Source organism: Adiantum capillus-veneris, chromosome 13 (genome assembly GCF_014529385.1).
Source record: "Adiantum capillus-veneris isolate H3 chromosome 13, ASM1452938v2, whole genome shotgun sequence".
NCBI lineage: Eukaryota > Viridiplantae > Streptophyta > Polypodiopsida > Polypodiales > Pteridaceae > Adiantum > Adiantum capillus-veneris.
Genome location: NC_140943.1, coordinates 2,460,028 through 2,532,116, shown reverse-complemented (window position 1 = coordinate 2,532,116; position 72,089 = coordinate 2,460,028). Strand labels below are relative to the sequence as shown.

General features: G+C 42.9%; 1 protein-coding gene across 1 annotated transcript; it reads left to right on the top strand.

The window, feature by feature from the left end:
* Positions 1–29,336: 29,336 nt before the first annotated feature.
* On the top strand, positions 29,337–29,846 carry LOC147443515 (uncharacterized). The gene has a single exon (XM_086527667.1). The coding sequence runs from the start codon at positions 29,337–29,339 to the stop codon at positions 29,844–29,846; it is 510 nt and encodes a 169-aa protein (XP_086383793.1).
* The last annotated feature ends 42,243 nt before the right edge of the window (positions 29,847–72,089 follow it).

Genomic DNA, 72,089 nt, shown 5'->3' with positions numbered 1-72,089 from the left:
ACCATACAGACAATGTTCACAGAATTCAAAATCATTAAATGAAAAGCTAGGCAAATAACCAGAATGAGACAAGATTTCCATTCGCTTCTTGGACATATGTCATAACCGGCTATGCCACAAAGAAACGTTCGGCTGCTCGGTTACATTGATTACATTTTTAGAGACATTTGATACATAAATCATGTAAAGTCCTCTAGACTTTACTCCATGTGCTACTGTCATAGAACCCTTGGATATTTTCCACATGTTCTGTCCAAAAGTGGTGACGTAGCCAGCATCATCAAGTAAACCTGTGCTGATCAAGCTCTTTGTAATTGTGGGAACATGTCTCACATTCTTCAGCGTGAAAGAAGAGCCATTCTGAAACTTCAATTGAACATCTCCAACACCTAAGATCTCACATGTCTGCCCATTTCCTAGCCGAACATGATCTTTAGTGGTCACATAAGAGGTAAACCACTCCTTGTTTGGAGACACATGAAGTGATGCCCCTGAGTCTATAATCCAGTCACTCAGTGCATTTCCATCAGATGCTGTAAGAAGAGCTGAGTCCATTGTATTCTTCAAGAAGTAGATGTCTCCTGACACTAGACTGTCATCCTCTGCAACAGTGTTTGTCACATTTATTTCTTGAATCTTCACTGAGGACTTGTTCTTCTCACCATGGTCTTCAGCTTTCTCTTTTCCTTTTTCTGCTTTCCATTCTCTGCAGTCTCTTTTCATGTGACCCTTCTTGCCACAATGGTAGCATTCTATGTCACTCTTGCCTTTAGCACTGCGGGACTTGCTACGAGACTGATTCCTCTTTCCACCTTTGTACTTTTCTTTGGTCCTTCCCCTGACAACTAAGGCTATTCGTTTGCCTTTGTCCATTGTCTTTCTATTGGTTTCTTCAGTAAGCAGACTTCCTTCTACACCTGCTATGTTCAAACCATCTGGAGGTGCAGAATTACTCAAAGCTTTGCGAAAAGTGTCCCAACTTTCCGGCAATGTGATCAACAGGAACATAGCTCTAGCAGGTTCATCAAACTTGACACCTTGAGCTGACAACTGACTATAGATTGTGTTGAATTCATTCAGATGATTGGACATAGGTGTCCCTTCTTTCATCTTGAAGTCAACAAGCTTCTTAAGCCAGTATACCTGTGAAGCTGCACTCTGCTTCTCATAAAGATCACTCAGCTTTAACCATGCTTGATAAGCCGACATCTCGTCTGCTACATTGAAGTAAACGCTTTCTGCCAAAGTCAGCATAATGGTAGAAAGTGCCAATTCATCCATTTCGCTCCATTCATCTTCGTCCATATCTTTTGGTTTTATCCCCTTGAGCTTTATAGGTTTTATCTGCTTCTTTTGTACCAACACGTGCCAAATCTGCTTCTTCCACAATGGGAAATTGGTTCCATCCAGCTTCTTGATATTGTAAAGAGCAGTGTCCTGTGATCCAGCCATAGCTACGCTTCACAGTAGTTTACTTTCTTGGGAAAAATTCGGCAGAGTTTCCCCTGTAAACTGACCTCTGAACCAATATCAACCTGTCAAATGAACCAAGAAAGCTTCAGATTCTGCATAAATTTGGGTAGAGTCTCCTTTGTAAAATGGCTCTGGTGTACTCAAAAAACAGACCAAAAAACACTGTCTCTCTGACACTGTAAGCTGTGGGTAAACCTGTCCTGCACCTGTACTGTCTCTGACTGCCCTGTCACTGTCCTGTAAGCATAGACTGCGACAATGCCTCAACCGTAGTAAAGCAAAGATGCAATCCCAACTGTCTAACTCATAGTCAATACATCCTAGCTGCCTATCTAAGGGTGCTCGAGGGATCGCTCCAAGACCTGTATCACCGAAAGGATCTCAACATTCGAGAATCCCCCAGCTCAATAAAACCTCACTCGACCCTCAACAAAGGTTGCAGTAAATGTGACAGTACATAGACTTCCCACAAAGTCATACATCCACAAATTTCCCACTGTATGCTGGAACCGCTACGGCGGTTGTTTGCTGCGTGACTCACAGCCAGCAAACCCTCAACAGGCATACATCATCTCTGACAATACATCCCATGTGGAAGTACCTGCAATGTCAGGATGAAATCTGGAATATCAAGCAACAAACACAAGCTACCTGATGAACTAGTGGATGTCGCCTACAGTCTGTGTGTAGATGCGCCCGTGTCGTATGTGACACGCCTCCAAGAACTGTGAGCCGTCCTTCGATGTGTAGATAGCCACAAATCAACACTCTGAGAGTGTCGATATCCTCAGCACCTGCAGTCGTAGGCCGAAAACCCCAAATTTGCAGAGTCGGATCTGCACCCGCTCAGACCACGTAGTCGAAAATGGCTTGTGCAGACCTTTGTCGAAGCCGAACGGTGGCCGAGATGACCTCAGATGGCCGAGATTTGGGGCCGTGTCTTTGCCTGTCGAATTTCACTCCAATCTGATCTGGTGACTCTAGCCTCCTGCAGTGCTGCCCCGAGCCTCGATCTGAGCTCTGATACCAGTTGAAAGAGTACGAGCGGAAGTGCGACGCGAGAGAGAGTGCGAGAAGAAGAGCATGACGATATGGTGAACTCGCTCTACTGTAATGTGTAGAGCATAGTGAGTTCTTATTAGGTTTTAACAAAAGAATATGTGTACATACCTGGCGGCCCGCCCACTTACTTGGGCGACCACATTGGGCCTTATACCCCAATAGGAAAAGTGGCAATGCCTTTCCAAGGGACACTCCCACAGCGCCAGCAGGCCCGCATTCGGGTCCTCCTCATGAGGCCCCCCCTTGGTCCTTCCCCAATGGTACCCTTAGCGTTCTCCACCGACATAGGTCGAGAGTGGATGCTGTCAACATGGGAGTCAATCCTCGAGGTAAGCCGGTGGTAATTCTGCCTGCCTCAGGTGCAGAGGAGAAGTGGAAGATATCCCACACCTTTTCCTCAATTGCCAAACCAACACCCCCATCCTTTTCCCCTTAGTCAAAACCCTTGGTCACCAATTAGGGTGGAAACAACTACTCTTAGGGGACTCACCTGGCCTCATCTCCGACTTTTGGAATAGGTTTAGGGCAGAATTATTATGGAGTATTTGGAAGCTCAAAAATTCTTTCCTTTTTGTTCCCAATTTTCAAGCTCCTAGTTTGAAGATCTTATTTGATGGATGCTCTGTCAAGGATGCTAACCTCAAGCTGGAACAAATGAGGATCTACAGGCACAGAGTCTCAATCCTCAAAGACTCTCTGGTTGCAAGAAGGACTGAAGACCTGCAGGGATTGCTCGACGACAATGGCTCTCTAGATGTTATCTATAATTGGGTACATGAGATAAAGAATGAAGTGCTTGAGCTAGCCATTCAATATGAGGAAGCGCTGAGCTTTTCCAATAAGCTTCAAGAAGAGATAGGATGGCTGTGAAGAAAAAGGATTAACTTCTAACTATTTATTGCCAGTTGTATCCCTCGGAAATTAGTAGACCACTTTTTGTAAAGTTTGAAACTTGGCCTTTGGGCCTGTCCCTAGTGTTTTCTAACTCTCATCCCCCTCCATGGGTGTTAAGTTGTAATTTTGCTTCTCCCTTATAAATTAAAAACATGTATTTGGTATTAAAAAAAACCAGGTGCAACAAACAGGGTTTGCCTTCCCTTATTTGCTTAGTAGTAATGACCTCAGAAAAGTGTAATAGCAAGCATTGTTTATATTTTTTGAGGTCAGTACCAAGGGAACAGGTGCATCGAACAAAGTTTGCCTTCCCTTATTTGCTTGGTAGTGACCTCAGAAAAGTGTAATAGCAAACATCATTAATAAAGAAGATGGTTAGTACCAAGCGAGTAGGTGAAACAAACAGGGTTTACCTCCCTTATTCGCTTGGTACTGACCACACAAAATACAAGTGCAAAAAAGTGTAGTAGCATACCTCTTCACTGTGTGTAGAGTTCTGCATCACTAAAGCACTATAGAATAGGAGTAAGAGGAGGATGCGCAAAAAGGAGGAGCACTAGAGAGTAAGAGGAGATGCGCAAAAATGGTTGGAAGCACAAAAGAGAAGGTTTGCTTACCTTGTAGCGTCGATGACGGGGGTAGAGTTAAAATGATGGGCAATAGAGGATGCGAAAAGAAGTAGAAGAGCGCTCATCTGGGGCGAGGGTATAGTTAAAATGTTTGGCAGGGGTACTACCTCTTAACTTAGAATGCTTACCTTGGCGAGGGTGACAACTTCACTTATGCGCATGATTACACCCGAGATTGTGGTTGGTAGATCGTACTGCATGGGAATCTGAGCCCATTTATTATTGGTTGTCCTTGTGAGCACAACCCACGTGCCTTTCTTAAATGACCATTTAGAGTCAGATACCCATCACCCTTGTAGTCACCATCTCCATCTCAAAGTAGAACAAATAGACCACCGTTGCCTTTGCCTTTTTTGCGCTCTTCCCCTTGGCCACCTCTCGTGATCCTGCGTTTAGAGTCAAATGCCGATTGCCCTTGTAGCCGCCATCTCCATCTCCAAGTAGAACAAACAGATCACCATTGCCTTTGCCTTTTCTATGCTCTTCCCCTTGGCCACCTCTCATGATCCTGCGTTGAGCGACCTCCATTGGCTTGAGTCCTTTGCTGCCGCATCGCCATCGCCCTTGCCTTCACCTTTTGTTCCTCTTCCTCCTGGCCACCTTCTGGTTCTTGCTCTCAACGATCTGCAACATCACCATCCAACTTGGCGCCATTGGATATTGCAGAGATAGGTTCTCTCTCTCTCTCTCTCTCTCTCTCTCTCTCTCTCTCTCTCTCCCCTTCGTGTGTGCTGTTAACTGTGTGCGCACCGAAGCCACTGCGTTACGGGGTTAAAGCACAATGGGAACAACACTCCAAGGTCCAAAGAGTGTGTTTGCGGGTCGCCGCAACTGACGTTCATATCATAGCTCTCAAGCATCAACATATTTATCAATACAAGGAAAGTGACTAGGATGAGGCATGGAAACTCACTAGAGTGTCAATACTAATGAAGTGAACTCAATGAGATGCATCTACTAACTCTACAAGCAAATCAAACGCACTATTGCCAAGTAATCTGACTATGTCCTTCTACACAGCTCTACAGTCATCACGCCCGTTTACCATGCAAATCTATTCGGAATCGCACGAAACTTGAAGGGAAGCTACAGGGGACTATCAAGATCGTATCCTATCACTGTCACAACATTCTGGAGAGGTACAAAGATCGCGATTGTTCGTCCCAAAGTCAGCAAAAACAGCGAACAGGTGATCCTAATGGATCGTTTTAAGGTCCCTAAAGCCTCTCCTAGGGTCAAAACAACATAAAATACGCATATAGACACTCAAAATAGCGATTTAAGGTCTCAAACTTGCAGTTAAAAACCCACACCGAATCTTGAATGATTACACTTGAATGGAAGAGCAAGATAAGAGGAACACAATGAAATAAACGAATCTGAATTTGGATTACCGTAGCCACAATGGCGAAGATTACAAGTTGGAGCAAGAAGGAGCTCTCAAACGTACGCTGTCTTCTTAGTTTCCCATAAAAAAGATAATGTTCAAACTTACAAAAAATGACCTTTATAGTTTAGGTCTTTACAAATGTCTTGTCCGTCCAAAAGCTCCTAAACTTCTAACTGGATCCCTAATATACAATTTCTCTCAGAAGAATAATCATAAATCCTTTGACAAGTTCTCGGCTTAGATATGCTCTCTTACAAAAGAATTTTACAAAGGTTTCTCATAAAAATATGACCCTTCTCTGGAAACGGCCGCATGTCGCTTCATCAGCCAAACACTCCCCCCTTCCTTATCCTTGCACGCCCTCGTGTATGTTCAGTGCTTTGGCCGTTGATGTGGCTCCAATGAAGCAAGTGTTGCTGAAAAGCTTCTTGTTCGAAGGACAGCTTCGAGGGCTTCTTGATGCTGTCTGAAAGGATTTTCACTTAATGTGTGTTGGTATGCCACGTATCGTGCCTTGAGGTCCTTCGCCATAGGATGGAAAATCCTCGAGTTGATTTCGAAGAACCCTGTGTGACAAAGGCCTTTTCGAATGTCTGCAAGTAGTGTGAAGGCAGGTACATTAGCCTAGAGTACATTGCCATCAAAATGTGTCATGGAAGCAAATCCTGGAGATTCCAACAGATCCCTCTGTGCCCTTCCAAGAACAGATTCCACGGATGATCATCGCCTTCAGTGTCTTTAAACACTTGGATGCAGGTGATGATCATCCGGACTATCTTTACTAGCATTTGGAAAGCCACGTCGGGGACATCCCGCAGCAAGGCGACTGTCAAATTCAACGTGTTGACCACGTAGGCTACTGTAGGAGGCTGCTGCGCTATCAAGACTGGGTAGTTCAGCTTTTGTTGCCTTGAGACTTTCCATGTGGCAAAATCCCTCCACGTGCGTCTTCTAGGGACTAGGTAGAAAGTAGGATCTATTTGTATACGCTGAGGAGCGTTGTGCTAGTTAGTTAGATCCTGTGGCCGTTTGTCCAACCACTTCTGCCTCCACTTTGGGTGGTCATCCACAAGTATCTGGGCTTCTTCCGCTGTCAGTGCAATGCCTTCGTAACCCCCATCTTTGTTTCGTGGCAAGGCTGGCCAAATCTTTTTCTTCCACAGAATTACTTCATGGCATATGAAAGGAAATGGTAGGTACTCATGGCCAAACCCTTCCACCTGCTCTTCTGGCTGTAAGTAGGCCAGGACCGCTGACTCCATTATCTTCTTTTCATAGAGCATGTAGTCCTTTGCTGGTCCCTCTGGCATGTCCTTAATGCTCTTAGTGAGCTCATCTCTAATATCCAGATCTGGCTCTGCAAATTCGTGCTCTTGTTCCCCTTGGTGTGATGTTTCAGGCAAATCAGGCACTTGTTGTCTGGGCAGCAGTTGCGGTTGACTCTAGGCTTTATCTGCTCTAATTTGTTGTTGAAAAATCAGATCTTCCTTTTCCTTCAGCAGTGTGTCACCGATCTGATTTTCAGTCTCTAATGTGGCGCTTGCTCGTGCGAGTTGCTGCTCCAGTTCTTTTATCTTTTTCTCATTTACTGCCGTCTGGGCCATCATTCCTGGTAAGAGCAACTATCTTTGAAGCTTTTCTTGCTCTAGCTCCGATTTCAGTGCCGCTGAGAGGCGGAAGTGAAAAAATAGACCCGGTGGCCTCTACACCAAGACTATGCACAATGGCCTCATCGTGGGGAATACGCAATAGGGGCACCACCTAGCAAGATATGCGGCTAGGACGCATACATATACACAATGAAACATGCCATGGAAAACAATTTCAAGATCCACACCCAAATGTGGAATGGGGTGGTCAGAGAATAAGGTGAGAGGAGTGGTAAGTGAGTGAGAATGGGCTCGCTAATCGTGCATGAACTAAGGAAGATAACGAGGTCAGGGATACATGCAAGTATGCTCACTTCTCATACAAAAGGTGGCGAATCCGCATACCTCAAGATGGAAGTAGCAAGATGATAGGAATATGAGAGGGAGAGAGAGTGTGTGTGTATGGTAGCGAATCCGCACACCTTAACATAAGCAGAAAGAAAAAGGCAAGGAACAAGCATATACCATACTCACAATGAGATGTATCCAAAGCGACACAAGGTATGGCACCAAGATGGAGTGTGTTGATTGCTTGCAAAAGATGAATACAATAGGTAGTGTATGGCAAGAAGATGAGAAGGGAACAAGATTGTAGGAGGCATAATGGAGAGATGGGAGTTGATGGCGAGGAATATCATGAGTGTGTCCACCCTTCTTCTTCTTGAAATTGTGCCTTCAATCCTTAATTACAAGTGGTGTGGAGGTATGGTGCTCATTTTTTGTGCATGGTGATGGTGATGGTGTTGTGATTATGTGATTAGGGTTCATGCTACAAGCACGTAGCACAAGGGTGTGTATGGATAGGTGTGTGTGTGTGTGTATATTATCTCTTCCCCTAGTGAGCTCTCATGGCCTCCTTATATAGGGAAGGAGGGGAGGATTTAGCAATATTTCTAATTGAGGTGAGTGTCCCACTCTGGTGACTAGGAAATGGGTGCATGTGACTGTGGCTCCCATCTTGTCTCCTCATTATTTAAAATATCAGAGTCAATAGAGAGAGAAGAAGAGAGAATGTGGGTAGAATGCAGAGGATAGGAGATATTTACAATAGTCTAGCTTTGGCTAGACATAAGCTTATTAGGGAGAGAAGAGAGAGGTAAGAAATTTACAAGAGAGGTTGTCGAAGGTGGATAGTTGTTGATGAGGATGGATCCTCCAAAAATGGTGAAAGAATCACTCTAGACTTGCCAAGACTTCATTAAAAGAGCCCTGTCTCTTGTAATCATGCTTGAAGACTTGTAGAACCATAGCCATTCTAGAGGGAAGAAAACTGGGGATGGCCTGTGTCACCATTACACGAGAAAACTGGGGTCCACCACAAAACTCATAGCTCCACGTTCATAACTCCAAAAATTCTGGAAAAATTTGAGCTAAAAGTTGAGCTCACGATCTACAACTTTCATGTTGAACACTTCTTCAGATTCAGGATTCTTCTCTATGCAAAAATTCAGCCAAATAATGTATTATTTGTGGCTGCAAAGGTCTTTTGGTGGTCCCCTTTGAGTGGACTTCTCTCTTTCCTTCAAGTGTAAGCTCCTTCATGTGTATGAAAACATGACCTAGAGTGTTGAAAAGATTGGCAATCATCTAGATGGAGGTATTATTGAAATTTGAAAGTGGGGTTAAGGTTTGAAAATGAAAACTAGTGAATAAAATATTTGGTAGGGTGGAATAATATATATACATGAAAAATATATTAGAAAATACTAAATATATATCATGTAATTTAGAATATATATATTTAATGCTTAAGGTCAAAAGAGAGATCAACAAAGAAAGCTTACTTATTTATGCTACATCGTGATTGATTAGCATAAGTCTTATTTATTTAATAAAAGCTAAAACGTTTGTGAAAAAGGGAAGAAAAATCAAAAGTAACTTATATAATAGGAAATATTTTTTTGGTAAAAAGGCAAAAAAATATATATATGGGGGGTTCCCATGCATGGAAAAGCTTGCCTCACCGCTATGGTGTTCACTGCTGCGGCATTGTCCGATGTGGAGACCAATGCTCCAACACGTTCCTGGTTTGCCATCAAGGTTGTCAGAGTGCTTTTGACAGTGTTGTACGAACTGTTAACTCTCTGAAACCTTGCGCTCTCGTAAGCAAGCTGCTCCGTTGCTTTCTGTACTCTTGCCGTCAATTCTTGGTATTCTTTTTCTTTGGCGGTCAAATCTGTCCTGACATCCACCAAATCTCTGATCAAAGACTGAGCCTGCTGTCGCTCAATGTCTCTTTCCTCCGCTGTGAGTTCCAATCGCGCCCTCAGGCTCTCTAACTCCTCTTGCCCAGATGCTTGCTTTTGTTGGGCCTCCTATACCTGCTTTTCCTTTTCTCTTAGCACCACGTGCTGGCACTAGAACTGTCTTTCTAATTCCTTTAAAGTTTGCCTGTAATCAAAACCAGAAACAGCCTGGCAGGCTTCGTGGTATCCGATTGGTTCCGTAGGAGGTATAAACTCCTTTTGCGAGGTTGAAGGAGGAGGAGGTGGCGGTTTTTTTTTTTGATGGAGAAGGAGGAGGAGGAGGAGATTTCGGCTGGAGAAGGTGATGATTTAGGCGAGGGAGGAGGTGAGCTTGCTTCTTCTCGTACATGCCTCCTTTTGGAAGCATCTTCCCCTCGTTGTGAAGCAGATGTATCCGATTTTCATTTCTGTAAAATCTTGATGATTCTTTGGCGGGTCAGATCCGCCGCCTGTTGCACTTCCACATTCCTCTCTCTTTGAGTCTTCTTTAGCTGCCCTGCTTGGTTTGTATCATCTGCTGCATCTTTTTCCTTCGTTCCTTCAGTGGACTGCGAAGAAATGTCCACTTCTGCAGCCTTTTGTTCTGCTTTTAACCTTTGCTTTTCAGCCCGTATGCGAGCTGCATTTTCTATTCTTTCTTGCCTTTCCTTCTCGAATCTTCGTTTTTGTGTTTGTTGTGTTGCAGCAGCTCTTGCCTGTCTGTCAGCCCGTAACTTGGTCCTTCTTTCCTCGACTCTTTGTTGGGCTTCTGCATATGCTTTCTGAAGGTCCGACTGCGGTACTGCACTTATTTCCCTCCTTTTTCTCTCGAGCGGCTTTGTGGAGTCTTCCTCCTCGCTTTCTTCAAACTCCGATGGCCCTTTGTCTTTCAACCCTTGAGAGTTTCCTTCCTCGTCAGTCTCCGTCTTTTTTTCATCACTCGAGCTTTTGTTGGATGCCTTGGCTGAGCGCGATGATGTTGCGCCAGCGGTCGTCCTTACTAAATGAGCAACGAGCTTTGCTTTCTGAATCAGAGCCGTTTTAGAATTGGCAGCTGGCAGATCTTCAATCATTCGCAAAGCTTGGTATGCTATTCTTGTTAGCATTGGCCCTGCGTTCATGTAGCTTTTGTTTTTTGCCGAGCTTTTCAAATTTGCTTCGACCAAGTTTTCCAAAATGTAAGAACCATAGTCGCAGCGAATGGTTCGATTTTCGGCTGTTGCTAGAGCCATGATCACGGCAATGTGCAGGATTGGCTCGATGTAGCGAGGAGGCTTTTGTACTCTGAAATGCTGAGAGATCAATCTCATCGGTAATTCCAGCTCTCTGTATATCATGTCACTGTATTTGTATTTGTTTCCTTTTGCTTTGACGAATGCCTTCTTGTTATCCAGTGACTTTGTCTTTGCCAGCAAGTCGTGTTGCCTTGGAAGGAAATGCAAAGCTTCGTTTTGATGATTTCTTTCGTGATCTTTACTTTCACCTTCGATCCATCCTTGTTCGTGAGCATTGCCTACCCATCATATTGTATCGAGTTCATGAGCTCGTGGGCCCTCATATAATCTGTTCCCCATGGCTGTAATCTGAAAAACTGCTCCAAATGCACAGCCTGTACTGCCTCTATTACCTCAGGCCTTCGGTGGAGATTCCATATTTCCCGTGGCATGATAGTCGTCTTTACCATGTCACCATCAGCATCCCTAAACTTCGAGATGAAAATGTGAGCAGGGATCTGAGCTAGTATTTCATCCGAGATGTGAGCTTTTTCATTTGTAGCAAGCTCATCCACTTCATATGGTGCTGCTGTCCACTCCCTTTCTTTCTTTTGGCGAGGCATTCTATGTCAGTAGAATCACAAGTTGTCAGGATTTTCCTTTCGCAATTCGTCACATTTAGACTTTTAGTAAAAAACAGTTCAAAAGTTAAAACTGATCATAACTTGAACAAATTTCATCCATTCTTGTCCATATTTCACCAGCGGGACTAGGAAGACTAGAGCTATGACTGATTTAAATCCGAGCCAATTCTGGGCCTGAGGTACACCGATCGCGATCGTAGTACAGAGGCCAAAATTAGATTTCATCACATGAGTGGTTTGCTGATAGTTGGAGGGTCATTTTGGTCCACTCTGTGTTTCATTTGAACCACTTTTAAGTTTATAGGTCCCAATTTTGGGTTACAAGGGTTTTGGACTAGACTTTGACTTTTCATGAGTTTTTGATGTCCAAATGGCTTGAAACTTGGTGGGTAACTTGAACAAGATGTATACAAGGGATCTGTTAGGTTTTGGTCAAAATCTGATGCTGAGGTACACCGATCGCGATCGTAGTACCTGGGCTTTTTTGGGTGAAAATTGGATGGTCATGGACCCCTATGCCTGCCTAGCCCACTGATGATTTATTTCCAAGTTTGGACTTAAAATGAACAAATTAGAGCAATTTTTCACTGTTTGACCTTATTTTACTAAGTCTAACCATATTGGGTTTTCCTGATGAAATTTGGTTGGAGCTTGGAGTTAGTTGAAGTTAGTTTTAGAGCTTTCACTGCTTCCATGATGTGCTGCTACCATCAACCTACTCCACTGTCTGATTTTGACTTGATCAGGCACTTTATACCCTGTCTTGGGAGATTTTCCAGACTTGTGCATTTTTTCAGCCATTCTTTGGATACAAATGTGATATTTGAGCATCCCTAAGTCACCTTTTGGTCTTTGGCATTGGTTCGGCCAAAATTCTCCCTTTGTGTGATCATTCGAGACTGAAATGATCATATCTGTACTTGTAGGAGATTTTGAGATTTATTCGCGGTTTTCTACAACTGTACTGACTCTTAGTCGGACAGGTATGCCCTTAGAACTATCCATCATTATTTTTAACCGGATTTTGGTAGTTGTAGGTCAAATTTTCCCGTTTCGGTTGTGTTTGACAAATTAGGCCCATTCTATGAGCAAAATTTATGCATTTTCCTTGAAAATTCAAGAGAGTATCTTTAATTGAGTTCCAAGCCTGGGCCAAATCAAAAGTTGCAAAACCTGCATCTGGGGGCACCAATCGCGATTGTACCACAGAGGCCAAAATGAATTTTGACACCTGCAGATTGTAGGCAAGGCTGAGGGGAGGTTTTTTGCAGATTCTGTCCCAAGTTTTGTCAGTGAGGTACACCGATCGCGATCGGTGTACCACCACCAAACTGAGATTTGATCACATGGCTTTGTTCCTGACCTTGTGGTGGGGAGCACATTGATGTGTTCTGTGCTTGAAAAAAGTTTTGTTTGGTTGCCTCTAAGGGCCCTTGACCTATTTGACCCGATCCGACTTTGATTTGATCCCTTTGCCCGTTTGTGCAATGATTCGCGCTTGCATGCGTAATAGACTTGATCTTTACTTGATAAGGAACATACCTGTGAAATCTGGTATGAAATGCTGGCTCCAACCGTCCGTACGGGGTAGAAATGTGGCAGCTCGCTCTAGGTCAAGAAGCTCTCTTCTTCTCTCTCAAAATGTGAAAATGAACAATGAGCTAGAATTTGGCCTACCCGACCTATATCTTCCTGAGGTTTTCGTGACATAGGGCTGATTTTTCTTACCTTTGATCCCGATATAATCTGCATACCACCTGTGGATCAAATTGCTTGTCATTCCGGCGTCGTATGACCGTTTGATGCGATTTCGGCAAAATGTAGTCATGATCATTAAGGCTGAAATTTGACATCTTCAGATTAGCTTCATATCTTCCATGCTTGATAACCTTATCATGATACTTTGGCGTTTGATTCCAGAACTTGATTCCGACACTTGTGAGCGATATTTTTTAATTTTTGATGTTTTATTAACGAAAATCAAACAAAATAAATTAAAAATACTTATTAACTGGCAAAAATTAGCCAAAATTATTATACTCACCCCTAAGCATATATTTTCACTAGAAGCATCCCAATGCTCCGGATTTTGTCATTACAGCTCATTATTATGCTGGTCGGATGATAAAAATGCTAAAAATGTCAGATTTTGATCAAATATGTTCGAAATTGAACTCTAAATAATGAAAAAACACACACATTATGTACATATATACACGTTGGACCCCTTAATGGTCGTGACTACTGCTAGATTCATCAGTTACTCCCCCCTTCCTAGACTGAGTTGTCCCGGACGAAGGTTGGGTGCATGTGCATGGGTTTTGAAATCTGTGTCTATGCATGGCCGTGTAATGTGGCCCTATTCTCATGTTTGAGACGATACGTTGGTGCTGTGCAAGATGCGGGGACTGAATGTAGTTTTCAGTGGCTTTTGATGGCGAGGGTAGCTGTGTATGGAACAGAAGAGCTTGCAATCGAATTGCTCTATCCCTGATTGTTGGTGTTGTGATGGCAACTATTTTTGGAACCCATTTGTATGCGGTTTGTTGCATCTTTACAGATTCGACTTTAGTTTCCTAAATTTCCATAGGTTTCCAGTGCCATTTTGGTAGTTCAGGCTTCCTATATTGAGTTTTTGGTTTCTCTTTGAGCTTTGTCGCCGAATCTTTGGTTTTCTCCAGTTTTGGTTGCCATTTCCACTCTGGACTAACTCCTGAAGGTCTTTGATATGGTGCTACTTTCGTTGGGAGTTTGTCCTTGGGTAACCATATCTGGCTCCGTTTGTTCTGCATGATTTTTTCTTTATCCATACTTTTTGAACAGCCTTTTTTGGTGTTTTTGGCTGATGAGCTGGTTGCTTTTTGTCGATGGGGATACTCGGCCACGAGTGATCTGTTTTGGTGAATGGAGTCATGTACGTGTTAGAGTTGTGTGTGTACATCAACGCATGTTCTGACCATTCAGTAACTGCATTGTACGTTCTCATCCATGGAACTCCCAAACATAGTGATTCTGTGATTTCTCCGTCTTTCATTATGAAAAATTGATGAGGACAACTATTTTCATAAATATTGATTGGTAAGTTTACTATCCCCAATGTTGGCATTGTTGCCCCGTTTGCGGCTTGTAAATCACGTTTGGATTGCACTAGGGGTTTATCTGTAAGCATCTTGTAAGTGGAGAAGTTGACCACATTGACTCTTGCTCCTGTGTCAATCAATGCTCGTTGATATCTGTCATGCGGAAGTGTGACATTGATGCGAACATCGATTCTTGTTTCCCATTGCTCATAAGTGTAAATTATAGAAAGAGGAATTTGAGCCGTATCTGCTGGTTGAGGAAGTCTTTGTTGTTGTAAGTTCTGTTTTTGTTTTAAAATTTTGATTCTGGCCTCCTCCCGCGCTTGAGCTTTTGTCGCATTTGCTTTGTTCTTGCGCTCCTTCGCAGCATGTATTTTGACAAGCATCTCTGAGGTTAGTGGTAGGTTGTACTTCTTTAGTCTGCAACCACTAATCCAGTTAGGCATCTCCTCTCCCTCTAATGTCGCAAGTTTAATGGCACCGCTAGATGATATGTCATGAATCACATAGGGTCCATTGCCTCGCTTTTTGAGTTTCCGAGAATGTTGTTTCAGGGTTGCTGATAACATGTTGATCAAAGAATGATTTCATGTTTTGTTTTTGCGCGTAGATTGATGCAACGGCTCTCAATCTAGTTTCATCCAGTTTTTCCAGGATATCTACCTGATTGGATAATTCATGGCCCATCCATTCTAATTATTTAGCGACCCGAAGCGTGTCGATAAGAAATTCAAGTGGTAAAATCTCTTGAATTCATAAAACATGTTGAACGGAGTCGTTCCGATTGTGTTTTGTAAGCTACTCTATATGCCCATAAAGTTGAATGCAGATTTTTATCCCAGTGAGCTCTCGATTCGCTAACAATTTTGGTGAGAATTGTCACCAAAATCTTGTTCGTACTTTCTGCTTGTCCGTTAGCTTGTGGGTGATAGGGAGCTGACTTCCTGTGAATTACCATGAATTCATCCAATAGGAATTCGATCACTTCATTGATGAAGTGAGTCCCTCTATCGCTCACTAACTCTATTGGTAAGCCATATCTGGTGAACATGTTCTCATACAAAAACTGTGCTGTCGTTTTTGCATCATTTTTGGTTGTTGCTTTCGCTTCCACCCATTTTGTTAGATAATCTGTTGCCACAATAATGTATTGAGCGTGCGTTTTATATCTAGGAGGTGCAATCGGTCCTACAAAATCTATTCCCCATTTCACAAACGCTCTTACTCTCATCATTGGCCTCAAGGGCATATCATCTCGTGCTCTAGGAATCTTTGTCTTCTGGAAATCGTCACATCGTTTCACAAACTCTTCAACGTCCATGAATAGTGTAGGCCACCATATGCCTGCAATAAGAATTTCTTTGGCCATTTTGTCAGCTGAAGAAATGCCCTCCAGCTTGTCCGCCATGTGCTTGCTCTAAGATAGGAATGTATTCCTCTTGAGTCGCGCACATTCTCAATTGATTGTCTTTTCCCCTCTTGTAAAGATTGTCCTCAATCAGTACATAGTTTTCTGCCTCTTTCGTGATCGTTTTGATACGTGATCTACTCATCCCTTTAGGCAGTATCCTGGTGGTGAGGTATTCAACAATGTAGCTACTCCATCGGGGTGCTACAGATAATTTGAATAGAGTCGCGTGTTCTATTGGCTTTTGAAATGTGCATCTAACGCATGATTTGATATGCATATGAACACTATGTTGCATTTTCGACCAATACACACCCATTCTCATCAATCTTTGATACGTCTGTGCATGCCCATTGTGAATCCCCGTTGTTTGTACATGGGCTTGGTTTAGATACAATTCTCATTCACTCGATTCAACACAAAGCCTAAGGATTTGATCCGATCCCTGTTTGTATAGCCTTCCCGCCAACATTACCAATGATCTAGATGCTGCAATGGTAGATGGTTGTCTTGTCACATTCAATGACCCAATAGTCAGCAAAGGAATTACATCCTCGCTCCATCTTGGAATGATTTCTATGTTGAAAAGACGGTAGAAATATATCAAGCGTGCGTAGCACTTAAGTTAAAGCGTAAGGTAAAGGGGTTTAGGTTGGGGTTAGGTTAAGGGTTGAGAGGGGTTAGGTTAAGAGGGGAACCAAACACGTTTCCCTCCGTGAGGAGCTCATCAGTGGTAGGAGGTGGTAGTGGGTTTTAAAAGGAGTTCAATAGAGGGAGGGGGAGTTTATATAGAAGGTGGGTTGGGGAATGACAAGAGAGACGGGGTGGGGGGGGGGGGGGGGGGGGGGGGGGAAGGGGGGAATTTGTTTGGGAAATTGTGTCAAAAAGGGGTTTGTAATTTTGAAGATTTGTAGAGAGATTAAGGGGAAGGGGGTGAGGGCAGAGGCTAGTATTAAGGGAGACGTCTCCCCTAAAAAAAAAGGGGGGGGACCGGGGAGGGGTGGTGGTGGTGGTAAAATTATTATTTTTTATTGCTTATCTTAAAGGCTGCCTGTTGTAACTAAAGTACGTGAGAGAGGGGGGGACTGCTTAGTTAAAGGCAGCTTGGCTTAAAGGGTTCAAGTGCATTGCAACTTGAGCGAAGGAGAGAGAGGGGGGGAAACTGCGAGGGTGGGGGTTAGCCACCCCGCCGAAAATAAGGTTGCTGTAAATATGGCAAGAGAATAATTGTCCCTCACACCCGCGAGGGTTTTCATCACCTGTCTATTCTCTCTATTCTCTGTGTGTGTGTGTGTGTGTGTGTGTGTGTAGAATTCGTGATATTTCAAATCACCGATTGTCTGCGTCCTAGCCGCTAAAAGCTAGCCGGTGCCCCCTGTTCGCTTTATCGTGATCGGCTTGAGGTGTGCATCCGCTCCAAACGTTTTAGAGGCCATCGGGGTCCGTGTCTCGCTTTGCTCCCGTCAACACATTGGTGACACCGGTGCTTCTTTATGGAGTGAAGGTGTGGGGTGGTAGCATCAGGAAGTCTACTTGGAAAGAGTTTGAGAATGTCCAAAAGCGTTTTCTCACCAACTTTCTCCAAGTCAAGATACAAACACCCTACATGCTCTTACTTCTTGAGTCCAGATCGCTTCCCATTGAGGCCTTGGGCATGCAAAGGGTTGTGAAGTACATGCTTAAGACACAATGTAGCCCTTTGTATCGACTTCCTAGAATCTCATATGAAGCAAGTCAAAAGGTCCAAAAGGCATGCAAGAGCAAAATACTAAGTTCGGGGTGGATGCTTGACATCAAGAAATGGTTTGGAAGATGGGATGCATGTCACTTGGTCAAGGATGTGTCGATCGACTCTCAAGTTAATGAGGCCTTCTTACAACGCCAATGTATCACAGCTTGGGAGAAATCTGGAGGTTCTGGCTTCCGCCATTACACCACACAGATTGCCCCAAACTACAAATCTCTCTTCTTCTCTGAACGTGGTAACCAAACCCATCCCTAAATCCTTGAGCCCATCCCATTGAGTGCAATCCACACCATTGCCTCCATGCGTCTTAGCTCCCATTCTCTATGATGCAAGACAGGACGTTGGGGCAATGGTGAGAAGTCTCATCAACTTTGCAACTTATGCCCTCCTCAAGTGCGAGAGAGTGAGTACCACACACTACTTGAGTGCTCAGCTTTTGACCACATTAGGTCCTCTTTTTCCCATATATTCAACCATGATCTCTCCCTACATACCTTCCTCTCCCAACCACGATGTGGACTCTCTATTGCAACGCTCATTTTAGCCATTTTTGAGCATCGAGAGTCACTTATTGTTGGGATGCGAGTTTTGTTGCATCTCTTATGTGAACAGTCTCTTCCACCTAAAAAAAGCCTTATGTGTCAATCTATGTGAAAAGTCTCTTGCAACCTTTGTAAAGAGAAAGCTACTTGTATTGTGCATTGGCAGCCACCTTTTGTGCTCATGTGTCAAAAGGCTGCCTATTTCCAAAAGCCTATATAGAGGCAAGTTCTGCTGCATAATATTAAGCTTTATCATTTGCAAGTATAGTCTATATTGTATTGTCCAATAGTTTCTCTCTCAAGCTCTACACTAACCTCTCCAAGCATGCTTATGCCATGAATGCTACACTAACCTATCCACCTTAACCCTACAACTGGGGTGGCGAGTGAGGTGGGGTAAGGCGGTGATGCGGTCTGTAGGTAATGACAAGCTGAGATTGGCAAACTCTTGCAGGGGTAGCGCTCGGAGCCTCGGAGGTGATTCAGAAAATAGTGGTCCCTAAAGAGCATCTGGATGACAAACTGAGGGCCTGCCGCAGTGTATTCACCGAATAGTGATGCTCGTTGGTAGTGGAGGGCCTGTCTAGGGTAGTTAATGAAGTTGCTGACGAGGATAAGGCTTCCGCGCGGATGTGCTGGCGAATGTAGAGGCTTGGTTGGGGAAAGTGGCTCACAAAAGTGACAAGCACTTTGTGGGGAAGGTGTGGAGCCCTGCCAGCTACAGCTATGTCGTTTAATGACAACAAAACTTTAACCTTTTGGTAGTCTGAGCACCTAGGCTTGCGTTAATTTAGGGATGATGCCCATTGCTCTCTGCCAAGCGTGAAGCAGGCTGCAGCGTTAGAAAGGACCAACAAACTGAATAAAGAAAATCAACATCAACATGAAAATGATGAAGAAAGCGTCGACACACGACGAAGCTCACAACATCAAGACGAAGGGATAAGAGTTGGGGGACATTCTCCAATGCATTCAATATAACTTCAAAGTCCTTTTGCATACCATAAAATAATGAGGGCTTTTTTCCATGAGGGTTTTCCCTCTATTGTCTATATATGTGCATTATATCTTCCATTACATTGTGTAAAATATCGATAGCAACAATATCACAATGTGACGGAATAACAACGACATATTGGCTACTACAACAACTAACGAAAAGACCAAAGTACAACAACTTTTGCAAATTTGTGCGGGGGATAAAATCCTCCAACAAACAACAAACAACATGTGTTGTGAGCATTATCTCTCTTGTGTACCTTACCCTCTATATGTGCTAGGGGAGGCTTGTGTGTGCCTATACCCTGATGTTGTGTGTGCCTACACCCTTTGTGTCTAGGGGAGGCAACTTTTTGTTCGAGGGGAGGCTTGTGAATTGTGTGCCTCACCCTAGTGTGTTCTGAGGGGAGGATTGTGTGAGTGATATGCAACCAAAACCCACATAGGGGAGGATTTTTGGGATGTGAGTTTTGTTGCATCTCTTATGTGAACAGTCTCTTCCACCTAAAAAAGCCTTATGTGTCAGTCCATGTGAAAAGTCTCTTGCAACCTTTGTAAAGAGAAAGCCACTTGTATTGTGCATTGGCAGCCACCTTTTATGCTCATGTGTCAAAAGACTGCCTATTTCCAAAAGCCTATATAGAGGTGCCAGGTTCTACTGCATAATATTAAGCTTTATCATTTGCAAGTATAGTCTATATTGTATTGTCCAATAGTTTCTCTCTCAAGCTCTACACTAATCTCTCCAAGCATGCTTATGCCATGAATGGTACACTAACCAATCCACCTTAACCCTACACTTATGACCTCCACTCACACCACGTGACATGTTCATTTGGTCCCATAGGTCATATTTGACCTCCGAGGACGATAATAGAACTCTCTCTCTCTCTCTCTCTCTCTCTCTCTCTCTCTCTTCCCTGTGTGAATCACACGGATCCAAATCCCCCCTTCCCTATTGCCCTCTCTCTCTCTCTCTCTCATGATACAATGGGATATAGCACCAATTACCTCTCTTATCCACGAGCATTGCACAAATCATGCAATCCTTACTTTCAAGACTAAGACGGACCAAATCAAGCTCCTTGAGCAATTGAGGCTTCTCAAGGACACAATTTTTTTTTTGGAGAAGACCTTACACCCATCCAACTCAAACAGAAGAAGATAGAGTTACAAAAGATGCAAGATGCATGCACAACAGGAAAATGGGTATTTTACCAAGGAGGCAAAGCCATTATTCAAGAGTTCCGGACTGTCAAACCGGCTTCCCCCTTACCACCCCTCTTAACATTTTCATATTCTCCTCTTTTTTTCCACACCTTACTGGACCCTTGGTCCTTAACTGAGATGTATTTGAAAATCCCTAACCCTTTGTAATGTTTTATCTTTGGTCCCATAGGTCATATCTGACCTCCATGGACAATAATTCAATCTCACTCTCTCTCTCTCTCTCTCTCTCTCTCCCCCCCCCCCCCCCCCCCCCCCCCGGGGTGAGTGAATCCCCACACCCCCCTCTTTCTCTCTTTCGCTTTACCACCATGTGAATCACATAGGCACCAATGTACATTGAAATGTTTGAGCAAAAGTTGTGGATAACAAAGATTCAATATGACGCACCATTGGAAACTAAATAGGAAGCTTTCAAGAAAGTTATTTGTTCTTGTGCCGGAGAATGCTTTTCCATAAAGCATATCCATGGTATCAACAAAGATAGATCACACAAAAGGTGGTTTGATAAAGAATGTCAAGATGCCGCAAAGTCCTTGATAAGCTTGATACAACTATGGACAAAGACAACTATCAATGTCAAGTGCATACATACAAGGCATTGATTCAAAAGAAGAGAAGAAGATGGGAAGTAAAGCAACAAATTTTTCAAGTCCAAGAAGAGGCACATGCATGTGGAAGATTTTGGAGAAACTTAAGGGGCAAGTGGGTTGAGATTCTTGGTAACTTGAGTCTTATGGATATGTACACACATTGTTAGCAATTAATGAGCAAAAAAATGATGAAAAAATGTCATTTTATGGTTCAGTCCCATGTATGCCCTCTTTTTTGACTATTGAGGATGTATGTGGCGGGCTTGAAAAGTTGGCCACCCGCAAAATGGGGGATCTTCAAGGTATCAAGCCGGAGATGATCAAATGGACGGGAGATTTTACCCTGAGTAGATGTGTGATGTTCAACCTTGCATTTCAACATGGTATGCCTTATGATTGGAGTACTAATTGGGTTAAGCCTTTGCATAAAGAAGCGGATGTAAAGAATGTAAACAACTACAGGACTATAATGATTGGGTCTCTTATGGAAAATTTGTTTGGGTGCATAATGGAGATGAAATTGATTGATTGGGCTGAAGAGGATGACAAGCATGCAAAAGGACAAGCGAGTTTTTGTCGATCCCATAGGACCATTGATCATCTTGTTACTCTTCGTTTTCTCATGGAGGAAAGTCGGTTGAAAGGCAAGTGATTGTATTGTTGTTTTGTGGACTTTAAAAAAGCAATTTATATGATTCCACGTAACAATTTATGGAGAAGGATGGAAGAACTCCAAGTGCCAATGGGATGATTTTGAATGAATCCAAAACAAAGGTTATGCTCGTGAAAACCAACCATAAGGAGAAGCCATGCATTGTGGAGGACAACAATGAGACACTCAGTGAGGTTGTTGAGAGCTTTAAGTACCTTGGCATTGAGGTTCCGTCCAATCACAAGTGGCATGAATGTGCTATGCGCTGTTTGGAAGTAGAAAAGAGACCATATTATGCATTTGAGAACATGTGTAATGCGGGGAAACATCATGTGCTGGGTTCTCAAGAAGTATATTATTGATGCATTGGTGACACCGGTTCTTCTTTATGGAGTTGAACTGTGGGGTGAGAGCATCTCAAAGTCTACTTGGAAAGAGTTTGAGAATGTCCAAAGGTGTTTTCTTACAAACTTTCTCCAAGTTAAGACACAAACACCATATACACTCCTACTTCTTGATTCGGGATCTCTTCCAATTGAGGTTATGGGCATGGAAAGGGTTGTGGAGTACATGATAAAGATGCGTCAAAACCCCTCACATCAAATTCCTACAATTGCACAAGAAGCGAGCAAAAAAGTTCAAAAGACACATAAAAGCAAGATCTTGAGCATAGGATGGATGCAAGACATAAAGGAGTGGTTTAGGAGATGGGGTGCATTACACTTGGTACATGATGCTTCAATTGACTCCCAAGTGAATGAACAATGCCAATGTATCATAGCCTAAGAGAAATCCGGTGGGTCACGCTTCATACATTACACCACCCATATTGCCCCCAACTACAAAACCATGTTCTTCGCTGAAAGAGAAAACCTACTCACACTTACATGCTTCCGCATATCCCCTTGTGGGTGATACACACTATTGCAGCCATTCGGCTTAGCCCCCATTTCCTTTGATGCGAGACAAGGTGTTTGGGAAATGGAGCAGAGTCAAATCCATTGTGCACATTATGTTCATTTCGAGTGTCTAAGTACCACACACTACTAGAGTGCCCATATTTTGATCACATCCGAACTCGCTTCTCTCACATTTTCAGCCATGACTCAGACCTTCACACATTCCTCTCCCAGTCACAATGTTGTCTCTCCATTGCGACTCTCATCACCACAATTTTGGAGCATCGAGAGTCACTCACCAACCATACACATACTACATCACATGTAGCTTTGATCCCACAGGTCATATTTGACCTCCTAGGACGATAATAAAATCTCTCTCTCTCTCTCTCTCTCTCTCTCTCTCTCTCTCTCTTTCTCTCTCTCTCTCTATCTCTTTCTCTCTCTCTCTATCTCTCTCTCTCTCTCCCCTCGCGTGGATGGCCCCCATCCCTTTCTCTCTCTTTCTCTCCCCATCTCTCTCTCTCTCTCTCTCTCTCTCTCTCTCTCTCTCTCTCTTGTGGGAAACAAACCAAGGCATTTTTGCAACAGCCCTTAACTAACAATAGCAGAGAGAATTTTAAAGCCCATATCGGCATCTTGCATACAGCCACATGTCTTCCAGATGCACGTGTGTGTGATTGCATTTGGAGAGAGACCCCCCCTTTGCATCCGCTGAAAACAGTCGAGAGCTTTCTGTCCTTGCTCTTGTTGTGCGTATCCCACAATCAATGTACTCAAAGAGACGCCATTCCGGACATGAAGCTCCTTAGGCATGTTTTGTGCTATCTGAAGTGCACCACATTTAGCATACATATCGACCAAGGCGTTGCCAAGCACGACAATGCCTTGCAACAGCCATTGACTAAGAATATGAGCATGAATTTTCAAGCCCATATCAACATTCCACAGCTTCCGGCCCGGCCCAAGTCGGGCATATCCTACAGTCATAATGTTCCAAGAGACAACATCCCGCACCACATTTGGCATACATATCGACCAAGGCATTGCCAAGCACGGAAATTTTTTGCAACAGCCACTATTAAAGAGAATTTTCAAGCCCATATCGACATCTTGCGTACAGCCACATGCCTTCAAGATGCATGCGTGTGTGACTGCATCTGGAGAGAGGCTCCCGCTTTGCATCGGCTGAAAACAGCCCGAGAGCTTTCTGGACCTGCTCCTGTTGTGTGTATTCTGCAAATCAATGCACTCCAAGAGACGTCATTCAGGAGAGAGACCCTGCCTGCGATTGCATCTGTTGTCCCGCATGCCTTCGAGATGCCTGCATAGGCGTAGGTGATTGCATCTGGAGAGACCCTGCCTGACATTGAGACAGGAAGCTCCTCAGGCACGTCTTGTGAGGCCCTCTCTTTGCATCCAATAGCCTCTGACTAACAATATAATTGTGAATTTTTGTGCCAATACAAGCTTGTGTAGAGCTACATGGCTTCATGCATGCATACATGTTTGCATCTGGAGAGAGGCCCTTACTTCGCACTTGCTAAAAACAAAATAGAGCTTTCTGGCCCTGCCCTTGTGGAGCAAATCATGCAATCAACGCATTTCAAGAGTCCACACTCACGACATGAAGCTCCTCTAGCACTTGCGTAGAGCCACATACCTTGAAGACAAAAGTATAGGTGACCAAATTTGGGGAGATATACTTGCTTTGCATCTGCTGAAAACTACTTGCCCTGCTCTTGTTGCTCACATCTCGCAATCAGTGCATTCCAAGGTGCAACATTCTGGACAGAAAACTTCTCTAGCACTTTTTTGTGCTCTCTCAAGCACACCACATTTGGCATACATATCGACCAAGACATTCCCAAGCATGGCATCTTCTTTCAACAACCATGTTCTTGTTGTGTACATCTCGTAATCAATGAATTTCAAGAGGCAACATTCCGGACATGCCATCATGCATGCATACATGATTGCATCTGGAGAGAGGCCCTCGCTTCACATCTACTAAAAACAGAATAGAGCTTGTTGGCCCCGCCCTTATGGAGCAAATCATTTGATCAACGCATTCCAAGAGTCCACACTCAGGACATGAAGCTCCTCGAACACTTGCGTAGAGCCACATGCACTGACTAAATTTGGAGAGATATACTTTCTTTGCATCCGCTAAAAACAACCTAGAGCTTTCTTGCCTTGCTCTTCTTGCAGACATCCCGCAATCAGTGCATTCCAAGGTGCAACATTCTAGACAGAAAACTTCTCTAGCACTTTTTGTGCTCTCTCAAGCACACCACATTTGGCATACATATCGACCAAGACAGTCCCAAGCATGGCATCTTCTTTCAACAGCCATGTTCTTGTTGGGCACATCTTGTAATCAATGCATTTCAAGAGTCAAAATTCTGGACATGCCTTCATGCATGCATACATGATTGCATCTAGAGAGAGGCCCTCGCTTTGCATCTACTAAAAAGAGAATAGAGCTTGCTGGGCCTGCCCTTGTGGAGCAAATGATTCGATCAACGCATTCGAAGAGTCCACACTCAGGACATGAAGCTCCTCGAACACTTGCGTAAAGCCACATGCCTTGACTAAATTTGGAGAGATATACTTGCTTTGCATCCGCTAAAAACAACCTAGAGATTTCTTGCCCTGCTCTTGTTGCGCACATCCCGCAATCAGTGCATTCCAAGGGGCGACATTCGGGACAGAAAACTGCTCTAGCACTTCTTGTGCTCTCTCAACCACAACACATTTGGCATACATATTGACCAAGACAGTCCCATGCATGGCATCTCGTTTCAACAGCCATGTTCTTGTTGTGCACATTCCGCGATCAATGCATTTCAGGAGGCGACATTCCGGATAGGAAGCTGCTCAAGAACTTTTGGTGCCCATAACAGCTTCTTCAATAGAGCTACATGCCTTCATGCATGCGTACGTGATTGCATCTGGAGAGAGGCCCTCACTTTGCATCTGATGAAAATAGAATAGAGCTTCCTGGCCCTGCCCTTGTGGATTGAAATCAGCCAATCAGCGCATTGTAAGAGTCCACACTCAGGACACGAAGCTCCTCGAGCACTTGCGTAGAGCCACATGCCTTGATTGAATTTGGAGAGATATACTTTCTTTGCATCTGCTAAAAACAACATAGAGCTTTCTGCCCCTGCTCTTGTTGTGCACATCCCGCAATCAGTGCATTCTAAAAGGCGACATTCCGGACAGAAATCTCCTGAAGCACTTTTTGTGCTCTCTCAAGCACACCACATTTGGCATACATATTCACCAAGACAGTCGCAAGCATGACTTTCCTTGAGTAGAGCCAGATGCCTTCAAGATGCATGCCTAGGTGATTGCATCTGGAGAGAGGCCAGATGCAAAGCATTCCAAGAGTCCACACTCCAAAAAGGAAGCTCCTTTAGCTCTTGCGTAGAGCCACATGCCTTCAAGATGTAAGCATAGCCTTCAAGACGCAAGTATAGGATGCTGAATTTGGAGAGATACACTTGCTTTGCATCCGTTCAAAGCAGCCTAGAGCATGATACGCTTCCTCAAGAGCATCGGACGGGCTATGGGATCATTAATTCTCTCACCCATGTTAATGGCGTTGCAAAAGGTCAATGGCCTTCAAGGTGCAAGCATATGCATTCCGCAACCTCTGACTAACAATATAATTGTGGATTTTTGTGATTATACAAGCTTCTTGCGTAGAGATACATGGCTTCATGCATGCGTACATGATAGCATCTAGAGAGAGGCCCTTGCTTCGCATCTGCTAAAAACAAAATAGAGCTTTCTAGCCTTGTCCTTGTGGAGCAAATCATGCAATCAATGCATTCCAAGAGTCCACACTCATGACATAAAGCTCCTCGAGCACTTGCGTAGAGCCACATGCCTTGAATGAATTTGGAGAGATATACTTGCTCTGCATCCGCTAAAACCAACCTAGAGCTTTCTTTGCTCTTGTTGCGCACATCCCTCAATCAGTGCATTCCAAGGGGCGACATTCCGGACATAAAACTGCTACAACACTTTTTGTGCTCTCTCAAGCACACCACATTTGGCATACATATTGACCAAGACAATCCCAAGCATGGCATCTTCTTTCAATAGCCATGTTCTTGTTGTGCACATCCCGTAATCAATGCATTTCAAGAGGCGACAATTTGGAAAGGAAGCTCCTCAAGCACTTTCTGTGCCGATATCAGCTTCTTGGGTAGAGCTACATGCCTTCATGCATGCGTACGTGATTGCATCTGGAGAGAGGCCCTCGCTTCGCATCTACTGAAAAGAAAATAGAGCTTGCTGGCCCTGCCCTTGTGGATCAAATCATGCAATCAGCGCATTCCAAGAGTCCACACTCAGGACATGAAGCTCCTCGAGCACTTGTGTAGAGTCACATGCCTTGATTGAATTTGGAGAGATATACTTGCTCTGCATCTGCTAAAAACAACCTAGAGCTTTCTGCCGCTGCTCTTATTGCGCACATCCTGCAATCAGTGCATTCCAAGGGGCGACATTCCGGACAGAAAGCTCCTGAAGCACTTTTTGTGCTTTCTCAAACACACCACATTTGACATACATATCGACCAAGACAGTCCCAAGCATGACATCTTCTTTCAACAACCCTGTTCTTGCTTTGCACATCCTGCAATCAATGCATTTCAGGAGGTGACATTCCGGACAAGAAGCTCCTCAAGCACTTTTTGTGCTTTCTCAAGTGCACCACATTTGGCATATCAATCAAGGCAATGCCAAGCACGACATCTTTTTTCCTTAGCCTCTAATAGCGAATTTTCATGCGTAGAGCCACGTGCCTTCAAGAGGGAGCTTTTGACGGCGTAGCTTTTATTAGAGCTTTTCAACGCTGGAGCCACATGGGCTAATGACAGGCCAGGGATTGCGAATTGCCCACTACGCTAACGAAGTAATTATTTGTCGTGAAGGGATTTTTGTGATTCGAGAGCCAGGACGTGTAATTGCGGGATAGCGCTATAAATGAACCATCTTGAGGATCGCAAGGAAGCATAAAAATTATTTGTCGTGAAGGGATTTTTGTGATTCGAGAGCCAGGACGTGTAATTGCTGGATAGCGCTATAAATGAACCATCTTGAGGATCGCAAGGAAGCATAAAAATTAGTGTGTGCATGAACATAGTAGGCTAAGCTTGCTGAGAATGATGGCCGGGAAACGAAGCTTTCTTGCAAAGCATTTAGTGCTGAAGGTTTTGGCGTTAATACTAGCAGCATGTGTAAGTAGAGCAGAGGAGAAAACCTTGGCTGAGCAGCTGTTGGAGAAGGCGAAAGCGGGAGGCCGTGGGATGGTGGCCAGCGTACGACACGTGGATCACCCATCATCTCCATTCAAGACGATGACAGAAGACGAGAAGGTTGCAGCCATCTTTTTTTAAGACATGATGAGCTTCCGATAGGGAGGCAGCGGTTGGGCAAGGCAGCGTCGGAACGCTGGTCCACCCGGCCCCAGCTTATACCTCTCTGGCTCTAGGGCATCATGATATTCTACTGACTACAACTTGTTTTGTGGATGCTAAGGTTGCAGTCGTGGAACGGCGGGAGAAGGCGCTGCTTCAGATTCAAATGAGCGAGCTTAATGAGGGCGACTTTCACACAAAAACCTACCCTGGGTCTGAAGTGCCTAATCACGAGCAGGGCCCTCACTCTCTGCATTACTATATGGAGATAGCCGTGGGAACGCCCGCTCGACATTACCCCGTTCTGATCGACACAGCGACTAGCCTCACTTGGCTGCGATGCCACGGTATTGCATTGGGCCGGAGTCCTCCCCTTTACAACCACGCTGAATCAAGCTCTGCCAGTCTTTTCCCTTGCCCCTCCCATGAGTGTACTGATCCGGCCGGTAAATTTTACCTAGTCTCACAGGCACGTACTAATATAGGTCATTTCATTTCCCATCTCTCTCACAATTAAAGCCAGTTATCTCACGCTTTTCATTTTTATTTTTTTTTTGTTCCAGGGACGTTGTAATGAGCAGCTACGTCATGCTTGTAAGTTCAGCGTGCGCCGACATGAAGGTGCATCGGGGTTTCTAGTGAACGACACAGTGACATTCGGGACAGCAGCACTGACACCGACGGTGATCGGGTGCATGCAACACGGCTTCTGGGATATACCTGGTCCAGGGCGAGGCGTGATTGGCTTCGGGACGCAACCCTTCTCGCTCATCTCTCAATCCTCAGTCAAGAAAATGTATTTTTGCCTTCCACCGAGGGCACAGCCACAATCTCGTCGCCAGGTTCATGAGCCACTTCCACCCATAGGTGAGCAATTTCAGACATTTTGTCCAGTGCGAAAAAACATCACGAGCTTCCGCTGATTGGGACACATACTTAGCCAGGTGTGATTGGGGGCAGCAGATTATTGGTCGACAATCCCCTGTCCCCAATAACACCCTGCTAGGTATGCGATGCCTCCATCACAGAAGCTCATGATGCTCTCATAAGCTATTGTGGGCATCTTACTAATGCTTCTTCTGCGCTCTCTCTCTCTCTCTCTCTCTCTCTATCTATATATATATATATATATATATATATATATATATATATATATATATATCTCTCTCTCTCTCTCTCTATATATATATATATATATATATAACAAGAAGTTTTGGACAAATTCTCACATATATTCCCACATTGTGACTTACCTCAGCTTTTGTGAGCGAGGCATCGCATACCTAGCTAGGTACGATTGTGGGTCGGTCCCCCCCCCCCCCCCCCCCCCCACCCCTGCCCCCAATCGTACCTAGCTAGGTAGGCGATGCCTCCCTCACAAAAGCTCATGATGATGTTATGCATTGTATGAAAAACACTGACAAAAGACTCCGTTTTCCTACATTAGAAAATTTCTAAGTCTTCTTGTGATATATATATATATAGGCGAAGGGGTGATCGGGCTGGGCGAGCCAGAGATTCGACTGCCGGGTACTTTACATGTTCCGCTCATGAATGTCGGGTCTGGCCGTTATATGGTGGATCTGAGTGTGATTAGCATCACTGCAAGACGTAGTACTATAAATGTACCGTTGCCACCTGATGCACGCAATATTGGTGTGACTATTGATACAGGATCCTACCTCTCCTCTTTACCCATTGATACTTTTCAGATTCTTAACCATGAGTATGCAGAGCTTGCACGGATTGAACAAAATTTCAAGCCTTCACACATGAACGGTCACGATCCGACTGAATGGCCACACACATGTTTCAGATTCGACTCTCCTTCTGGAGGGAGATACTCTTTCGAGCAAGCCCCCACCATTTACCTGAAGTTTGCTAATGGTGTCAACATCCCTCTTCCGCCAAAAAACATCTTTGTTAGGCATCCAAAGCCAAGCTTTAGTAAGATTTACTGCTTGGCCTTCAAAGGCTCTGAGGATCCTAACACCATCACTCTTGGCAGCACCATGCTCTCCTCCTTCCTCATTGATATTGACACTGAAAACAAGGTTGTGGGATTCAGGCCCGAATCTTGTTAGCCACTTGTACTATAACGAGAAGTAATTTATAACACATCATGGGCTACTACCATTAATAGAACACATACCCTTGCTAGGTGGGTTTGGGGTAGAGGACTTTCGAGTACATATTGGTGTGCCGCAAAACTCCTCTGTCCCCAATTGTACCTATCTACGTATTGGTGGTGCATCCGAAGAAGTAGCTCATGATGCTCAACACTAGACGTAGAACGAGGGAAAAATTCTACTTTTAGAGTATTAAAAACTTTTTGTGTATCATTTCTTAAAGTTTGAAGGCTCAATATCTCTCTCTCTCTCTCTCTCTCTCTCTCTCTCTCTCTCTCTCTTTCTCTTTTTGTGTATCCAATAGTCTTCTAGGGAGCTTAATTTCTATTGGTTTTTTTATCAAGAAATTTTAAATTGATTATACTAATTTTACTCTAGCGTATTTCTCATTGGTCCACCTCTACGGCCATCCAATAGGATTTGAGGGGAGATTGGGGGCAACTGGGCTAGGAACCTGCCATGTGCCCATTCTTCTCTTTGGGGAGAGCTTGGGAGTGTGTGTGTGTGTGTTTCTCTCTCATCCCCTATCATTAGGGATTGCCCCCTCCTTCCTGGGGATGAGGGAAGACTTTTTAGTCTTCCCATAACCATCCAATTTTTCCCCACCTTTGGCCATTAAACTTTTTAATTAGTTTTTGGAACTTTAGCCTATGGATGTCTTAATGCAGCTAAAACTTAGGTCTTTTAAGCCCCATTGAAGCACATTTTTCTTTGCAGATTGTCCCCCTTTGGATCCCTATTTTCCCTCCTTTGGATCCCTGCAGAGATCGGTTTGGCAGCCTTACCAATATTCTAGCTTTTACTCTCCAAGTACTTCCCCATATTAAATGATCAGTGTAACCTGACAAAATCATTTGGGAGAATTAGATATTAGTTTTTATGACAATTGAAAGCGGGTGATAGAGGACAATTCAGTGGAGGAAAGGGAATAGTAGACTCATTGTGGACAAAGTAGGCAGGACCCGCACAAGATCATTTGGTAAGAGGAATAGCATAGATACTAGGAGTAATTTGGTGAGAGGAATAGCCTAGGTACTAGGAGTAGGCATTGCCTATATCAAAAGAAAAGAGTAGCAGAAAGTATTGTGAAATGATAGTTAAATCTTTGCTCCATTATAGTAGAGGCCAAGACCTTGCCTCAGGACTAAGTAACACACAACACTAAATGATGGGTGGTGAGGGAATCCACGGTTGCCAAGTCCACGCACAAAAACCACTGCAATCGCAGCCGCATGAGTCACATCAAAACTAAACCTAGGCAAAAATTATACCCCCTAAACCCGGGTAGAGCATGTTGAGTTACCATAAAGCATCTAAAAACGGGGTAGGATACATCATATGTGCACGGGTAAAGTGGTTAGCCCATGTGTCTCAAAGCTTGGGGCATGAGGTTGTGGGTTCAAAACCGACTGGGCAAGCCCCGCAACCACCTTGATTTTTGCACTACTTATACATGCAATGTGCATGGTAAATCAAGAAATACTTTTGAGGATGTTGTATATGCTAGTCAAAGTATTTTTCACAATAATTTTACTCCCATAAAAAATTGGTATACAAAACTCTAGATGACATTTTCACAAACTTAGGAGAATTCAAGAAAAATTGAAGGTATATTTTTATACTTTTTGTTCATGTATTTGCAAATTCACATGGTCAAAATTTCTTTTTAGAGTGTACCAAATTAGGTAAAGTTGTGTCAATCCCATAAAGAAGCTTCATCGATTCAATCATAGGCAAAATTAAAATATATGTTCTTTGAAATTTGAAAGTACACTTACGATAAACTTGTTGCATTTATCAGCAGGTGAAACTAGAAACAAGGCTTATAGGTCTTTCTCATACTCCAAAATATGGGAAGATTCTGTCTTTTGAAAAATAGGTTTGACATTGAGAAATTCTCTATAAATGTTGACTTGAAAATCTTATCAAAATTCGAACATAATATGCGTCCAAATTATTCTTCAGAATGTAATATGTTTTATCTCCATAAAGATGTACTGATAGAGATGCATGTGAGAAAAGAAAATCCCAAGCCTTGAACATAGTTTTCATGTTATAAACAAAACATCTCGATTCTAAAAATTCTAACAAAGAGGCACAATTTGGACCATCTTCTATCTAATGTGTAATGATGTTATGGTGCAAATTTATGATGCAAAAGATATTTCTTGTTAATTTTCTCCTTATAAACTAGCTACCATATACATAAGACATAGAAATTTTGTTTCTAGCTAATTGGTAAATCATTTGCTAGAAAAACTAGACACTTAAGTGTCCAATTATAGAACTAGTGTTAAGGAGTAATGAAGCTAAAAATGCTTTGCGTGATGCTGATGCAAAGGCCATCAAATTCTTGCGCACAGTGGTTTTCTATCGGCTGCAACGCCTCCTCGAAGGCTTGGGGGGCCATAGCAAGAGCCGTCTATGGGACAAGGGGCTACAACGTGTACGGAGTACACCTTGGAACCAGATCTACTGAAATGGGAGAGGGATTGGCCAAATGAGCCCTGGGGGTAGGGGTTGCTCTGAAAAGGGAGAACCCGGCTTCTCCTCCCCTCGCCCTAGGTGTTTCGTGGTGCATCAAATTGCATATTTTTTTCTCAAAGGATGGCGGCTCCCCGGCTTCTTTGTGAAGCTGAATCACTCATGCAATTGGGGTATGAGGCATGTTGGTTGGATTCCTTTTGGCATGCAAGGTAAGTTGTGGCAGGATTCTCCCTTCATGGTGGCACCGGAGGTCTCTCTATGGTGGGTGAGCTCCCCTTGTAGATCGAGTTTCTGGTGGTGGTTGCTTTGGTCTCCTACTAGTGACGGTGTGTGGCTCGCCAAATTTTTTTGAAGCTCATGGTTTATTCGAGGTGATGGAGTTGAATGTGGTCCGCCTTGTACGATGGTATGTTTTCGCCTTATGGAGGTTCTGCTCATGTTTGTAGTTGTTTATGGCACGGATAACTCCCTAGTGGCAACATTGGGTACTCTGTCCTAGTCGACGTCCTTAGCTGGTATTCCCTATTCTAGTAGGCTTTTATGGTCTTTTATTGGTTCTTTTTTTATTTGTATGAGTATTGGGTCCCTGGAAAACCCTCAGTCTATTGAACGGCTTGTCAAATGTAATTGCCTATGGTATGGTGGGCTCTCATGGCACAAGTTGTGCGCCATAGACTTTTGTCTGGCAGTAATTTTTTTGGTGTTTAATTCAATTTCAACTCACCTATTGGTGGCTATTGCAAAACACAAAAAAAAAGGAGTAATACAACTAAGACTAAGTAACAAGATGCTTGCGGAATATTTTTTTAAATGACTTAGGAAGAATTTGAGAAATGCAATAGCCATTCTCGATGACTTAAGAATAATATGTGAAGTGTAATATGTCAAGTATGGAGCCTGATTTATCATTGTAATTTTCTATGGTAAAAGCGCACATTTGTAAGACCCCCATTATGAGGAGAAGCCATCGTGTGTGAAGGAAAATCACTCGCCGGAAACCAAAATTTTCACGGCCAAAAATCAGGGGCAACTTTATGGGCCTTGGGGGCGGAAGCCCCCGAGACTTTTTTTCCCCCTCGTCGGAATATTCCCCTCGCCGGAATATTATGGCCAGCCGGCGGCCGGAAAGTGGTTGGAAAACGACCGTCGGCTGGCCGGTGGCCGGTGGGCGGAAGTCAATGGCCGGTTGGCTGGTGGCCGAATTCAAAAGCGGACTTGTCTTCTAAAGGGCGGCCACACATGGACGGATTGGAGGGTCCGATTTGGACTTATTCACACAAGGGCGGCTACACATGGCTGCCTCTCATAAGAGAGGGCAACCCTTTTGGCCTATAAAAGGAGGCCATTTCTACACACATTTCATAGTGTGAAGTTGATGCAACAAGGTGAGTGTGAGGTGGAGAGAGTGAAGCAAGGCGGGAGCTCCATTAGAGGTATAATACCTTTGTAAACTACTTCTTGTTTTGAAGTACTAAAGCCATTGAGTGGCTGCTTTCCCGTGGACGTAGCCCACATTGGGTGAACCACGTATATCGTGTGTACTCTCTCTCTCTTTCTCTCTCTCTCTACTCTATAATCTCGTGTATGTAAATCTGTCTCTCTCCATTAAGTAATCTACTCAATTATCTATTTAGTTACGTCTTATTTCCTAACAACTGGTATTAGAGCAAGGTTTGCTCGTAGCTAAATTATCTCAAGGAAAGGATTCCTTGAATTGAGTGGGAGTTATGGTGGAGGAAGGGAAGCTCAAGATTGAGAAGTTCAATTGCAAAAACTACCAACATTGGAAGATGCAGATTGAAGACTATCTCTACCAGAAGGACCTCTATTTGCCACTAGGCGGTCTTGCGAAGAAGCCCGCAACAATGGCAGATGAAGCATGGATTGTCCTTGATCGAAAGGCACTGGGAACAATCCGGTTAAGCTTGGCGTCAACGGTGGCCTTCAATGTTTCGGAGATGAAGACCACGGAGGACTTGATGAAGTCACTTGACAACTTCTACGAGAAACCATCGGCATCCAATAAGGTATTTCTTATAAAGCGCTTGTTCAATCTGAAGATGGCAGAGAATGGTTCAGTTGCAGAATACCTAAATGACTTTAACACAAACATAAGTCAACTTCGATCGGTGAAAATGAATTTCGATAACGAAGTGCGAGCTATCCTTATACTATCATCTCTATCGGATAGTTGGGACAGCCTTGTGATGGCTGTATAAGTAATTCTATCTCTGGTATAGATACTCTTAAGTTTGATGATGTTGTGGTTGTTCTTCTAAGCGAGAAAATACGAAGGAGAAGCACATGAGAATCATCAAGTGCTACATTGTCTGTGGAAACAAGAGGAAGGCTTAAGGAGAGGTTCAAAAAGGATTGCTGGTCCAAGAAGAAGAAGGAGACAGAGTCTCAAGACAACAAGCCAACATCGGAGGCCAATGTGGCAGGTAAAGTAGAGCAAGATGCTCTAATTCTCTCATTAGACAATGTGTCTAATTCCTGGATAGTAGATTCCGGGGCTTCATTCCATGCGACACCACACAAACAACACTTCCAAGACTACACCAAAGGTAATTTTGGGTATGTATACTTGGGAGATGATGAAGCTTGTGAGATTTTCGGCAAAGGTACAGTTTCTGTCAAAACTGCTAACGGAAATGAATGGAAGCTTAAAGATGTTAGGCATGTTACTTCTCTTCGCAAAAATTTGATCTCTACAGGACAATTAGACGATGAAGGTCACAACATTGCATTCAAAAACAAACGGTGGAAGATCTCTAAGGGATCTTTGGTGGTTCCCAAAGGAGAAAAGGTCGGTACACTTTACTTGTGTACTGTTAGCACGCAACCTTCAGCTTGTGCAACAACTACAGAAGTTGATAGTGCGGTGTGGCACTACCGGCTTGGGCATATGAGTGCCAAAGGAATGCAAATCCTTCAAACAAAGAAGCTTCTACCAGGTTTGAAAGAAGTGGACTTAGAGTTCTGTGAAGATTGTGTTTATGGTAAACAAAAGAGGGTGAAATTTCAAAAATCAGGAAATAAAAGAAAAAATAAAAAACTTGAGTTGGTTCATTCTGATGTTTGGGGTCCGGCAAGTACACCATCACTTGGTGGCTCATTGTACTATGTAACATTCATAGATGATGCGACTAGAAAAACATGGGTTTATGTCATGAAGAATAAATCTGATGTATTTTCCATATTTCAAAGGTGGAAAGCCTTTGTGGAGAATGAAACAGGTACCAAGGTTAAATGCCTCAGATTTGACAATGGAGGCGAATATTGCAGCCAAGCTTTTGAAAGCTTTTGTGCTAGCAATGGCATAGGCAAAGGACAACCCCAAGGACACCTCAACAAAATGGGATTTCGGAAAGGATGAACAGGACAATTATGGAGCGAGCACGAAGCATCCGCCTACATGCAGGTTTACCGCTTGAGCTTTGGGCGGAAGTTGTAAGTACGTCTGTGTACTTAATCAATCGGTCACCCTCAACGACATTGGATGGGGGAGTTCCAGAAGAGGCATGGACAGGTAAACCGGTGAATTATGCATTTCTCAAAGTGTTTGGGTGTGAGGCTTTCATGCACATAGATAGAAGCCTAAGATCAAAGCTAGATGCAAAGTCTAAAAAGTGTTTCTTCATTGACTATGGAGAAGGTGACTTTGGGTATCGCCTATGGAATCCTGAAGATGGTAAAATCTTAAGGAGTAGGGATGTAATTTTTAACGACGAACAAAATATGTACAAAAATTACTTGGAAAGAAAACAAACAAAAGAAACACGTGATGAGTACATGGAGATTGAGGACAGTGAAGACTCAAGGACTGCAAACGGTGACAATGTGCAACAACGTCAACCAAATGAGGAGCCTCAACCTATTCCCCGAAGATCTACAAGAGCAAGTAGACCTCCAAAAAGGTTTGTTCCTTCCTTCAACCATCTCTTGATCTCAGATTCTGGAGAGCCAGAATCATACGAAGAAGCTATGCAACATGAATCCAAAGAAGAATGGACGAAGAGTATGCAAGTGGAGATGGACTCACTACATCGCAACCAAACATGGGAGTTGGTTGAGTTTCCTAAAGGTAAGCGGGCACTTCAAAACAAATGGGTGTACAAGGTGAAGGAAGAAGAACGTGGAAAGAAAAGGTACAAGTCTAGGCTTGTGGTAAAAGGGTTTTCTCAAAAGAAAGGTATTGATTTCAATGAAATATTTTCTCCTGTTGTAAAAATGAACTCAATTAAGCTTGTCTTAAGCCTTGTGGCTGCTCATGATCTAAATCTCAAGAAAATGGATGTAAATACGGCACTCCCTCACGGTGACTTAGAGGAGGAAATCTACATGCTTCAACCAAAGGGGTATGAAGTAAAAGGTAAGGAGAAAATGGTTTGCAGATTAAAGAAGAGCTTGTATGGTTTAATGCGAGCATCAAGACAATGGTACTTGAAGTTTGATCGATGGATGTTGGATCATGGATTCACAAGATGCAACTCGGATCACTGCGTCTACACGAAGAATTTGGGAGATGGAAAATTCATCATCCTAATGTTGTATGTTAATGACATGTTGATTGCAAGTACTAACATGCAAGACATCAAAAACCTAAAAGAGGAGCTTTCTAAATCTTTTTCAATGAAAGATTTAGGTGTTGCAAAGAGGATACTTGGTATGAAAATATCAAGGGACAGGACGAAGAAGAAAATAAAGCTATCTCAAGAAGGTACTAGAAAGGTTTGCAATGCAAAATGCAAAACCAGTTTCTACACCTTTGGCTGGTCACTTTAAACTAACGAAGGATATGTGTCCAAAGACACAAGAGGAGATAGCCTATATGTCTAAAGTTCCATATGCTGCAGCAGTAGGTTCTCTAATGTATGCTATGGTATGGACAAGGCCAGACATTGCACATGCAGTGGGAGTTGTGAGTAGGTTCATGGACAACCCAGGTAAAGAGCATTGGCAAGCTGTTAAGTGGATACTTAGGTATCTAAAAGGGACAACAACAAATGCTTTGTATTTTGGAGGAACTGATATTTTTCTAGAAGGGTATGCTGATGCAGATATGGCAGGTGACAAAGATACTCGAAGGAGCACTACTGGCTATGTGTTCATGGTTGGAGGCACGACAGTAAGCTGGGCTTCAAAGCTGTAGAAAGTGGTCTCACTTTCTACCACGGAAGCAGAGTATGTAGCAATGACGGAGGCAAGCAAAGAAATTATGTGGCTTCACAGATTCTTAGAAGAGCTTGGATTCAAACAAGACAATTGTGTCTTGTACAGTGATAGCCAAAGCGCTATCCATCTTGCAAAGAACTCAACCTTTCATTCAAGGACAAAGCACATTGAGGTGAGATATCACTTCATACGCACTCTTTTGGAAGAGGGACAACTAAAGCTAGGAAAGGTGCATACAAGTGAAAATCGTGCAGACATGTTTACAAAGGTGGTCAACAAGGAGAAGTTGAGCTTTTTCTCATCTTCATATTCCTTTTCGCCGAAATATTATGGCCGGACGGCGGCCCGAAAGTGGTCGGAAAACAATCGTCGGTTGGCCGGTGGCCGAATTCAAAAGCGGACTTGTCTTCTCAAGGGCGGCCACACATGGGCGGATTGGAGGGTCCGATTTGGACTTATTCACACAAGGGCGGCTACACATGGCTGCCTCTCATAAGAGAGGGCAGCCCTTTTGGCCTATAAAAGGAGGCCATTTCTACACACATTTCATAGTGTGAAGTTGATCCAACAAGGTGAGTGTGAGGTGGTGAGAGTGAAGCAAGGCGGGAGCTCCATTAAGGGTATAATCCCTTTGTAAACTACTTCTTGTTTTGAAGTACTAAAGCCATTGAGCGGCTGCTTTCCCGTGGACGTAGCCCACATTGGGTGAACCACGTATATCGTGTGTACTCTCTCTCTCTCTCTCTCTCTCTCTCTCTCTCTCTCTCTCTCTCTCTCTTTCTCTCTCTCTCTACTCTATAATCTCGTGTATGTAAATCTGTCTCTCTCCATTAAGTAATCTACTCAATTATCTATTTAGCTACGTCTTATTTCCTAACATAATAGACATTGTGGATGAGATTTTTATTGAATACTTTCTAAAATGATTTGGAAAGAATCTGAGAAGTGCAATAGCTTTTAAGGATATTGCAGCAAGGTTAGAAGGATCAATTACAGTGAAATTGATCCTTCTAACCCTCTTGTCACATATCCACAAAAGCTATTGCACTTCTCAAATTAAGGCGGTTGAGAGCAACCTAGGAACCCACAAAAAGCCCGTTGGGCATTTACATTTTCCCTGCAGGCCCGCCCGAGAAACCCTAAAGCTTGACGGGCCCGAAACTAAATATACAGAGGGCCTCGATTAGTGTAGCAGGATATAGTGTCACTTTCACAGGACACATTGTTAGTACAGTTGGTCTGGCCTTGTTTAGACTGGGCGGACTCTTTGGGTTGGGTAGTGACATGTGGCAGGGATACGGACGGTGGTCTAGTGGGCATCATGGCCAGGTCATCAGCACCACTCAATGGGAATAGACTTAGATGGATGAAATTTATGAGCCGTTGGTGGTTCTTTATGGTTGGACATATGAGTAGTAGCTTTTGGGTCATCATTATCATCTTCTTGTCATCTAGAGTAGCGATTCTATACACACAAAAAGTCTGCACCATCCCTGCACATGTGGGCCTCGACACCCCCATTGTACTCCGGAGTGTGCTGCCATGCCAGAGTTTGTATCGGTTCTTTGAGATAGTTGAATCCATGTGTTTTGGTCTACTACTATGTCTGTGTGTTGATCAGCTGTTGTCTATTGTTCCTTTGTTTTGATTCTGTTTTGAGTGAGATGTTACACACATTGTACTGAGGAGCATCCACTATAGAGAGCACGACACACTATCCATGCTACAAGTGCTCTCATTTTTGGCACGCCTGGTGGACCTCAACTAAAGTCTCACTCTCTGTTGAGGTACAAATTGAGAAGCTAGCTGGGTTTTACCTAGCCTCGCCTACTTCACCTGGCTAGTTCAGCCTGCTGGTCTGGTCTAGTTTCACCCAAGACAGCTTACTCTAGCTGACCTAGTCTCTTGCCCTCTGGTTTGGTCCTCTCTCGCTCTGGTCCAACCAAGCTCTCATCCTGGTCTAGTCCTTCCTCGTCCTTGGTCTAGTCTTTCCTCGTCCTTGGTTCAGCCAAGTGGTCTAGTCACTTGCCCTAGTCTAGTAGAGTCTAGATCTGTGTTCATCCAGTTAAAAGTCTTCTTACCCAAAGCTTGGTTGGGTTTGTGCTCACTGCATGACACATACAAGGCAGTCATTAGAGCTTCAAAGTGCACCACTGAGTCCTTTGAAGCACTACAACAGAAGATGTCAACCCTTGGTACCTAGTAGAAGTCCACCAACCTCATCACCCATACCTCCACATACAACATCATCCATTCCTCCATCCGGTTCTACGTCTTCCAGGTCACCTTCCCCCGTAAAGCTCTCTCCCATTTTGTTACAGCAAGCTATTGAGCAATGGGCTCCTGAGCAAGCATCCATGGAGGGGTTGACCAGTGTTTTGGCCAAGGTAAACATCAAGTTTCCTACTTTCAAGGGACTCTCCTCAAAAGATGCAGACAACCATGCAAGGAGGTTTGTATCTCTTTGTAGAGATTGTGGTCTTAATAGAGAAGATGCTTATTTGGTGTTGTTTCTATCAACACTGGATGGTTTAGCACACAAGTGGTACACTCAGTTTGCAGAGAATCTCTTTTCAACTTGGGTAGATTTAAGTCAACAACTTTGTGAAGCTTTCCAACCAGGGGACTTCCAAGAAAGGGTTCTAGATGAGTTGTCCAATCTGATGCTTCAGCCGAAAGAGAATTTTGCAGAACTCATGACCCAAACAAAGTCTTTGGTCGTCAAGCTTCCGCAACCATCAGGTGGCTTCATGGTCTAGAAATGGATAGAGAAGGTTCTTCCAAAGACTTCTCAACAAAAATTGAGAGAGAATCTCTGACCTGATGCCACCTTGGAGGAGTTTGTTGCGGCTGCTACTAGGATAGAGGGGGAAAGGAAGAACTTGAAGCCCTAAAACTACAACATGCTATTCAAGAGGAGAAATCAATCTCTCTTAGACAGGAGAAGTCCTCCACATCACGACGCTTTGGATCAAATCAAGAGAGATCTTAGGTCTCAGGAGGAGACTAAGGCTATGGTATGGTGTAGCTGATGTTTCTCTCCAGGACACCCTCCACAGGATTGTCCCCTTCGTTCTTATTTCTATTTCTGCGAAAAGTCTCGGCATCAAGACAAGTATTGCTACTATATCAAGGGATTATGGCAAATCACCATCACTTTCTTCAAAAGATGAAGAATTTGAGGAAGATGGAGAAGAGGGTGACCTCTTTCTCCCCTTTTTCTTTCCTTGATCTTTTTTGTCTTCACCATCACTTTCATACGAGAAAGAGGATGAAGAAGATGGAGAAGAGGGTGTCCTCTTTCTCACCTTTTTCTTCTCTTGCACCTATGTCCGTAGCACCAAAAGTGCCATCATAGGTAAGGAAAGAGATGCTCTTCCCTCCTTCTTTGAGTTTCTTGAGCTTGGACGACCTCTTCCATGTGGCATAGGAATTTCTATGGCCTCTTCTTTTGATGGTTCAAAGGTTGCACCATCACTTTCTTCAAAAGATGAAGAATTTGAGAAAGATGGAGAAGAGGGCAACTCTTTCTCGCCTTTTTCATTCCTTGATCTTCTTTGTCTTCACCATCACTTTCATAAGAGAAAGAGGATGAAGAAGATGGAGAAGAGGCTATCCTCTTTCTCGCCTTTTTCTTCTCTTGCTTTTTGTCATCCCTCTTTGAAGTATGGTGTGGAGAAATATGTGATGGTCTTCTCCGTTTTGGAGTTGATGGAGAGCGTTCAGCCCGCCGTCTTCATGGAGCCATTTCCGTCGAGGTGGCGGGAGACTCACTTCTTTCTCGTTCCTTCGGTGGAGGCTCTTGAATTCTCCTTTGAGAAGGAGATGCGTCATCAAGGAGCAAATTTATGAGCCCTTCATAGGGATCCTCTTCTTCTTCCCAAATCGGAGAGAGACCTCTTTTGGAAGTCTCGCAAGGAGGCTTCCTAGGTGTTCTCTCGTCATGGTGGGGAGCTTGGAGAATCCCATGAGCATGAAGCTACTGTTGCACTTCACTTTAGAGGGATGGATTGCCCATGGCTTGTTGAAGCCTAGAAACAAGATAGTTAACAAGCATCGGGGCATCATTAGTAGCTTTCTCATTAGCAAAATCAAAGTTATCAACATTAATTTCACTCTCTTTACTATTGTTAGCCATTCTAACAACTTTTAGGTGTACTTTGGCACTTCAAGCCCTAGTTGCTACTCCTCTTTACCCCTTTAGAAAAATCACTCAACCTATTGTACCCGTGGCTCAAATACCATTAATTGCAAGGAATAGAAGAGAGGGTCGTTCAACACCAAAACAACACCGGCTCCTATCAAGCTTCTAATAGCTCAATAGTGGTTAAGCCGTAGGCAAGCCCCGTAGGACTCCACTATTAAGACCATAGCTCTCGACGGTGATGCCCCGTTAATTGCACAAAGGCGAGCGCACTGCAAGGATGAAAAATACCTATTCTACTCACATGCAATTTATAGTACGAACCATTTATAGCTAGCTTGAGGACCGCCCATCTTGAGCAAGAAAAGAGAAACCTTGTTCTCTGATACCAATGTAACATTTAATGTCCTAGTAACTTGTGTGTAGTGGAAAATAGTATGGACATAGTGAGCATTTCATTAGAATAGATTCCTAATGAGAATAACAAGAGTGCTTGGGTGGAGAGAGCAACAAAAAGCATAACACCTAGTTAGATAGCATGAACAATACTTCAAAAGAGAGATACATTAAGCAATTGACAACAGTTGAGGACCGGATTTGCATGGAGCCAGTCCCCCCTCCAAAAGGCTTTGTATTATGGTTTCTCCCATCAAGAGAGACAGTTTGCAATACAATTTCTTGTGTTCCTTCAATACTAGCTAGTGCAATGAAGATAGAAACTTCATGCACTACACAAAACACTTATAAAAAAAAACATCAATTCCCTCATTGTCTCAGATCCAAGACCTCACACACCTTCGAAGATGGTGAGAGCTAGCAGGGTATGAGAGTAGATTGAGAGTAAGAAGGAGTATTCTTACAAGAAAGATGTACTTATCCTCACATAATCACTCATATTATCATAGCTTATCTTAGTAATTAGCATGGTAGAGGAGATGAGCATGCATTGAAGCTTGGATCTTGGTTGCATTTGCATCACAAAGCCAAGAGTTGTTGGTGTAGGCCTTCCTTCTCACAAGCTTGGAGTAGGTGATAAGCTTTTCATAAAAGCTTGAGAATGAGAGAGAGTCTTCTTTACTTCACACATGAGATTTTGTGAGTGTGTGTGTGATAATGACTTGCAAGAATCAGCCCCCTCTCTCTCTTGGTCGACCCCTCTTGCTATTTGTTCTTGCTAGCATCCTATTGGACCTCCCCAGGCTTAGCCAATGGTAATTAAGCAGCATAACTGATAGCCTTCTGGCATGTGTCCCCCTTTCCCCTTTTGTGAGAGCTTTAGGTAATTATTTAATTCAACTAAACTCTCATTGGACCCCTTTGCCTCCTGGCCAATAGGAATCATGCAAGCCATTGGGCTGCTGAATGCTCATTGGTCCGCTTGGGAGACTGTCCAATAGTATTCTAGAGAGCTTAATTCTTATTGTTTCTTTTATTAAGTGTTTCTAAATTAATTAAACTAGATTTACTCTAGCCTGATTCTCATTGTTCCACCTCCAAGGCCAACCAATAGGAATTGGGTACACCTTGTGGGCATCTAGGCTAGGGAGCTGACATGTGTCCCTCATTCCCTTTGTGTAAAGGGAGCTTGTGTGTGTGTGTGTGTGTGTGTGAGTTTCTCTCTCATCCCCTACTTGCAAGGCTCGTCCCCTCCTATGTAGGGATTGACAAAGACTTTTTGTGACACACACTAAGCATCCAATTTCCCTAGTGTTTGGCCTTTATACACAACCTTTGAATTTTGGAAGTCTTAATGGGCTGAACCTTAGGATCTTTTAAGCCCATTGTTGTACATTTCTCTTTTGTAGATGTCCCTCCCTTTGGATCCCTATTTTCCCTTCTTTGGATCCCTACTGTGGCCCAGTCTGCTAGCTTAACTAATATTCTAGCTTTTCCTCCCCTGGCACTTCCCCATATTAAATGATCAATTTAACATGAAAAAATTATTTAGGAGAATTAGATATTGATTATTATGACAAAGAGAGAGTGGTGTGTGCTATAGTACGGTCGTAAATGGGAAAAACTGGTGTGGATTTCTATCAATTGTGTGAGTTTTGAAGGTGAAATCTAGTGGATTGGGGTGCAGTGATTATCGTGGACTATAGAGCGGCAGACTGCTTGGGTTCCGGGTGTGCTCCCATTTTCCTCCTAGATGCACTAGACCATTGATTTGTGCAGATTGATTATGGTGCACTAGACACATGCACGTATACTAGAGGCACTTTTTCCCATTAGGTTTTTTCCCTCTAGGCATCCATGTATGAGACCTTAGTTTAAGATTTCTTTCTATTTGCATATAGGTAATAAAAAATTTATTTCTATACTGACACACCTTTCTACGTGGTAGTGTTTTGTTCATGATTTTGTAGCATAAATAGACTTCAACTCATGCACCATGGATAGATTAAGCTCCAACATTACATGATTATTTCCACAACTATTGAGGAGATGTATCACATACCTCCAGGTGTACTCCTTTACATGATTCATACTTGTGGATATTTATATTTGTTCATTGTGGTTTTCCATGGTTTGGTTGAGAGAATTTAGTTATGTTTTGTTATCTGCCATTATAGATGTATAAATTTGTCTTTGCTTTAGTTAATTGACTTAGAGTTTAGTTTTATAAGTGAGCCTTGAGGTTAGGAGGCTGTGACTTTAGGTTAACTCATTTACTTGATTGCTATCCTAGTTGGTAAAATTATTCGAATGTTTAAGAACTTGGGAGTGTTTTAGGCATAAAGAGGCTAGTATGTGAGCCATGAGAATTTAAGTGACCATCCGTTACGCAGGTTTTTCAATGAGTTTCATTTGATTTCTAAATAGCAACATCTTTTATCTTCTCCTCAATCAACTTGGCTATGTCAACTTGTTTCATTTTCTACTTATCTATTTTTTTCTTTCTTCTTCTTCTTCTTCTTCTTCTCTTTTTTAATTTCTCATCATCTGCATAATGTGAGTTTGAGCTAGACTCTAAATCTAAATCCTTTGAGATAACAAAATCCAAATCCAAATTTAAATCATTATCACCAAGGATTTCACTAACGTGATCACGATTGTGTGATTACATTAATAACAAAGTAATTACACAAGAAAAAGATGTGATCACGTCAATTGTTAATGTGATCTTGATGATGACCTCCAAAAACTAATAGAGCTTGTCAACCCACCGAGTTTGATTATTTTCCCTGCTGTCCTTTTTATTTTTTTGACAGGCCCACCGAGAGTCCATAAAAACCCGACGGGCCCGTTGAGAAAATAAAAAAGCCTGATGGACGTAATTATATATAATAAAACATCTTTTAACTTTGGCACTTTGACTAGACAAATTTTGGGAAGTGTATTCGAGTGCCGGATACAATCTTCTTCTTGTGAATTGACCTAAGGTTACAAAGCCACGTGTCCTTTTTCTAGGCCGAGCGTGATTCTTAATACGATAACCAATTCTAAAAATATGTCAATCCTTCAACAAACATAAAGGTACAAACCCAAAACAATTGAGAATTTGGAGAGTTGTGCTTATCGAAACGAAGCCATTGGTCCATAAAAGGACTGAAGTTGGTTTTAGAAGATGAGCATATGTAAATGATGAGTCGATAGTCAAGGGTCGGATGCACTGTACTAGTGTATTGGGTATATAAAGATCCTTGAAGTCTTGCATTTTACATCATCATACATTTGAGTTGATATACATTGTCATTGCACAATATGAGAGCTATAATCCTTAATTGGGTGAAAGTAGCTTTTATATATCAAATTGGATGCATAAGGGGGCTACAATCCTTGATTGGGTACAAATAGTCCTCAATTGTGTAATTATATTGAATATTTCATTGCCTTGTTTTATGCATTGGTGGTTTATATAAGGAGTACATTATGTATTATGAAAGATTGTTAGTGCATGAGATGACCAATCATAGATATAATTGATTTCATGTGTGTTTTGAAAATAATTATCATCATTTCAGTGTAGAAATTGATTATTCTTTGTAGCATTTGAAAATAGATGTGTCATATTGTTTGCAAATCCAAGAAGATGTATAACTAATCATCATATTTATAATTGCATTGAACAAATTCACACCATTTTTGTATGAATAATTCTGTGTAGAGAGTGCATTGCAATGTGTATGTTTACTCACAACATATGTGGTCGATATGTGGATTGATCAGAGTGCATTGCAAATTTCATAGTGTGTGGAGTTGATTACTTTCTTAGTGATTGTTTTTCTAATATATATTTAAAAGAAGAAAAATGTTTTCAAAATTGAACATTTAGTTCTTATGCCTTCATTATTAAATTGAAAGCAATGGAGCAAAATGTCGGCAGAAGTGGTACAAAGAAGGAAAAGAATAAAAAATCCCATGACAAAGAGTGGGATTATGCTCACAACGTATGCGGTCGATATATGGAGTGGCAATGTAAATTTTGCTTCACTACAAAATCAGGCGGTTCACCGCGTATTAAGGAACATTTGGGTAGCATTACAAAGAATTGCAAGAAATGTGAACATCCTCCTACAAGTGCAATGCGTTTGAGAGAAGAGCTTGCCAAAAAGGGTGGCAAGAGACAGCGGGTACATAGCTCTGTTATGGATGCATGCCAAGAGCAGACAGAGACAAATATCAACTCTTCTAATCCTGTGGTGACACCAACTAACCCTGCAGAACAGCCTGTGCAAGGAGAGGAAATGCCAAGCAGTGTTCCTTTTAAGCATCACAATGTAGGTGGACTTGGAAAAATGCATCAAAATTCATTGCATCAAAGCTTTTGAATGTAGTATGTTAAACCCTAATATACAGTGCACTATTCCCTAGACTTTAGACTAGGTCTATGGGAGGAATGAAGAGGCACCTTGAGGGAAGAGCCAAAGGGCATGGAAAACTTATAAAAGAAAGCCTTCTATTGTAATGACGACATCTCAATGAATGAATCAATCAATTGAATGAATGGAAATTTATGTCTCTCTCTCTCTCTCTCATGCGTCATCTCTCTAACCGCCACCTCTCTATATCTCCCCCTATTACACTTGGCGATCCTGTTGTGTGTCTCCTTATGGAGATGGGAGAGAATCATAGACAACGAAAGGGAGTTGAAGAGGCGGTTATGCCGCAGGGTTGAAGGTTGAACTGCACATGAGGTGTGTTGAAGTCCCGCTTGCATCAGTTTTTGATGAGCTGCACAGTAAAAAAAAAGATTGTTCCACTCGAGCTCTCAAAGGGGATTGACCTCACGTGAAGGCCAAGCCAACAAGAATCACAACTACTCGGGTAATTATCTTCAGTGATCGACAATTGCATTCAACATATTGTATACTTTTTTTTTCTTGTGAATGCCGTATAAAACAGTCTGCAAGGAAGCAGATCAGCTACAACAAGTCTCAACACAAGAAGCAATCTTCACCGCAATGCCAAGAGGCGCCATAAACACCAATGCGTCTATAGCACTGTATATTTAACATGTAACAATCTGTGTGTGTTTTGTGAGCACTACAACATAACCACCGACTCTGCGAGGAAAAAACCGGAATGTGCCTGGTGTTAAACCCTAATATACAGTGCACTATTCCCTAGGATTTAGACTAAGGTCTATGGGAGGAATGAAGAGGCACCTTGAGGGAAGAGCCAAAGGGCATGGGAAACTTATAAAAGAAAGCCTTCTATTGTAATGACGGCATCTCAATGAATGAATCAATTAATTGAAGGAATGGAAAGTTATGTCTCTCTCTCTCTCTCATGCGTCATCTCTCTAACCGCCACCTTTCTATATCTCCCCCTATTACATAGTATCTAGAAGAAGCACAAACCACACTTGCCAAAGAAATTTTTTCACGCAGAAGTGCTCTAGTCATGGTAGACAGCAATCATTGGAAGGCCGCATGGAGGAAAATTGGTGAGTTTGGCCCATGATTTTCAGCCCCTTCGAATCACACGATACAAAATGATCTCTTGGACAAATGTTACTTGGAAGTCAAAGAGCGTGTTTCAAAAATAATACTTGGTAATATTTTTCTTTCAGGATGCACAATTGTGATGGTTGACCTAATGTTCAAATAATACCACTGATCAATGTAATACTGGTTTGACCAAGGGGAGAAACGTTCATAAAGGCGGTTGATAGTTTTGATGCAATTAAAAGTGGCAACAAATACATTTCTGAGGTCTTGATTAATTAAATTAAAGGAATCAGTGTTAAACATGTCATTCAAGTACTCATGAACAATGAAAAGAACTATAAAAATGTTGGCAAATTAATAAAAAAGTGCTTTCCACACATTTTTGCCAATGGTTGTAATGTGCACAATTTAAACTTGGTGCGAAAGGATTGGTATACGTAAAGAAACCACATGGCTTGCCAAAATAAGTGACACAGCGGGACAAGTTGTGAATTTTATCTTGAAACAATAGAGATTTCTTTATTTGTAAAGAATGCCCATGTTAGTTATATTGAAACTACCTGCTAAAACTCGATTTTGCATGCACTTTTATCCATTGGAATCACTCTTCCACAATAAGTGCATTGTGATTGACACTTTCAACTGCATGGCCTTTGACAAATGGTAGCTTGAGCAAAAAGAAAAAGTGAAAGAGAAGATTACATGTCTACACGGGTCCATAAACAAGCTTTCTTGGTGGACAAGTGTAATGGATTCAGTAATGATGCTCGTTATGTTTGCAATTCGCAACCTTGATTAGAAGGCATCAAATGTGGGCAAAGTGTGGATGACATGGTGGTCATCCCAACAAAGTCTTGAAAATCTAGAGGAGTTAAAAGAGTCTGTAGTAGAGAAGGAGTGGCAACTATCATTCTCTACCAAACAACAAAGAATTTTGGCCAACTATTTTCATGCAAAATGGAAGAGCGCTCATAGTACACTCCATAGTGTGGCTTAGAGTATTGGAATTTAGATCTGATGTCCAATACAAAGGTGGCCAACAATTTGTATCACGTGGTCAATATGTTTTACTCCGATGTTCAAGACCAAATTGATTGTATCAAAGAAATTAGTACATTTAGACTAAAAGAAGATCCTTTTGCAAATGATTTTGTACAATCATTGGAAAAAGAGAAACTTGCATGGAAGTGGTGGATGATGAATGGTGGAGAGCATTACTCGACCTTACATCCCCTTTCGATGAAAGTACTAGCACAATTTGTAACATTTAATGGTCTAGTAACTTGTGTGTAGCAGAAAATAACATAGACATAGTGAGCATTTCATTAAGGATAGATTATTAATGAGCATAGCAAGAGTGCTTGGATGGAGCGAGAAACAAAAGCATAACACCTAGTTAGATAGGCATGAACAATACTTCAAAAAGAGAGAGAAATTAAGCTATTGACAACAGTTGAGGACCGGATTTACATGGAGCCGTTCCCCCCTCCAAAAGGCTTTGTATTATAGGTTTCTCCCATCAAGGGAGACATTTTACAATACATTACGTTCCTTCAATAACTTGTTAGTGCTATGAAGATGGAATCTTCAACCACCAAGCTTACAATTGAAAAGCACAACATCAATACCCTCATGGTCTTAGACCCAAGACCTCACACACCTTTGAAGATGGTGAGAGCTAGCGGGGTATGAGAGTAGATCTAGAGGAAGAAGAAGTATTCTTTTGAGAAAAAGTATTTCTCCTCACATAATCACTCTTAATAGCTTATTATAGCTTAGTAATTAGCATGGTAGAGGAGATGAGCATGCATTGGATCTTGGCTCTTGGTTGGATTTGCATCACAAAGCCAAGAGTTGTTGGTATAGGCCTCCCTTCTCACAAGCTTGGAGTAGATGATGAGCTTTCCATTAAAGCTTGAGAAGGAGATAGTCTTCCTTACTTCACACATGAGCTTGTGTGAGTATGTGTGTGATAATTCCTTGCAAAAATCATCCTCTCTCTCTCTCTCTCTCTCTCTCTCTCTCTCTCTCTCTCTATCAACCCCCCTTGCTATTTCCTCTTGCTGGCCCTTTACTGGCTCATGCCAATCATAGCCAATAGGAAATTAGAAGCATAATTTCTATCCTTGAGACATGTGTCCCCATTTCCCCTTTTGTGAGTGCTTTAGGTATTTAAGTAATTCAATTAAACTCTCATTGGACCTCTTAGTCTTCTGGCCAATAGGAATCAAGCAAGCCATTGGGCTGCTACACGCTCATTGGATCCCTTGGTGGACTATCCCATAGTCTTCTAGAGAGCTTAATTTCTATTGGTTCTTTTATCAAGTGGTTCTAAATGAATTAAACTAAATTTACTCTAGCTTAATTCTCATTTTTCCACCTCTATGGCCATCAAATAGGATTTGAATGCACCTTGGGGGAAACTGACCTAGGAGCTTGACATGTGTCCACTATGCCCTTTGTGTAAAGGGAGCTTGGAAGAGAGTGTGTGTGTGTATGTGTGTGTGTGTGTGTGTGTGTGTGTGTGTGTGTGTGTGTGTGTGTGTGTGTGTGTGTGTGTGTTTCTCTCTCACCTCCTATAAAAATGGCTCGCCCCCTCCTTGATAGGGATGTGGGAAGACTTTTGAGTCTTCTCACAAGCATCCAAATTTCCCTAAGGCTTAACCATTGAGCATTTCATTTAATTTTGGAACCTAAGTTCTTTAGAAGTCTTAATGTGCTAAACACTAAGGTCTTTGAAGCACCATTCATGCACATTTCCCTTTTGCAGATAGTCCCTCTTTGGATCCCTATTTTCCCTCCTTTGGATCCCTACTGAGACCAGTCTGCCAGCCTTATCAATATTCTATCTTTTTCTCTCCTAATACTTTCCCATATTAAATGATTAGTTTAACATGAGAAAATCATTTAGAAGAATTAGATATTAGTTATTATGACATTACCTCTCTCTTGAAATCATAGTTGTCCTCGACTATGAGGTAGAGAGGATAAAGCCTAGTCATTAGTCCTTTTGCTAGCGGGTAGAGGACCCCTAACGACATCGTCCCAGAATGGATGGCTAGTCCATTTGGTGTTTGAGAGCGTTAGCTGCCGCAAGCATGTGTGCACATTAGTCTGTATCAATCTTCCATAGTAGAGTGGCAAGCTCTACTTGGTGTTTGGGAGATGTCATCTCCGCAAACTTGATCCTAAGCATGCATACTTATTAACATGTGTGCACTATAAAGAAAAGAGAGTCTTATAAGACAAAAACTTTGTTCATTTAAACATATTTACATTTGCTTACTCTAGGGAAGCATTGTAAGCATTGACAAGGTTTAGGTTATCCTTTAATTGTATGCCTTGCATCCATCTAGCATCTTCAAAAGGATAGTTCTTAAACTTAATAAGATACCATTGGATAATCTTACCACCTCTCAATACCTTGTCTTCATGTCGGAGAATGGACAGCACCTCTTCTTGGTCCTTGACCTTTGGTGGGTCTTCAATAGTTGGTTCTTGAGGTGGCTCTCCTTTGAAAGGATTTAGTAGGCTCACATGGAAAGCACTGTGTATGAGCCAATGACTGGGAAACTTGATTTGATAGGCCATCTAATTGATTGGTCTAAAAATCTGGAAGGGACCATAGTCTTTTTTTTTATAACTTCGCATAATACTTTTGGTGTCCCATAGGATTCTTTCCCGTTGTGTGATAATCAAGCCTTGGGATACTTAACCAAGACCCAATCATTTTGTTTAAAAGATTGAGCTCTTTTGTGCTTATTAGTAGCAGCCTTTTTCCTTTGCTGTGAGATAGAGATAGCATCCTTAATCTTTCTTGTAGGTCTTGGCTATACTCATCTGTAGAGCGAAGATCTTCCCGTGTACCTTAAGTAGCAGGGGACTTTTAGATCTTCTCTCAATTACCTCAAAAGGTGCTTTTTTTGTGGAGGTATGTACAATGTTATTGTAGATATACTCCACCAATGGTAAGTACTTCTCCCATTGAGACCTTTGATCTACTTCCGTTACATAGGTTTCTAGTAGATCAAGGACTGTTAGGTTAGCTATTTCACTTTGGCCATCCATTTGCCGGTGATAGGCCAAAGAAAAGTTTAGCCTTGTCCCTAAATTCTCAAAGAAACCCTTCCAAAAATTATTGGTCATTCTAAAATCTCTATGCGACACTATGGGCATTGGCAAGCCATGGTACTTCAATATTTGTGATATGAAGAGGGTTTCCATTTGATGTGCTTTGATAGTCTTTTTGATAGGTATAAATGAGCTTGTTTTCTGAACCTGTCTACTATTGTCTTGGGTGATTTACTCTTTATACAAAACGGGATGCCACCTGCGAGCGGAAAACTTTGATAAAAACCCTATATACGACTCATAGGTAATAGGACCCCCCTTTTTACACTTATACAACAATCAATGAAGAAAATTGTCATACCCATATCTTACATCAAAGTTTAGGTCTCACATAATCTAATTGAGTAGAACTAGTCAAAGAGTGTGTAGCATAGTGAATGGCAACATAATAAGGAACCATTTCTGTTGATAACTAGATGTACCCTCATTGTGTCTTAGTTTGACTTTCAATCTATGTGCTCGATCAGCCTTCACTCTAGCTACTCATCCAATTCTAACCCATCCAAAGCTGGTGTAAATCAACCCTTGACCTACTCCAAATCTTCCCTTATCTATGGTCGACTTGATGCAAAATTCAATGTGTGAGTAGATGATTCTATCATCAAAGAACACTCCAGTAAAGGTTCGGTGAGGCCTGAATAGCTTCTTTATCAAGCAGTTAAATGTGGCTGGTGCATTGGTCAAGCCAAAAGGCATGACAATGTACTCGTAATAAAGACCAAACGTAGTACAAAATGCGGTCTTTACAATGTATTGGTCAACTATCCTTAGTATCCACTTTTTAGGTCAATCCTACTGAAGTAGGTCGACCCTTGTAGCTTATCAAATAGGTCTTCTACCCGTGGAACGGGATCACTATTTAGTGCTCTATAGTCAACACACATATGTGTCGTCTTTCTTTTGCACTTATAACACTGGTGAACAAAATGGAGATGAGCTAGGCCTAACCATGCCCTTCACTAACTCATGCACTTGCCGCATAATCTCCTCTTGTTGAGCTTGAGAAACTCCATAAGGAGGTTTATTAGGCGGTGAAATTCCTGGAAGAAGTTCAATTGCATGGTCATCATTGCCTCGTTTAGGAGGTAGTTCACAAGGGATGTCATCAATAAAAACATCTTGAAATACCTTGAGAAAATTGGATAAGTTCCTTGTGATTGTTTATATTTTCTTTTGCTAAAGCATTAGCTTCATTTTGAGAATCTTTAACAAAAATCATGTACACGAAAATAGAGCTCTTTATTGACTTATTGAAATCTTGCTTATGTACAATGGGGATGGTGTTAACTCCTTAGCATCTATGTACATATATTTTTCCCTGAACTTAAAGTAGATTTTCCTTTCACGGAATCTAACATTGGCAGCCATGCAATCAAACCATGGTGCCCCTAGGATTACATCCTCATGCTTGAGAGGAGAGATAAAGAAGTCCTCCTTGTCCACATAGCTTTGGACATGGAGCCTCAATTCCCCAATTAAGGGAATGATTAGGACATCTTCTATCTCATAGGCTTGGATGCCTAGCTTGGTGGCCAACTCTGTGGATATGAAATTGTGAGTAGAACCAGGGTCAAAGAGAATGAGAGCATAATTTTCTCTTACCTTTTCCCAAGCATGGCATAGAGGACATCCTTTGTGGTGAGCATACTCTTCTTGAATTTCGACCAAGGTAGCTCTAGGAGGCTCATTTTGTGTATTCTTGTGGGGGGACAAGCACAATAGGCATGCCCTTGCTCCCCGCACTTGAAACAACGGTTATCTTTACGATAATACTCTAGCTCTTCAGGAGAAAGTTTATTTTTCCTTTATAAAATCCCTTCTCCTTAGATTTGTTGTTGTTGGCGTTGCCCTTAGGAGACTTTTGGACATTGTCCTTCCGCTTAGGCTTGTTACGGTCGTTGTTTTTTGGGGGTTAAGAATTTCTAGTCTTATCCCCTTGTTAGAAATTGATTCTTGAAACCACCATGGTATGGTGTATGACTGTAGATATGGTGCGTGGCCTTTGGGAGTTGACATACTCCACCATATATTCAAATAAACCTGCACAAAAATTGTTATTTTTGCTCTCCAAAATCCATCTTTTTGAAGATAGTGGCTTTGAGATACTTGTCTACATATTTGTGAATAGATTTGTAGGGAGAGAGCTTCAAGCTTTGCCATTCGGTGAGTACTTTGTCTTTGGCATCGGTAGCCAAAAACTGCTTCATGATGGAAGTTCTTAAAGCTTTCCATGTTTGTGGAGCTTCACTATTTGCCCGTAGGCTAGACCACCATTTCCTAGCCGACTTTTGAAAATGCATAGCTACAAGGCATAGCTCAGAGGACTCCATGAAGCCCTCATCTGAAACGCCCCATCAAATTTTTGGGATAAAGGCCAAGACTTTGTCCATAGCACCAAAGGTGCCATGGTAGGTAAGGAAAGAGATGTTCTTTCCTCCCTCTTTAAACTTTTTGAGCTTGGATGACCTCTTCCATGCGGCATAGGATTTCCTATGGCCTCTTCTTTTAGGTGGTTCAAGAGCTGCACCAGCACTTTCTTCAGAAGAGGAAGAGTATGAGGAGGATGGAGAAGAGGGTGACCTCTTTCTTGCTTTTTTCTTCCCTTGTTCCCCCTTGTCTGCACCATCACTTTCTTCAAAAGAGGAAGAGGATGAAGAAGATGGAGAAGAGGGTGACCTCTTTCTTGCCTTTTTATTCTCTTGTTTTCTCCTTTACCTCTTTGAATTATGGTGTAAAGAAGTATGCGATGCTATTCTTCGTTTAGGGGGTGTTGGAGAGCGTTTTGTCCGCCATCTTCGTGGAGCTGTTAACCCTCATGCACATTCCTATCACCTACAATGGGTGTTGTATTATTTATTTGGTAGAGTCATGTACCGGGCTTGTCGGTTCAATAGGAAAAGGGTAAGAGTGATCGCCGATGAGAGGCGCACTCTAACTGGAACATTCAAGGGATTAGTTGGCTAAGCATGGCCGCCCAAGTGTGAATGGAGCGAGCTCATATAAAAGTCAACTAAACCTAAAATTCACTCATTCTCTCATTTGTGCAATTGAAGAGTGCTCTTGCTCCATCTCCATCTTCTTCTTCTTCATCTCCTTGTGTGTATGCGTGAGAGAGAGAGAGAGAGAGAGAGAGAGAGAGTGCAATCGAGCATTGCGGCGGCATGACGGCGGCAAGGTGGTTGAGCATGGCGTAGCGGCGTCTCCCTCTTCTTCGCGGCAAGAAATCCTCCACGACAGCAAGCGTAGAGCGGTGAGTGATACATCACCGCCATCTTTGAACTTACTAGGCTTGTTGTGTGCTTGGAGCCATATGTGGCTCACACACAGTGTATCGCAAGTTCCTTACATTGGCGCATGTGATAGACGCGCACATTTTTGGCACCGTCGTCGGGGAATTCCATACACTAAGCTTGAATGGCACTCTGTGCTTCTTTTGTGGTGCAATTTCAATTGTAGGAAAGGTAGGGAAGGAAGGTATGTGTGTTGAGAACAAGGATTTTGTGTTGCTACTATGTATTTCTTTGTTAATGAAGTTTTGAAAGGTTATTGTGTTTTCTTTGTGATGATAAGGTCTTAGTATTAAGGTTGTTAGTTCTATGTCATGTAAAGTATGTCATGTGATAGACGCGCACATTTTTGGCGCCGTCGTCGGGGAATGCCATACACTAAGCTTGAATGGCACTCTGTGCTTCTTTTGTGGTGCAATTTCAATTGTAGGAAAGGTAGGGAAGGAAGGTATGTGTGTTGAGAACAAGGATTTTGTGTTGCTACTATGTATTTCTTTGTTAATGAAGTTTTGAAAGGTTATTGTGTTTTCTTTGTGATGATAAGGTCTTAGTATTAAGGTTGTTAGTTCTATGTCATGTAAAGTATAGTAAGTAAGAAGTAGAGCTGTGAGAGCTAATGAAGTGTGTTAGTGTGTAACAGTAGGTGTATTAGTTGTAAGTAGGTAGGTAGAGTGTGTGTGTGCTCGTGCGCAGGCCGCGGCGACCTTATCCTTTTTTTTAAAAATAAAAATAAAAAAATCAAAGGTAGGACCAGGATCGGGAATATCTCCCAGACCCAAGCCCAGACCCAACCCAAGCTCGCGCTCAGGCTCAGGCCTCGGTCGCCCTTTAAAATTACGTATTTTAGCTTCACACGTAGCTAAAAATTGACTGTTTTGAAGACCAATGGAGCTTCAAGTGACCGAACGTTGTGCTGTAAAGCACACCGCGACCCTCTAAGTGATACGCTCGTTTTGAGCTATCACACACTTTAATGAAAAAACCAAACATTAAAAAACATTAAAAAATATAAAAAAACGAGTGAAAACGGACGCCTAAAAAAGTAAGCGGTTAACCTTCGAGGTTATTCACCGATGCTTGTAGGGTGCCAAAGGCACATGCATCTGCACTCTAGTCATGTGCTAGAGACGGAGCAACTAGAGAGAATTTTGACTTACGCGAGTTCTCATTATCCACCTACCTTAGGTTCCGAGCCCTCGGCGGGGACCCAAGGTAGTACAAACCAAGACCCAAACATAGCAGCTAATGACTCTTCCTCTGACTACGACGTCATGGAGGGTTTCCCACCAATGCCTAATCCCGATAGCTCAAGTCAAGACATGCATGCCATGGGTCCACGGTCCGGGCTGAGCGTGCTTAGCCGCTTGAAAGAAACCTTTAGTAGAGCCACTCGCTCTGAACATGGAGAAAATGATATAAATGAGGGGGGTGGGAAAGTAAATTGGCCATTCCTGTCCAACGTAGACCCTATGCCCTTAGAGAGTGTGCACGTGAATACTCCATTCACTGCACCCCTTGACTCATCAGAACTATTCCCCTCTGAAGTCATATTACCCAATGGTAGAAGCCTTGCCGAAGTGCAAGAGGTTGAGCGATATATCATTGCGGCTAGGGAGAAGGAAGTCGAGAGCTTACGCAAGGCGGAGCAACGAAGAGAGTTAAAAGAGAAAGCCCCTATGTCAATATCCTTGCTAAGAGATCAATCGAGTGCTCTTGACTTAGCAACCGCTAAGGGCCAACCCCTAGAAAGCAACATTGCATCTAGCTCAAAGGACACCCCTAGCACCTCAATCCTAGATGGAGCATTCCTAAATGAGAACTGGGAGTACGAACTACAAACGGAAACTCTAACCGACTTATACACATGTCACAAATATCACGTGGGTTGGTTAGATGTCCTAAAATCCACAATGGATGCTACTAGTGTGAAGGATCAACAACAAAGGGTTTGTGAGGTCATCCATAGGGTCATTCAGTTAGAGAGATAGAACAAAGGGATCCACATGCCTTCAATGGGTCTCATGATATTCTTGGATACAAGAAAGGCTAAACAACCGACCTTATCGCAAAAGGAGACTCCCTCGGTAAGTCCGATGGATCCTCCATATGTTGTTTCGCCAGGGGTCTCAGAGCAATCTGAGCCTGGCAAGTGATAGCTTTACCTTTCCAAGTCTAGCTCATCTTTCCCTTGATGACACCACGGCTACCATGCCTATCCTAATGATGGGCATGCCGAGAAACACGCCATGGACCTCATTTTTTAGTAAAGCACTGCTACATGGTAGCTCAATGCCTGCAGCAGTACCTACAAGTGTGTACCAATCGTATACACCCATGGGTCCTCTTACTCATGTAGTACCTACCCCTCCCATTGTTTCAACTACCTATGCTCCACAACCACAACACCCAAGTTCTTATTTCCATGGGACTATACCGGCTAGCATTAGCATGTCACATTCGACGTTTGCTATGCCTAGGGCCACACATATGAACTTTGGGCCGCCACATGGCACAGCACCGTACCAAACGTGGAACCCAAAGGCTTCCTATGCGCCAAGCCCAATGCCAATACCTACTCCACATGTAGTCTCTGGAGCGCCTTCACCCATGGTGCCTACTCACTTAGGTGACTTGGCAACATTTGCTCAAGCTATTGGTCGATCTATTGTTGAGAATATGCGTAACACGCTTGATAGAGAGCCTAGAAGTAAGGTAGTACAAATAGCCAAGCTCACACAAAAATTTAGTGGAGACGGGGATGTGAGAAAGCATATCGAAGTGTTTGAAAAAATATGCGATTCTCTAGGAGAACACAATGACCTGCATAAGAGTAATGCTTTAAGCCTAACCTTAAGTGGGAAGGCAAGGGATTGGTATAGAACCCTAAGGGTGGAAGAAAAAATGATTTACCCTACTCTTAGGAGACTGTTCTTGAAAGAATACATACGAGAGGGAGTGCTTTGGACTATAGCCTCTCAGCTCCAGAAAGCCCAACGAGAGGAAGGAGAGTCAGTGAAGCATTTGAATTCTCGTTGTAATCCAAATGAGCGCTTCAATAATAATCAATTTCTCGATAGATTCATTCGGGATTACAACATGAGGATATCTACAATGGCCTAGTCATTAGAGGTATCACCACTTGGGAAGCATCACCACCAATGCGATCCAATTGGAGGATAATTTAATGATTCAAGGAGAAAGAGTGTCTGTTGAGCCTAAATCTATTAGCTCGCAAGCATCAGCCAATGACCCTAAAGCCTATTGCTAAGGAGCCAAAAATATCTAAGATGACTTAAGCAAATCTCACCAAGGCTATTCAAGAGAGTTTTAGAGACAATCATGCTCCGCAAAACAATCATATGTATCCAAGAAGGGAGCAACAATGGTGCTCAGTATGCTATGGACTGCATAGTACCAGTGAATACCCTACTTTTAGAGTAAAATTCAATGGGAACCGCAATGCCTGTGGAAGATGTGGTCATCAAGTTAAGCATTGCATAGTATTTAAGCACGCAATGGCCAATAGACCAACCTTAGCATGGACAAACACACCTCGAGTGCCTGCATTGATGCCGGCCACACCTCTTGAACAAACATCACAACACATGGTCCCTAGGGCCCAAAATGTTGTTCAAACAACACCGTTACCACCTCCAGTGCTAGGACCGCAACCACCACATCCAAGAATCACTTCTGTGAATCAAGTAGGTTGTGAGTGATCTATTGCTTGTTTGGAAGTTTATGAGGAAGATATAGATCCTATTATTGCCTATGGGATTGATGTGCTTGAAGTAATTCCACAATACTACATGGAGGACTATTGGGGACAATTCAAACCTGTCTATCAAGTAGCTACTCTTGCTGTAAGAGGCCAAAATATCAATTACACTGCTAAGAGACCACCTCTTCAATGCTATGAGTGTGGAGGTCCACATCGTGTAGCTGAGTGTCCTATTAGGCTACAAAAGAACGCCAAACGAATGCAAACCAATCAAGCGAGCACGTCTACAATGCCGATATTCATGTGTAATCGATGTGGCATAGATCATGTGATTGCCCAATGTCCAAATAATCCAAATGCACCGAAGATCACGCCATTAAACTTGATTGAAGTTACCAAGGATCCATCACAAAAGTACACATGTAGTACCAATAAACGTACTTACACTATCGATGCTCCAAAAACAAAACTATATTCTTGAGGAAAGAGACACGATATCAATTGCCCAATCTTAGAAAAAGAAGAGATTGCAAAAAGCAGCGAAGTCAGACCCCAGTTCAAAGAGCAACATAAGGACTGGTGATGACCCCGTATATATGAACGACGCTGAAGAGGATTCTGATTCAGGTGAAACCATGGAGACCAAAACGACCACTAAGATAGAAACCAACAAGGAAGATCTTCATGAGCCACAATGGCCAGGATCCAAGAAGAAGATAGGAACTTATCCAAACCCTATAGAGGAGATTAAGCGAGTCAAGCAATTTAGGAGTTTGGTAGAAGATACCCAAAGGGATCTAGAACCAACACCTAGGTAGACCTAGATTATAGACATCGTGTTCCCTACCGCAACAACAACCTCACCAAGTCCATAGACCCTTAGCCATACCTAGTGTCATCCAAGAAGAAAGTCACTTAAAGTCATGGGAAAGTGGGCATACACATTTCTTGATGGAAAGAATGTTTACAAAGGGACTACCTGATCCTATCGAAGAAATGGAGATCCCATCTTCCCCACGTCCAGGGACTGAAGTCCAAAAGGTGCCGTTAAACATTTCCAACTTGATGGATTTCATGTCTTCAGAAGTTAGAACCACCATCATGTCCAAACTATATAAAGACCCTGAGCTAGTCTGAGCTCTTCGAGCCTTCCTCAATGGAGAACTAAAGTTTGGGCTACCGCAATTTGCACAGATGGATGGAGTGTTAAGTATGGAGCCTGATTCACCCCTTGTAATTTTATGTGGTAAAAGTGCACATTTGTAAGGTCCCCATTATGAGGAGAAGCCATCGTGCGTGAAGGAAAATCACTCACTGGAAATAAAAATCACTCGCCAGAAACCAAAATTTTCACGGCCAAAAATCAGGGGATTTGTCTACACAAGGGCGGCCACACATGGGCAGACATTCACATCCGCCACACTGAAACAGAAACCTATGTCATCAAACACCTTTGATCATCATCACTCGAGTGATGGAGGGTAGGTAGGATTAGTACGAGTATTTCTGTTTTAGGGTTGAGTGATTAGCAAAGTTCTTTTTTTTCACTAATGTTCCTCCTAGAGGTATTGTTTGTGTTTGATAGTGTGTACAGAAGCAAGTGCTGTTGTTAGGATTTGGACGTTCATGGAATCTTTCTCTCGTTTACACTTCAAATTAAGCGCAACCATCAACACAAACATGTGTTTCTTGTCCATTAGCATTTCCACTCATCTTTTTGCATCCATGTTTGTCTGCTTTAATTGTGATTGGAAGCATAATACTCAATGCATTTGCTTAGTATCAAACATTAAATTCAATGTAATTGTGTCATAATCACTTGTCTAGGTTTAAAAATCAAGCAGTCCAACTAAGCTAGTTTAACCAAGCTAGGTGTTAGAGATCTTCTCTTAATACCATGGGAATGCCTTCTTAATAATCAATGGTTCCTTAGGTTCTTAATCCGATTTAGGCAGCATTGTGTGAGATGGACTAGGGCTTTCTAGTGGGCTTAGTCCCTATTGACCTTTAGCTTAAGTATTATAAAGGGAGTTTACTAGTGTAATGAGCCTGGGGAGGGTAATAATGTTATATGACCCCCCAAAGTTACAAAATTAAAATGTTGAAAACGAACCAAAAAAAAAAAATCAAAGTGCCACAATGTAAAATCTTAAGCTGGAAGAGAAATCTCAGCTTGATTGGGTACTTCACTCACATGTATCGCCTATGGTACTAGAGCCCTAGAGGTTCCCAGTGTGGGTGCTTTTCCTTGAAAAGCAAAAAACCCAAGGCATACAAAATAAGCACACACATTAAAATTAAAACAATGTGAAAAGACTTTGGGGGGTCAAAGAAAAGGTAATCAGTCAGGCGATGATTTCATGAGAAATTCCTTTTATCGTAGCTTAACTACAAGGTCTTGTAGGTATAGCCTCTAGTCAGCCCTTGGACATGAAATACTTGGCTCTCGCGATTAAACAACTTAATTGACCAGAGAAAATTGAGAAGCTTGCCCATGGTATTAATAGTCAATCTTTAGTGCCTTTCAACCGTTAAATTAGCGACCCCAGCCTTGTTTAATTTTTTACCTTTACAATTGTTTATGCGTTTGATTATATTGCAATCTAAGGTTTATTGCTCACAAATGGTTTAGAATTCTGTTACCAATCAATTTTTCTGCCTACAATTGCATATGCTTTTTGATTGTATATGAGAATGCAATTACTATGCCGATGTTGTTTGATTTTGCGGTGTCTGAAGAAGGTTAAGGACATTCATCTCAAATGCTCTTCCACCTCAACGAACAAGCTTCAACTCAATAGCTTCTGAGGACGAAATCTACATCAAGAAGGGGGACATGTTAACCCTCACGCACATTCCTATCACCTAAGATGGACGCCGTATAATTTATTTGGTAGAGTCAGGTACCGGGCTTGTCGGTCCAATAGGAAAAGGGTAAGAGTGATCGCCAATGAGAGGGCACTCTAATTGGAACATTCAAGGGATTAGTTGGCTAAGCATGGGCGCTCAAGTGTGAATGGGGCAAGCTCATATAAAAGTCCACTAAACCTAAAATTCACTCATTCTCTCATTTGTGCAATTTCTTTCTGGGTGAAAGCATGAATAGGTGGAAATCTATATATGTGATATAATTAAATAGCATAGCATGACATTGGGGGTGTGGTCACTAGTGCCATATTTCAGACGTCCAAATTTATATTCTAAAAAATGTTATACTGAAAAATTCAGCCTTCACACACCCACTTTGTTTCATGAGTAGTTGGCAGTTTCCCCCCCCCCCCCCCCCCCCCCCCGACCCCCCGCCTCTCTCTTTCTTCTTCTTCTCTCTCGCGCGCGTGCTCAAGGTCTACTGTTCTTAGAGCTTCTACTGTGCAAGCTTAGCTGCTTCAAGGATGATTGCAGTAACCGCCCTCTTCTCTTCGAGGTATGTCTCTCCCATTGAACATGTACACTCTCTACTGCTTGAGCACGCGCACCCCACCTGGGATCATTTAGGTACATGAAGGTGCATTTGGAGTTGCATGAGTGCCACACCTTGCTCATTTGCAACAAGAGGTGAGCAAAACCTAATGCTGCTGCTGGTTGCATGAGAGGACATAGAATCCCGAGGTAATTTGCTAGTCCACAAGCTGCATGCAATCTTGGGGCAAATCCCATAGCACATCACCTTGAATGCCCTGCTTACAAGAGCAGGCCCATGAGGTTCGTGTTTCTTTTTAGCAGGGATGATAAGCGAGGGCACACCACATCTCATGATTTCATTGGATGATGTGGAGTTATATCACTTGAGACTACATCATGGCACCTTCTTCAAAGTATCCGATTCAAGCAAGCAGCAATCTAGTTAGGAACATCGAACCACCTCTGCATACGAAGTTTTGTCGTCTTGCCGAGGAATTTCATATGGAGCGTGGATTGCCATTGGAGGTAGTTGATCGGCGTAGCTTGACAGGAAACAATGAAATCTCTGAGGAGGACTGGGAAGCTGTCTTTATATGCCCAAAGCCTGTTCCGGGTAGCCAGAAGAAAGTGAAGGCATACCATGCTCGGTTGGAGTTCTTACAAAATCTTGTGTGGAGACACTGGGATGTCTACCAAGAGGTTCCCTTCATGTATGAAGTAGGGACTCAATTTGCAAAGGCCTTTGCATTGGAAAACTGCAGTGAATCTGGCAAACATCAAATTTCTTGGGCTATCTTTGCAGAGAGGGCAATGAGAGCCTCAGAAGAAAGACACAAATTGCAAAACAAGATCAAGAGGTTGGAAGAGCTGCCTCTACCAGATCATCATTGAAAACAGAAGGTACGTCTGTACCATTGTCAAGCGTGCCTATAGGAGGATGCCTGGTACAATTGGCAGAGGAGGATAGCAGGGAACTTGCAGAAATCAAGAATATTGTAGAGGGCAGATTGCAAGACTATAAGTTAAGACTTGAGGGTGCAAAGAAGCAGGTAGAGGATCAAGTCAGAGAATTGCATAGGGCTGAGGGTGCTCAAAGCTCAAACACTTTGGCCATAAAGTTGAGAACGGAGATTGATTGCGTGCAAGACCCTGTAGCTCGACAATGCCTGATTGATTTGATTGGACAGTTCTCGAGTACTACTAGAGAGAACATTGCTGAATTAGAAGCCAATGTGGCTAAAGCAAAGGTGCATACCCTCCTACATGCGCTTCACTTTGTTTTGGAGTATGTGGTTCACTTCCATGTGGTTATGTGGTTATAGTGTTATGGATTGTATGGTTATGTACTGTATGAGCATATTCTATTTCTGCTATGTGCTATATAGCACAACATATGTGCTATATGGTCACAACATAGCCATCATCTTCATGGAGTGGGTGGTTATATGCTATGTGCTATGTGCTATATGGTCACAACATAGCCATCATCTTCATGGAGTGGGTGGTTATATGCTATGTGTGGTTATGTGCTATGTGTTTTATAGTTCAATCTAGGTGCAGCATGTTCACAATAGTACCCTCATCTATTTGGAATGTGTGTGATTCTATGCTATGTGCTCTGTGTGGTTATGTGCTATGTGATACATAGCACAATGGACATGTGTAATATGTGCTATATAGCATACCTGTATGCTATATGCTCACAGTATAGCCCTGAAGTGTGTGTTAAATATTGATATGTGATACATAGCACAATATTTTTATGTGCTATGTGCTAAATAGCATATTTTGTGTGTTATATGTTCACAATATAGCCCTGGAGTGTGTGGAATAGTGAATTGTGCTATATAGCACAATCTCTATTTTTGCTATGTGCTACATAGCACATCTCTAATTGTGATATGTGCTACATAGCACAATATTTGTGCTATATGCTATGTGCTATGTCTCATATAGCCCACTGCATATCATATACCCAACAAGCTTGTGCTATATAGCATATAGAGAAAATGTTTGGGCTATATTTTGTATTTTAAAAAGTCTCTCTGCTATGATCTACAGTGCATACTCTATGTAGCACTTATAGCACATTATACTTGGACCGTTCTATGTGCTATATAGCACAATGCATATCATATACCACATCAAGCTTGTGTTTATAGCATATAGAGTACGTGCTTGTCTTATATGTGGTATTGCAAATAAAGAGATAAGATTCACACTGCATATTCTTTTCAGCAATCTGCTTTTGTTGGGTTATTGAGACTTAAATTAGATGTGTTGTCTTCTTTGTTTCACAGGAACTACTTGCAGAAGTAGAGACCAACATAGCACAGGAATCAGAGCACTTTAAATTTTGTGTTACCATGGAGAGGACTTCACATAACGTGGGAGCCAGTTTGATGAGGCCTTTTCCTCCTATGGATTTTAAGCAGAGCATTAGCGAGGTGGCACTTAATGGGTTCTACCATTGTGTAGGATGTGGATATCCGTTCGATGCCAGAAGCTTGGATGTATTCTCCCTACCTTGCACCCATGTGTACCATATGCTATGCTTCACGCATGGATGTAGGTACTATGGCTATTTTGTTGCACTAGATTGCAACATGTCTGTTCCCCCTAGAGCTAAGCATATGATTGGTCTAAAGGTGAAGAGTGAGATGAAAGAATCAAGTGCAGGTAGTCACTGTGTCAATTATTTACTACTACTATTGCAGGCCCACTTTCCATTGGTAGTTTAAATTCTTGCATTGAATGAAATCATTTGCAGGTACAGACATCGCAGCAGAGACCTGTATACAAGAATCATTGAGGAGAAAAACAGAGAGAGTCTCTACGCAGGCCGCTGGTAGGTACCAAAATCAGTATTTATGTGTGTATTTTGGGATACTCCAAGTGAGACTTTGTAAATAGCTTGCTTTGTAGAACAATCATCGCATGCTTGCTCCAACAAGAAGATGCATTCCACAAGGAAGAATGGCCTGATTACCCCAGGGATGCAGCCAGGCCTTGAAGCGGAGTCTACCCGAGGGATGCAGCGAGCAGCCCTTGAAGCGGAGTCTGCCGTCGGGGATGCAGTACGTGGAGTAGTTGAAGACATCTTGATGGCAAAGTCTTCTGCAGTCAAATCACCTAGGCAACAACTAACTCCAAGAAGGTTGTTGCGTTCTCCGTTTTGTGCCAAAGCATCACCAAGTGTGGACACTAGAGATGAAGCATCAGATGAGGCAGTTGCAGATGCGGTGAAAGCAACACCCCCTCCAGCGGGGAAGAAGCCAACACCAAAGCGCAAGAAATCGACTCCCAAGAACTTAGGTGGAAGTCCCACAATGGATATACCTCTTGATTCATTTAGGAAGAGAAAGAAACTAAATACAAAGAGCTGAGTGTGTTTTTGTTGTAACTTCATGAAATTAGAAGATGTCTTTAGAAGGCATGTGCAATCCATTGCACCCCTATTGTATCCATGCTCATTGATGAATCAAGTGTTGGAATTTGTTAGTGACATGTCTCTTAATTCTTTGCATCGAGTAGTTGCAAACTATTTGATTTATTTTCTATACATGTTTAGTAATATGTTTCTACTGTCTCTTGTCGTAGATAATCAAGAAGCTGAAAAAAGAGGAACTTGCATGAGACACACTCGCTCTTCAGGGTTTTTAGATGAGGGGTCTGTAGGTTCAATGGCTCAGTCTTATCCTGTTAAGAATCCAAGAAGGGGTGCTACAGCTTCCAGGGGGGTTACAGGCAAAAAAAAAGTGTCTTTTGATACAGTTGAGGGGTCTGTAGGTTCACTGGCTCAGTCTGATCCTGTGAAGAATCCAAGAGGGGGTGCTACAGCTTCCAGGGGGGTTACAGGCAAAAAAAAAGAGTCTTTGGATACAGTTGATCCCTGCACACCTACTAGTACTGCTGAATTTTCTCCAAATGTGCCTAGTGCAGTTGATGTGCAGGTTGTGCATACAGATGTTGACCGTGCTAAACTTGAAAAGGGTACATTACCGACCCCCCACCACAGTTGAATCTGGCACAGATACCATTGATGATGCTATGGTAGTTGATGCCTGCATAGATGCCATTGCTGATGCTATGCTAGTTGATGCATGCACAAATGACATTGTGATGCCATGGAAGTCGCATAGATTCTGCTGCTGATGGCAATGTTAATGATGGTGGAGCAGAAAGTATTGTTCATGCTGTCATAGATGCCCTTCTTGATGCAGTTGTGGCTATGGGTATAGATGCCACTGTTGAATCTGGCACAGATGCCATTGATGATGCTACCATAGTTGATGCCTGCACAGATGCCATTGTTGATGCTACGGTAGTTGATGCCTGCACAAATGACATTGTGGATGCTATGGAAGTTGATGCTAGCACAGATGCTGTTGCTGATGGCAATGTTAATGATGGTGGAACAGAAAGTATTGTTCATGTTGTCATAGATGCCCTTCTTGATGCAGTTGTGGCTATGGGTACAGATGCCACTGTTGAATCTTGCACAGATGCCATTGATGATGCTACCACAGTTGATGCCTGTAAAGATGCCATTGCTGATGCTACGGTAGTTGATGCCTGCACAAATGACATTGTGGATGCTATGGAAGTTGATGCTAGCACAGATGCTACTGCAGATGGCAATGTTAATGATGGTGGAACAGAAAGTATTGTTCATGCTGTCATGGATGCCCTGCTTGATGCAGTTGTGCCTATGGGTACAGATGCCACTGTTGAGGATACCAGAGGCATGGCTGAGAAGGTCTTCATTGAGAGAGAAGCTGGAACACTCTTCACTTGTCACCCTGCTTGGACCAATTTTGAACCCTCTTGGCCTTTAAACCACATAAAGCATACATTTTTGCTACCACTTGCCTTTCCAGGCTCTTCCCATCTGCTCTAGCCCTCTGCCATGCATCGATAAGCATACACATCATTGCATGTGCCCTCTTCTAGGGTCGACACACTTTGGCTTCACGATCATTGCCCAACCCCCTTGTTGAACATTCATGTTCAACAAAAAATAAATTTATAGGCTTCTACCAACTGCAAAAATTGGCAAGTACTATCCAAAACTGTGAGCAAACCACGAAAAACCTACATATGTACAAGACCCTACTCTTGCCAACTACTACCAGACCTCAAGTAGGTTCCCCCACCCCTTGCATCACACAGATCTTGCCTGGATAAAAAACCTTGCAACGATTTCCTCCATCCATCTGCAGCACCCTCCAAAAGTGTTTCAACCATGTCTGCAACCATCCATGCACACAATATGCCCAAAGCACCTTAGCATTTCTCTACACATTTACTTGCCTCATCTTCAACACACTTGGCCTCATAAACATATCACTGGAACCAACCAATGCATTTGGCCCTGCAATCACACCATTTGTACCAACCAACAATTATGACCCTCCCTCCCAGCCATGTAAAGCTGAGCTTCTCTCAATGGAACTCTGTATCAGGCTGATAACATACCTCATTGTTCCACTTACCACCAACATATATTTCAACCATGTATTGCACACCTCTATTGACAGATTGGACTCACCCTTGACATCTCTTTTCTTCTCCATAGAACATGTTTAATGCACTGGACTCTCCACCTATAGGGGGACTAACCCTTGCATCACCTATACACTGGTCAAAACTTTATCCACAAGCACTTTCAACTCTTCATCATTGGCATCCTCGGCATCATCAAAGCCCCAATTAGCTTCAGTTTTACAGCATACCTGATCCAAAAGGCCTGTGTCCATACTATCATCATGGAAATCCATAGGCACCTCCAACTGCTCTTCTCTTTGGTCAACATCCATCACATCATGAGCTTCAGAAATACACCCAACCCCCTCAATTTTTGCTTCATCATCATCCTCCTGTCGACTTGATAGGCCAGCTTGGCTATCCATAGACTTTAATTTATCCTATTTTATAGAGCTTTGAACAAATTGTACTGCCACAAAAATTTCCAATGCTACCTTCATTAGCATGGCCACCAATAGAGCATTGCATGCTCCCTTTGATCGTACATCCTCTCTCATTCTCTTTAGCACTTCAACTTGTTCTTCTTCCACATTGGCTATGACCACTTCAGTAGCTAAACAAGAAGGAATCTTTACCTTTACCATCACTGACTCATCAAATTCAATCTCCTTGCCATAGGGTGTGGGCTCATCCGGTCCATCTTCCTCGCTTGTCTCCTACAAATTGGAATTGTCCTCTCCATATTCATCAACATCATACATTGACTCGGTATCAGCATCTTCAACCACTTGCTGCTCCACAAAAGCTTGACCATCGTCTAGGCTTTGCTCACTTTCTTCATCCCCTTATGAACCCTTGGTTTTTGTAACTTGATTACAATATGCTATCTTCTCATACAAGTTTTCCACAAGAACAAACTCTACATTTTTAATCCGCTCTAGAAACCCGACACCTACTACCTCTTTGATATACTAGCTCACTTCAACAAGGGGCTTATCTCAACAGGCTTTACACTTTGCACAACCGGCACGGCCTTTGGTTGAACCATAGAATACTCTGCTAGCTTTGCAAGTAATCTGTCGACTTCAACAAGCCCAGCTCCATCTTTTGCTTCACCTTTCTGCTCTTCACCTTGGCCATTTACACCATGTCTTCATAGGTATCAGCACCGTCTTCCACCTTATCTCAGATCCTCAGATGCAAGCACTCAAGAAACTTTGACAGCTTCAAAATTTGATTGCCTTTCACCTCAAGTGGAAATCTCTAACTGCTTCTAGTAGCATTCAAAGTGCTCAAATAAAACAACAAAATCTTTACTTACATCACACTGCTTTCATCTTTGCACTAGCCTCTGCAGGGGTGATCAATTCTTGAAATTGCTCCAGAAATTGCTTTTGCAATTCCTGCCATGAACTTTGACCATCATTCTTCAAATCATTGTACCAAATCTTTGCACGTCCGTGCATGAGCAGCGGCACCATCAACAGCTTTTCTGCATCTGTCAACATATGCATCCAAAGCATCCACATTTCAAAATTTGATAACCAATCTTCAGGGTCTGCAACACCTGTGAATATGGGGCTAAAACCTGGCTTCATCATATCTGCTATCTTCAAACACAACCTTCAAAAATTTTGACCAACTGCTTGTTAGCTTTCAAACACCGCTTTAATCTTCAAATTGGAGCATCAGTGCTCCTCCGTGGGGGCCCCAAAACATGGATAGTGAGAAAGGGGAACACACCCAATACCCAAGAATTTTTCTCTCTATAGATTAGGATAATCACTACACCCCAATCAACTAGAGTGCACCTTCAAAACTCACACAATCGACAGCAATCCACACCAATTTTTCCCATTTATGATCATACCGTAGCACACACCACTCTCTCTTTCTCTTTCACACACACAGAGGACCGGGGAGGCATACACATCTCGAACACCGACACCACACAGCTAGAATAGAGCAAAGAGAAGAAGGGGGAAAAGAGAAAGAAACGGCACAAAAACTGGCATGCTTTCTTCAATTGCGACCAAAAAATCATCTACAAACATCCATGAAATCTTGATAACATCCGGCTCGGCATGGCAACCTCAAGCAACAAGAAAACTGGCAATGCTAAGAGTGGTAGGCAAAAATTCCCTCATGGCGGCGCCCTCGTTGGCACAAACCTCTTTCCTCCAAAGCTTCTCCAAGCTCGGGAAAAATACTCCCTTCCTCCTGGCCTCAACAACTCCTTGTTGAGCCCCCTTCTGCAAAGAAATCCGACTCCTCCTTCTCGGAAAGCTCACTTCACCCCTCCAGAGCCGCTCCTCCTTCGTTTTTCCTCTCTGGCTCCAAAAGAAACTCCCCCATGCAAAAACTGGGGCCCCCTTTTAAGCGTGTGCATGGACCCCTTTTCTATTTTTGTCGATCCCTTCTAGTATTAGTCTTGCATGGCATGTGAAAGGCCGCCCCCTTCGGCACACTTGCTGGCATCCCAATCCACATGAACTCCCACTTAGCCAGGTCACCGACGGCACCCCAAGATCCTTCTCAAAAAATATTTTCCCCTTATGGGCATGTGACCACCTCCATGGCGAGTGCCACATCAGCACTGCGAGTGGGCGTCACCCTCTACCGTTAACGGCCAAAATTGGCTCATGAACCACCGTCAACAACAACACCCACCACCATAGCAGCACCTGCAGTGCACCCCATAACCACGGAGCTCAACAAGCTCCCCACTTCCATGTCTAATGGTAGGTGATGTCCCAACATATATACACCGCAAGACTCTGGCCCCTTTGCGCATGTGGGTTTAAGGAGTTTCCATGTGGTGGGCCCTCGTCTCTCCTGCCCTCCAAGTCCCCTAGATTTTCTTTTTATAGAAAAAGATCCTTCTATTAGTTAATGAAAACTGCCCATAGGGCTACAACCACCTCTACTAAAGAGGTCTACAACAATCATAAGGGGAGACTCTCCCAATGAAAAACATAATATGTACAATGAGGCTAAATCAAGAGATGGGAGGAGGGAAAAGCCACACAGGTGGACGGCAATGCCATCTCAGCACACCTGGACCATGGTGAAGAAAGGCCCAGGGCACCAAAGTCAAAGGAGAGCCTCTCTACACTCCCGCATGCAATTAGAGTTTCCCTAGAGTCTCTCAAACTATCCTCTCAGAGTATGAACCAGCTCTAGAAAAAGATCACGAACAGTCTCTACTGGTGGTACAGGGCAAGCCTCAAAGATGCAAAAGCAGCGGTCTCGCCAAATGAACCAGAGTTTTAGGACACAGATGAGCTCCCAACACTCCTCTCTCTCACTACACCACTCTTGCGGAGTAAACTCTATAGCAGACTGGAGTGAAGCTCGACCCCCCTGCACTACTATCATCTTGTTGGTGGAGGATAGCTCAAACTGAAGTATCGGGCCTGTGAGAGTGGACAAAGCAGCTGCCCCCAAGTGTACTGTCGTGTCGTGGAAAGAGTTGGCATCATCCAAAGGACACGAAGCTATACCTGTTGTGTCAAAGGAAGATCCCAAAGACAATGGTGCTAACTCTCCACCACAGGATGGTCACAAGTTGTGCATGCTACCGAGAGACTACTATGTACAAGCCAACTCGCAACTTCTGTAGCTCCATGTGCAACCAACCACTAGAACAAAATGATTTTCCGTGGCTGTCTAGAGTCCCACAATCTCACCCAAAAATCTGACAAGAACTCAGTTGTGAGACGCTCCTCCTGCGAATGAGGTGCTGCAGTAAGACGAGCGTCTCTCTGTGCTACCAGTATTATGTAACATCCCAGTCGAACAGTGTACTGAATGAAACAGACACCTGGATGGTTGGCTGAGGAGAAAGGGTCTCTCCAAAACCACTCTCCAGGATCCCACTGCACTCGTGCCAGTGGACAACACTCCCAAGCCCACACCCTCCAGCAACCAATCTCAAGAGTTGTTGGGTCAGGATCTATGACACAAGTCCTCTAACAGATACCCACAACTCGAATCCTCTAAAAAAATCACTCTGCCACCTATGGGGCCTCTACTGGGACTCAGTGTAAGCCACCCTCACCACGTAGCTCAAAAAATAGGGAGGGTATAGTCTCTGATCAAGCCCAAACTACGATGAGAACCTCCATTCACGTGAAGGCCCCCATCCATCTGGGTGTTGCTGACTCAAGAGGTGTGAGCCACTCAGCTTGTACTACCTCTATGATGTCCTGTCACATGCTCTACACCCCTCTCATGCCCTGTAGTTGGATGGTCTGAAGCTCCTATGATAAGATTGAGAATTGTAGCCAGTCACCTAAAGTGCGCATTGGACCCTATGCCATGGGACCCCAAGGAACATGAGGCCTACTACCAACCAAGTGGCCTCTCTGAGTGCTAATCATGGGGTTCCAAAAAAGGGGTTGTCTTAGGAGCTCCTCCGTGCAAGTAGGTTGATGCTGCTCCAGGACTCTCTGTAGCTGCTCCCAG

Bases quoted from the DNA above. Each gene is read 5' to 3' on its own strand.
- LOC147443515 (XM_086527667.1), top strand. From the start codon at position 29,337: ATGGTGGATCTGAGTGTGATTAGCATCACTGCAAGACGTAGTACTATA.